Here is a 71811-nt window from a genome sequence, read left to right as displayed (position 1 = left end):
CTAAGTATGCCCATTTCTAAACTCACCAAATATTAAAACATATTTTAAACCTTTAATGAAGAAAGTAGTTTGATATGAGAGAAGAAACAGACCAAATTAATGGAGCAAAAGAAAAATCAGAAATAGATGCACGAGAAAATTTAATATGCCATAGGGGTAAGATTTTAAGTCATTGAGAAAATGAGAGATTAGTAAATGTATTAGTTTCCTAGAGCTGCTATAACAAACCACCACAAATGACTGGCTTACGGCATCAGAAAATTATTGTCTTACAGTTCTGGAGGCTACAAATCTGTACTCAGGGTGACTGTTACATTGATTCTTTCTGAGGCCTCTGAGGGAGAATGCTTCCCACCTAGCTTCTTGTGACCACCTGTGATCCTTGGCTTACAGATGCATCAGTCCAGTTATGCCTCCATCTTCACATGGTCATCTTCCCTGTATCTGTTCTCTTCTCTTTTTATAGGGACACCAGCCATATTGGAGTAGGACCCACCCTACTCCAGTATAAACTCATGTTAACTGATAAACATCTTCAAAGACCCTATTTCCAAACAAGAGCCTGTTCATAGGTACCAGGGGTTAGGATGTTAACATACTTTGGGGGCGAACACAATTCAATGCATAAGAGCAAATAAATGATGATGGCACAGCTGGTCAGTATTGAGATAACAAAGCTAGAGTTTTTTAATCTCATTCTTTATACCGCAGTAAATTCTGGATGAATCAAGTATTTAAATATAAAAAATAAAATCATTAAACATCTAAAAACATGGATAAATGTGTTACTAACCTTAGAGAGGTGAAAGCTTTTCTGAGAAGGCTATAAAAGCCCTAAGCCATAAAGGAAACAACAATAAGTTTAATTAAGTAGCAATGTAACTTTGATATGGAAAAAAAAAAAAAAAAAACCTAAAATGAAATCAAAAGACCAAGTTCAAAAACAGGTAAAATCTATTTGAAATCTTTTTATCAAAGAGCTCTTTTCCTTAACTTAAATAGAACTGGTCTAAATAAATATGAAAAATGAACAACCCAATAGAAAATTATGAAACAGAAATAAACAGTTTACAGAAAAACAAAGTCAAAAGACTATATCTAAAGGTGCTCAGCTTCATGTATAATTAAAGAAATGCAAATCAAAATAGTAAGAAAACTTTTTTTTTTCAAACTGATAAAGGATTCTCCAATGCTAGCAGGTATATAGTTTGGATGGGAGGGGAGTATAAACTGATGTAATCTTGCTGCAGGTTAAACTGCTAAAATCTATCAAAATTTAAAAGGCATACCTATTTGCACATTAAATGATTTAGATATGGTTATACCCACAAAGGAATCACTCAGCTGCTAACTGAAAGGTTGGAGGTTCAAGTCCACCCAACAGTGCCTTGGAAGAAAGGTCTGGCAATCTACTTCTGAAAAATCAGTCATTGAAAACCTTACTGAGTACAGTTCCACTCTGACACATATGGGGTCACCATGAATCAGAACTGACTAGATAGCAACTGGGATACCCACAAAAATTCACTCATATATATATGTATATACATACATGAATTTTCTTGGCAAAATTTTTATAAAAACAAAACCCAAAGTGCCCATCAATAGGGAACTGGGTAAATGCATTACTAATCACCCACAAGACACAATACTGTACAGCAATTAAGGAGAATAAGGTAGATCTGGATGTGAGGATATAGGATGATTTTTTAAGACATATTAAATGAAAAAAGCATGACATAGAGGAAAATGGGCCATTTTGCATAAATTATAACATTGACACATACATGGGTAAATGCAGTTTTTTTTTTTTTTTTCCTAGAAAGAATCACAGGAAACTACCGGTGGGTAGAGAAAATGGAGTGGGATGGGAGGGAACAAGATTCTCCCTTTTCCTTTTGTATCTTTCTGGAGTAAAATTGAAGGACTTTAAATTTTTCTAATTTGGATTTATGTTTTTTAACTTACGTTTTTTTAAAAAACTTGGTACCAAGTCATGTCAGTTATCAATTTATTGCCTCTCAACTCCAAATACACTCTTCAACCTATGCTCTTTGATAAACAACAGAATTCCTTTAAGCCTTTCTCCTTTAAACTAAGTATGAAGTTAAGGGCACTGGAGGAACACTGCAGGAAGATGAGGCTCCCCACCATTTCCGGGGCAAACCAAGGGTTGGTGGGGTGGGTGCGAGGGCAGACAGGCCGTAGAGCTAGTCCCAGCTACAGGCCCAGAGCACTGTCCTTCCGCAACCCTGCAGCCTTGACCTAGCAATAACCTTTCTGCAGCCCTCTTGACACAGAAACCAGAGCCCCTCTACCCGCCCACTCTGAAGTTCTCTTATCCCTTGTGCTGGCGCTCTGACTAAAAGGGACAGAGAAAGAATGAAAGAAAAGAAAGTTGTCTACCTCTTGGAATTCTACAGGCAGAAAACAGGCCAAAGCAGCTACATCTGTATTCCTCCAAAAAAAGAAAAGGACCATCCTGGAGCAGCTTGACGATCAGCAAACTGTTGGAAGGAGCACAAGAAGCGGGGCCTTCTCGGTTACAAAAGGGTGGGGCCACTGTTTTCAGGTTTCGAAGAGTTGGATCTTCACCAACTCAGTTCTAGAGTGTGGAGTTGCCATTAAGGTGTGCCAGGGGGATGGGGCCACTGCCCAAAGATGAAGGGGCAGGGCTGCCATGCCCAAGGTATGGAAGAATGGGGCTTGTCAGGGCCAAGTGGGGTTGCCACTCAGGTGGGCTAAGAAATTGGGCCACCCAAAGCCAATGGAGCAGAGCTGCCATCCCAGTGGGCCTGGAAGGCAGAGTTGAAGCCCAGGGCCAAGGGGCCTCCACCCAGAATTCAGAAAGCATGGCTAACACCCAGAGTCTGGAGGGCAGGACCATTGCCTAAATGGTCTCAGAGAACAGAGGATTATTTTCAAGCCTTGAGAGCTAATGTAAATTGTTCTGCTGGGTTTTAGACTTGCTTGGCACCTGTTATCCCTTCTTTCCTTCCAATTTCTCCCATTGGTAATGAAAATGTCTACCTTGTGCCTGTTTCACCATTTTACTTTGGAAACAGGTAACTTATATTCTGCATTTCACAAGTTCACAGATGAAGATGAGTTTCGCTCCAGGATAGACTATGCCTAAAGTCTAACCCATGTTTGATTTAAATGATTCAGAAGTTGAGATTGGAGTTGATTTAAGACTTTGGGATGATATGACGGGATGAATGTGTTTTACATGTGGCCAGGACATAAATTTTGAGGGACCAAAGAGTGGAATATCATGGATTGAACTGTGTCCTTAAAAAATATGTGTCAACTTGGCTATGCCATGATTCCCAGTATTGTGTGGTTGTCTTCTATTTTGTGATCTGATGTAATTATCCTCTATTTTGTTATATATTATAAATCCTAACCTCTTATGTTAATGAGGCAAGATCACTGTGAGGTATATCATCAGTCACAGCCTTACAAGAGGGTGTGACTCAAGCCACACCCTTACTCAAGTCACACCCTTGCTTGAGTCACACCTTTTATCTTACAAAAGATAAAAGGAGAGAGAAGTGAGCAGAGAAAGGAGGGACCTCACTACTACCAATAAAGAAGAGTTGGGAGTGGTGTTGAAGCCTCTACTGAGACTTCCCCCTGCTCTGCCTGCAGTTCCCCGCACCGCCCCCCCCCCCCACCCACCAAGCCACAGCTTCTAACTGTGGCTTGACCCAACCACACTGCGGCCATAACCACTGTTTGACTTTGGTGCAGAGTCCTGCGCATGCACGAACCAAGATTTTGGCACATGCACAGGACCTGAAGAGCTGTGTCCTCGGTCTGTACTTGGACTTGAATGTCACCAACATGATTCAACATCCAGACCTCCGAATGTGGACACAGAGGGCTAAGGGCAGAGAGTTCCAGGCACCAAACCCAGCCCCCAGACACCATTGGAAATAAAAAGCTCCCCAACCCTCTTAGGCAGGAAGCACGTGGCCTTATGGTCACTAGACCCCATGTTGCTCCTTGTCTGCGCAATCAATTTCCACTTTGTGTTTCCCTTGCAACTGGTGGTATGGTGTCCGTCTTATTTCGATCAGCTAATAGGACAGGGAAACCCTGGTGGCGCAGTGGTTAAGTGCTACGGCTGCTAACCAAAGGGTCGGCAGTTGGAATCCGCCAGGCACTCCTTGGAAACTCTACGGGGCAGTTCTACTCTGTCCTATAGGGTTGCTAAGGAATCAACTTGACGGCATTCGGTTTGGTTTTTTTGTTTGTTTTTAACAGGACAGGACAAGAACCCTCATTTGGTTACAGATTTTGGCGACTCGGGCCAGAACTTGCAGACTCCCAAACCTGGGCAGTGAGCATCTGGATCCCCATAACCTCTTAAGGCATGGCCTGACCCCGTTTGGTCAGTAAGGAGTTTTGGGTGGCCACCATGATCCCCTTCCCAGGGAGAGGTCCACCGAGTCCCCACCTCAGCTTGGAAACAGAAACTGGAAACTGGATGGGAAAGGCCTCTGAATTAAGGTAAACTCACACGTGGGAACAGATTGTTCCACTGGTCATATGAGGGGGGCTAAAATCCCCCCTCAGGGGGGTTACAGTCCTCCCGGGGAACTAGGCAACAGCCCAGTCCTAAGACCTGACCCCAAGGGTTGTAAAATGAGAGAAATAGGGGTCATGGCCCCTGGAACCCATCCTCAGCCTAGCTGGGATCCCTCACCCCATCTGAAACCAAGGGTATCAGGTCACTCTGCCATCGGCAACGATCTTTGTCCATCTGTGATCACCCAAGGTTAATTGGTAGTTGATAGAGGGTATTTAAGTCCCTCAGAGGTCGCCCTGCCATTGCAACAATCTTTCTTTTGGAACACTCTTCCTCTTTCCCTTTCTTTCTGTCTCTGTTGACAGCAGAAAATACGTAATTTAATTTATGGTCATCGATTTTGGTTAAGTCCTGGTTTTGGTTTTTGGTTTAGGGGATGAACTTTTTTTTTTTTAATTAATTTTTATTGTGCTTTAAGTGAAAGTTTACAAATCAGGTCAGTCTCTCATACAAAAATTTACGTACACCTTGCTCTATGCTCCTAATTGCTCTCCCTCTGAGACAGCACACTCCTTCCCTCCACTCTCTCTCCTTATGTCCATTCGGGCAGCTTCTGGCCCCCTCTGCCCTCTCATCTCCCCTCCAGACAGGAGATGCCAACATAGTCGCATGTGTCTACTTGATCCAAGAAGCTAGTTCTTCACCAGTATCATTTTCCATCCCATATTCGTCCAATCCCTGTCTGAAGAGTTGGCTTTGGGAATGGTTCCTGTCTTGGGCTAACAGAAGGTCTGGGGACCATGGCCTCCGGGGTCGTTGTAGTCACAGTCTGACCATTAAGTCTGGTCTTATTACAAGAATTTGGGGTCTGCATTCCACTGCTCTCCTGCTCCTTCAGGAGTTCTCTGTTGTATTTCCTGTCAGGGCAGTCATCGGTTGTGGCCGGGCACCACCTAGTTCTTCTGGTCTCAGGCTGATGTAGTCTCTGGTTTATGTGGTCCTTTCTGTTTTTTAGGCTCATAATTACCTTGTGTCTTTGGTGTTCTTCATTATTCCTTGCTCCAGGTGGGTTGAGACCAAGTGATGCATCTTAGATGGCCGCTTGCTAGCATTTAAGACCCCAGACGCCACTTTCCAAAGTGGGATGCAGAATGTTTTCTTAATAGATTTTATTATGCCAATCGACTTAAATGTTCCCTGAAACCATGGTCCCCAAACTCCCACCCCTGCTACGCTGGCCTTTGAAGCGTTCAGTTTATTCAGGAAACTTCATTGCTTTTGGTTTAGTCCAGTTGTGTTGACCTCTCTTGTATTGTGTGTTGTCTTTCCCTTTGCCAAAAATAAAACTTATCTACTATCTAATTAGTGAAGACCCCTCTTCCTCCCTCTCTCCCTCCCTCCCCACTCTTGTAATGGTCAAAGAATATTCTCTTCTCTGTTTAAACTATTTCTCCAGTTCTTATAATAGAGGTCTTACACAATATTTGTCCTTTTGCAACTGACTAATTTCACTCAGCATAATGTCTCCCAGATTTCTCCATGTTATGAAATGTTTCATAGATTCATCATTGCTCTTTATCGATGTGTAGTATTCCATTGTGTGAATATACCATAATTTATTTATCCATTCATCTGTTGATGGGCACCTTGGTTGCTTCCAACTTTTTGCTATTGTAAACAGTGCTGCAATGAACATGGGTGTGCATATATCTGTTTGTGTAAAGGCTCTTATTTCTCCAGGATATATTCCAAGGAGTGAGATTTCTAGATAGTATGGTAGTTCTATTTCTAGTTTTTTAAGGAAGTGCCAAATTGATTTCCAAAGTGGTTGTACCATTTTACATTCCCACCAGCAGCGTATAAGTGTTCCAGTCTCGGGGACATCCTGTTTGCATCAGTATTCTTCGTCTGTCTGTCTGGTGGGCACTCCTCTAGGTCATTGGTTTTAGATATATATGAGACTTTGTAGAAGAAAAGAGAGCTTTTAAATTGGGTCAGTAAAGAAATCAAACATGGCCAATAGATTTTACAATTCCTTGAGGTGGTGTCACTCCCCACCGCTCTGGCTGTGGTACACTGCAAAGGACATCAACAAGAAGATACAGTAGTGACCCAAGGCCACCAAAGGGCTGATTTGTAGGTGAAGCAAGCAGCAAGAACAGGGACCCCAATAGTAGTGACTAATTCCAGCTTGGCATAAGCTACAGAAGGGCTTTATAGTTGCAAAAATAGGGGTCGGACAAGGAAGAAACAACTGATGAGGCTTGGAGGAGTAAAAGGGTGGAGAGAAAGAAAAATGAAGAGAAAACAAAAATGTGAGAAGGAAGTAGAAAGATAGAGAAGAAAGGGAAGGATGGCTCCAGACTGGACTGTCCTGGGTTTCCAGGAAAAACCTAAATATAAATGTATTGATTTATTCTGCTACTGGATCAGGTTTTACAGTCTTGTGAACCGCTGGCTCTGCACCACCTGTCACTATGTATGGTCCCTCTCAATATTAAAGACCACTACTTTAAAAAAAAAAAAAAGAGAAGAGACAACAAGATCTTGGAAGTGTAAGAGGAGACTAAGCACCAAGAATATGTTCAAGAACAAGATTGCAAGAAAAAGGTAAACTGGACTATTGAAGCCCACTAGGCCAAACCTTGCAAGAAGACCTAATTAGCATGGGCTACAACCCTTCCCTTGGCTCTGTTCAGGACTAGGGTTGCACCTCAAACCAAACTTAAGGTAAACCTTTTTGAGCTTATGAATTGGTGTTCCCTCTTCCATAACTTGTGGGAGGGCTTCATTACTCTGGGTCCTGAGGACACCTTGGAGGCTAGAGACATGCACAAAGCAAGCTCACTATTAAACAACATTTGTATTCTGTGGCAGTGGTGCTTGACTCTCTTTACAGGTACACAATGTGACAGACTCTTCCACAACCTGAAGTCTCTCTCTCTGTGTCAAGACCTGGAGCACTACAGACCCAGCAAGAGAACCCCCAGCACTGCAATCAAGATTGCCAAAAAGGGAGAGTGGATCCACAACTCTCGCACGGAGCCAGCTGCTACTCACAATACCGACCGACAAGCCCAGCAGAATAGTAAGAACTGGCAACAGTAATAACAGAAAAATTTAGGCTTCAAAAGATTTAAAGCGATAGGCAATTGTGTCAGTTGATTGCCATCCCCTGGCAATTGTGCAGGTTATTATTCATGACTCTGTTTAAGTTTGCCACCTATATGCAGCCTTATATCCTGCTTGTTTATTTCCTGTCTCTCTAGAAGAAAAACAGGGCCCCCAGAATGGCAGGATAATTATCTCATAAACACCTCAAAGCTCTCCACTTAAAAGATCACTGGCTCTGCTTCACTCCCTCTACCAGAACTAAAGACAATGTAGAGGCAGTCCCAGTCCAGGTGTCCCCACCTACTAAAAATACCACTAGATTCTCCATGCAATGGGTCTCCCCCGGGCCCATCTTTCATTAATTACAATAGGGACTTTGTCCAACAGACTATCCAGGGTCTCACTGACTCCACTGCTAACACCCCAGACAATTAGAACGAGACAGCTTATCTCCAGACTAATCTGACCAACCAAGTCTGTTACATGGAGATACCTACTGAGAGAAGATATCCAAGAATTTCCCAAGAACTTTTTATTTGCTCCTTAACTTTTGCTTGCCCAATAACTGGGGCCTACACCCCTCGGGCACACTCATTTCCTCCAAAACACATTTACAATGCCACAAGAAAAAAATACCAAAGCCCTGAGTGCCGAGTGTGCCAACCTGGGCTTTGCAGTCCCCAGGCCCCAAACTTGTGGAGTAGCACTAGGCTCAAATGAGCTGGTGGCACCCTCGGTGGCTGTGCCATCTCTGAATCTTTCTGTGCCCCCAGTGGATGTGTCTGAGTGTGTGGGTCCGGCTCGTGCCTGGGTGACCGCAGCCCGGCTTCTCATTTGTCCTGACTGTAGATGGATAGCTTCTTACATTGGCCCTGTCACAACTACCAGTCAGTGTTCCCTAGGATTTTTGTTTCTCTGATGCACCAGTGTCTGCCTGTATTGGGCCTCCAGGCGAGCCTCAGGTCATAGACTAAAGAGGGCACTGGGTTTAATCCTAACTGGGGCAGGTACGGTAAAGGGCTCCTGGCCCCTTGCTGAGGACTTGAGTCCCTCCATAATAAATGGCTACACAAGTTCATCCAAGGCCCAGCTTCACAAGATATCTGGGATATAGTCAAGGCAACAATCTGAATTTAACACGGTGTCTTCCCCTTCTAAGATCCTTGGCCATGTTCGTCCTGCTGCTTGTATTCAGGCCTTGTTTGTTTAACCTTTTAGTAAAATTTGTGTCTTCCAGGCTTCAGAAGTTACACCTGCAAATGATGCTGCAATGGGGATATCACCCCATCTCCCCCGAGCAGGTTCCAGCTAGAGCCCAGTTCTATGCCAGCACCTCTGGCCAGCAAGAAGAAGCTATAGAAGATGAGACCTTCAGCTCTAAACCCCTTCTAAGATTAAAAAGAACCTGTTAGAGGGGGGATCGAAGCCTCCACCAAGACTTCCCCACGCTCTGCCGTGGTTCCCTGCCCTACCCACCCCCCCCCTTGCAGCCCACCAAGCAACAGCTTCTGACTGCAGTTTGGCCCAACCATGCTGCGGCCATAACAGTTTGACTTTGGTGCCAGAATCCTGAGCATGTGCAAACCAAGATTTTGGCACATGCGCAAGACCTGAAGAGCTGCATCCTCAGTCTGTCCTTAAACCTGAACATCAACGACATGATTCAACATCTGGACCTCCAAATATGGACATGGGAGGGTAAGGTTGGAGAGTTGTGGGCACCAAACCCAACCCCTAGACGTCATTGGAAATAAAAAGCTCCCCAACCTTCTCAGACAGCGAGCACGTAGCCTTATGAGCACATTGCTCACTGTCTGCACAGACAATAAATTTCCACTTTGTGTCTCCCTTGCAGCTGGTGGTATGGCGCCCGTCTTATTTAGATCAGCTAATAGAATGGGACAAGAACCCTCGTTTGGTTACAGTGTGTGTCCTTTGGACCTGGGGTACTGGCACTGAGAAACTCCTAGACCAGGAAGATTGATGCCAAGACACGTGGCGATCTCCAAGGAATACCAGGCCCAAAGATGCTGAAAGGAGACAAGGACCTTCCCCAAATGCCAACAGAAAGAAAGCCTTCTCCTAGAACTGGTGCCCTGAATTCGAACTTCTAGCCCCCTAAACTGTGAGAGAATAAATTTCCATTTGTCAAAGCCACCCACTTGTGGTATTTCTGTTACAGCAGCACTAGATAACTAAAACAGTGCTCAATGAATGTTTATTGACTGAGTGGAAAGCAATAAAGTGTAGTGATTAAGAGTGTGGATTCTGGACCCATACTCTCTGGATTAATCCTAGCTCAGCCTCTTAACAGCTGTGTGGCCTTGGGCTGGTTACATAAAGGTACCTCAGTTTCCTCATCTGTAAATGGGGATAATAATAGTGGCTACCTCATTATGAGGACTGAATTAGTTAATATGCGTAAATACATAAAAGAGTTCCTGACACATACAAACTACTGGAGACGATTATCTGAAAGTTGAAATAACCATCTTTAAATATCTGAAGGACTGTCACTTAAAATACCCCATTAGGGAAAACTACATCAGAAGGAAAAACTAAAGGAAGGAAATTTTGGGCTCATCACATAAAAATACGAAATGGTTTAAGTTGTCTGCAGGTTACTACCAACAATCCCAGTTTGCCTGAGACTGTACCAGTTTTAAAACTGAAAGTCCTGTGTCCTGGGAAACCCCTTAATCCCAGGTAAAATGGGGTGACTGATCACCCTCGTTTCCCCCCAACAAGGCCTTCTTTAAGAAGCTGTCAGTCTCTGACAGGTTTGAACAAAAACTGAAGAACTTTCATGTAGAAGTTATTCCCGCATGAAGGAAGAACTTAGACTAGATGAATTTTAACCCAGGTAAAGAAGTATATTTTAATGGAAAAAGCATGGATCTTCAGATAGAAAAACACAGGCTCAAATTCTGGCTCTGCCACTTACTAGCTGGGTGATCTTGGGTAACTTATTCAACTTTCTGAGCTTCAGTTCCTTGATCTATTAAATAGGAATTCTCATTCCCAGCATGTAAGGTTGGTGTGAGGATTAGACCTAATGTATGTGAAGTGACTTGCACTGCGCCTGGCACGATGTAAGTATTCAAGAAATTATCATTTTTCTTTTTTAAGGTCCAATTTAAAGATTAAGCAGAGTCCTGGGTTCTCAAAGCTGTGGCTCTCAAAGTGTAGTCCCCAGACCAATCGCATCAGTATCACCAGAGAACCTGTTAGAAATGTAAATTCTCCATCCCACCCCAGATCTACTGAATCAGAAAGTGGGGGTGTGGCCCAGAAATCGGAGTTTTAACTAATTGTCTGTCAGGGTGATTCTGACTACGCTAAAAAATTTGAGAAGCACTGCTCTACTAAGGCACAGTCCTGTCTTTGCAACACAGAGATGGAAATCTCTCTAAACTTAAAGCGCTCTCCCTTTATTCCACCATAAAAATAAAGTCATTTGAAAATGTTATTACTATTGGAAGAGAATTTTTTATAAACAAAACAAAAAGAATTAAAAATTTAAAAAAGTAGTGCTAGAACTTTGATACCAGTTTTTTGTTTTTTTTGTTTTAAATAATTGCCTCTGTAAACAGTCCTCACCTGCATGAGCAGACTGCAGTCTCGGTGGGTATGTCAGCGTGACCTGGCTTTGGTACCTCCTCCCTCAAAAAGCACTGGTAAACTGGCTAAGTTTGGTTACAGTGTGCATGCCACAAACTTCACCAATCATAAATCACATAGTCAGGTTGATCTTCCACACTAATAAAGTGGAGTTAAGTGGATAGGACACTCCGTAAAGAATTTCTTAAATTGTGATAGCGTATTTCTTTCTGTATAAAATCACCCCAGAGGTAAGTAAAAAGAATTCTCACTAGAGTGCACATTTTATCTCTGCCCTAACAAGTTCCAGAACACAGTGGTGTACTTACAACATACACAAAGATAGACAAAGAATTAATCAGGTAAAAGAATTTTTAAACATCTCTAAACTGATTTTATAAACAAAGACCTTTTCGTATACGAAACCTAATTCAGTCAAAATAATCCATCTCTCCTTAAATTTGAAATACTTAGAATTTTTAGAATGAATGTATCATCTAGTTTAAACAATCTCTACTTTTTCAAGTTCTGAAAATATCTCCAAAGTATTTATTTAAATACTTAAGCAGAAAGCCTCATCTACACAAAGCAATAACATGCAAATTCTATGTTTATATTTGCTTTTGGAAGCAATATCCTTTGCTGTGCTTCTAATTGTGGTTTTTATAAAGCAATTCAAAATCTCTTTATTTGCTGAGCACTTATTAGGTTCCTTAACTTTGGGAGAGGGGAATATTCATAAACTGTATAAACATACCTCTTTAAGGAGTCTACAATCTTAGAGGAAGGAAAGTCTACATACAAAAAATATATACTGAAGAGAAAAGGGTAAAAGATTAGATAAGAGCTTTAAGAGGTGGTGTGTTTATGTTAACGAGGGAGGAACAACCCAGAAAAGGAGGGTGAAAATGGTTGCACAACTCAAAGAATGTAATCAGTGTTACTGAATTGTACATGTAGAAATAGTTGAATTGGTGTATATTTTGCTGTGTATATTCTCAAAAACAAATCAATAAATGAATTTTAAGAGAGAAAAGAGTAAATATACTGAGATACATAATGTGCTTCCAAAGTGTGTATAATTCAATGACAAGCAATGTTTTGTGTGTGTGTGTGTGTGTGTGCTTTACATGAAAGTTTACAGAGAAAGTTAGCTTCTCATTAATCAGTTAATACACAAATTGTTTTGTGACATCAGCTGCCAATCCAGTGATATGTCAACACTCACCTGTTCTCGACCCTGGGAGCCCTGTTTCCATTCCTCCAGTTTTCCTGTACCTTTCTGCTTTCTCATCTTTGTTTATGGGCTGGTATGCCCATTAGTCTTGTACACATGGATAAACTATGAAGCACATCCCTCACATGAGTTATTGTTGGCCCTAGAGACCTGTCTAATCTTTCGCTAAAGGTTGAACCTCAGGAGTGACTTCAGTATTGAGTTAAAAGGGTGTCTGGGGGCCATACTCTTGGGGTTTCTCCAGTCTCTGCCAGGCCAGTTAGACTAGTCTTCTTTTATGTGTGTGAATTTGAATTCTGTTCTACATTTTTCTCCCACTCTGTCCAGAATCCTCTACTGTGATCCCTGCTAGAGCAGGCAGTGGTGGCAACCAGGCACCATCTAGCTGTTCTAGGCTCAGTCTGGTGGAGGTTATGGTAGTTGTGGTCCATTAGTCCTTTGGACTAATCCTTCCCTTGTGTCTTTGGTCTTCTTCATTTTCCTTTGTTCCAGCCAGGATGTGACCAGTAGATGTATCTTTCATGGCTGCTTGCAGGCTTTTAAGACCCCAGACACTGCTCACCACAGTTGGGTGTAGAACAGTTTCTTTATAGACTATGTTATGGCAATTGAGCTAGATGTCCCCTGAGACCATGGTCCCCAGCCCTTAGCCCAGAAGCTCGGTCTCTCAGGGAGCTTAGGTTTGTCTTTGAAGCTTCTATAACTTTGCCCTGGTCAAGCTGTGCTGACTTCAGCAGTATTGTGTACTGTCTTACCCTCACCAGAGTTACCACTTATCTACTATCTAGTTAGTGTTTTTCCCTTCCTGCCCCTCCCCTCCCTCATAACCATCAAAGGTTGTTTCTATCTGTGTGGAAACATTTTCGTATGTTTTTATAATAGTGGTCTCATACAGTATTTGCGCTTTTGGGATTTCAACACCTAGCAATTTTCAGAGACAATAAGAAAAACAGGAAGGAGAGAAATCCTTGTAGAAGGATATTAACAAAGAAGGCTTCCTAGAGGAGATAGGACAGAAGATGGACATCAAAGCATTGATAAAAATTTTAATGCTGTGATGTGTTCACTTGTCACTGGCTTTAGTGTTATTCTTACTCCAATATTTTGCTCATGATACCTTCTCTGCTTGAAACATCATCCCCACAACTCTGCCTATTCAAATCCTACCCATCTTACCAGGCTGCCTCAAGTTCTATTTTTTTTTTCTTTCCTTCCTTTAACAAGATTCGATAAAAAATTCTTAAGAAAAGACTTTTTGCTTGTCTTTAAAAACAGTAAGAAAGAAAGGAAGAGAATAGTTTGAGAGTCTGTGTTCCACTTGAAGAGAGAAAATCCCAAGGGACAGATTAAATGGTAGCAGGTTCCAAAGTAGAGCTATAGAGACACATAAACACTGATGGAATGACTTCTCATCTTAATTGCATACCAATTCTACCAGATAGATGTGCCTCACCTGGCCCCACTAACAGATCACTGTACCCACATCTGAAGATTAAGTGATCTTCAACAGATAAAATGCTCAAAATAGTCCTAACACACAGTAACCATTCAATACCTGTGAGTTACTAATATTTGTGTAATTACTAATAGGGGAAGTATGGATCAATTAAGACAGAGAACAGACGGCCCCCCAAATCTACAAACAAAATAACAAGAAATAGGCCAGGGAGCCAAAACAAAGCCATTCCCCAGAACAATGGGGCAGGGTCTTTCAGAAGCAGGTGGAGAAAACCAGCCAGGGACATGCACAGAACACCCACCTGTGACCACTGTGTGACCTTCCACCAGGGTCAGTGAGGGGCTGGAGCAGCAGCCAGGGAATCAAACCCAGGAAGCGAGAGACTGCGCAGGCATGACACCCCATAACAAGTCCTGCTATGAATCCCAGAGGCCCTCCAGACAGGAGTCATCTTGGAAAGCTGCTGCACATGCACCGTGGTTAACATAACCCCTCCCGTGCCTACGAATAAATATGAATCTTTTTCCTCCCAAGAACTTTTAAAAACCCAGGCCTGTCTTTTGTAAAACGGGGATATGCATTGCTTAGCCCTCCTTGTCTCCGCTTGCAAGCCTCTTCAATAAAGCTTTGCTCATGTGGAAAACTCTACGTGCCCTACCTGCTTTCTTGACCAGTGAGAGGCAAGAATCTTATTCTAGTAACACAGTCAGAAAGGTTAACTAACTTGCCCAGGCATCCCAAGGATACCACAAGCCTAGGGATAATTTTTATGCTAATTTCTTGCCTTAGGGGTTCCCATATCAAGTAACCAGTTGCTGAGGAGTGAACTCCAATTCATGGTGACGCCATGTGTGTCAAAATAGAACTGTGCTTCATAGAATTTTCGGTAGCTGCTTTTTCAGATGTAGATCTGCAGGTCTTTCTTCCCAGGTGCCTTTGGGGTTCAAACCTCCAAAAGCATTAACCATTTGTATTACCCAGGGACTCCTCCTATACCAAGTAGGTAATATCAAGCCTACCTGAGATACAAACCTCTGGTTCCAAGTTCTCAGGGGAGATTCTCTCCACCACCATCCACAACTATATACCCATAGACCAGACTGTCGTCTCCCTTTGTTGACAGGTAGTTTTTTTTTTTAAGTCCATCCTATTACTTAAAAACTCAAAACCCACTGCCAACAAGTCGACTCCAACTCATAGCAACCCTATAGGACAGAGTAGAACTGCCCCTTAGGGAAGTCTCTAAAGTTGTAATCTTAATGGAAGCTGACTGTCACATCTTTCTCCTTCAGAGCAGCTGGTGGGTTCAAACCGCTGACCTTTGGGTTAGCAGCTGAGTGCTTTACCACTGCGCCAGCAGGGCTCCTTTCCATAAACACAGTACAATTAACACATTTACCACGTACTGAAGCTGGTTATTACTCTACGTGAAAACAGAAACCACTATTTTCCCAGTCAACAAATATATTTGTTACATGAATACTGACCGCCAAAGCAATCCATATGTGCAGTTGTATGTTCCTGTTTCAGAATGTGGATAACTTCATCCCCCTCCAAGAACTGATCAAAGTCAAGTTCAATAACCTAAACACAAAATATAGGTTTTAACTCCTTTGTTTTTTAATTCACATTTCTTCTTTGACTGCTGCTTTTCTTGAATGTACCTCAGTATGCAATCAGCTAGGGTTTGTGTTCAAACTGAGTACTGTTGAACTATTACGCGTTCACAACTGTTTAGTGGAGCACGTGACAAGTAGGTGCTACTGTAATATTAAAGTAAAAACACAGAGAAGCAAACAGGCCTTGCTAAACCCAAAAACCAAGCCCACAGCCGTCATTGGGGCAATTCCGACTCGCAGCAACCCTAGGCCTTGCTAGTTGTCCCCACATCACCAGAATCCGAAAGTGGAATGACTCACATAATAGGTGAACAATGAACTAATGACTGGGTTGGATTGAGGAATGAATTTTTGTATTATTGGCAGCAAGCCTAGGGAGGAAGCAAGACTGGCCAGCCCCATCCAACAGAGGCTAAGCCTGGGGCTCAGAGGATTGACCAAAGCTTCCAAATCAGTCAACGGCCAGGCCCCGAACCCGCGCCTTATTCGTTCTCCGCCCACTCTGGGATGGCCGCATTCGTTACTCCGCCCACTTCAGGGCGGAGCCGCTTCGCCTACGGTGTTTTTATTCCGGCTCGCGCAAGTGCCGAGCTTATACTCAAAAGTCTCAGGGCTACAGAGGCTTTGTAAATTCTCGGTCAACCTACAGTCGATCCGCGAACGAAAGCCTCGGGAAACACGAGAGCCACAGGTAGAGCCACCACAGGACTCACCGGCCCGCGAGGAATCCTTCCGGGGCAGGGGGCGGGGCCTCCGGAAGTGGCCGGGCGCCGTCTGCTGCTCCTTGTTTGAGCCGCTGACGGGAAGGAGAAGCCCGAGCTCCGGCTGCGCCGCAGGGCGGCAGTCACAACTAGAGCCCGACCAACAGCTAGCCCCTGGAAGAGCCAGAAGCCAGGACTACGGGCTGCTGAGCGGCGGGGCTGGACGCCCGCTTGCCTTTTGATCTCATCATGTCGCGGGGCTCCATCGAGATTCCCCTCCGGGACACTGACGAGGTAAGTGTCGAATATGGGGGAGGTGGGAGCCGTGAACTTGGACGATCTCCCTCCCCCCTTCCCTTTCTCGACTTGGTTCCCGAAGCAAGAGGAATCCCCTCCCCCAGGAGCCCCTGCCGAAATGCCCGGCCAAAGCTCCGGTCACCTCTTTTCCCAGCCCCTGCACCGTCTGAGGCTGGGTACACCTGCGTCCTCGCAGCCTCAGGGCCACTTCGAGAAGTTCTTCTTCTTGAAAGTTCTCCTTCTGCCTGTTACCTGTTTGTGTTCGACAGAACTCCACTCTTCTCCCAAATAATTCGGAGGCGCAGGGGTGTGAGCGTGCCCGATAAACACTAAATCCCGCCACAGATTACAGAAGTGGGCGCTGATGTCACTGTGGTCTATCTAGTGTTTCTTGGGAATACATAGGATTTCGCTCCTTCTCCTCTTCAAACTCGAGTCTGTCATTGTGCACTATTTCCACTACCCAGGACACGTAGCAAAACAGTCAAATGATCTGTGGAGTTGCCACAGCGACATAGGGACCTTAAGATATAGCTTATTAGAGTGTCTAAGGAGAACCTGCTACTGTGTACTGATGGAAGTAATCCTCTCTCTCTTCCTCACCCTTTAACCAGAGGTGGTCTATGACTTGCTCTCAGCTTTGGTATTAGGTCTTATTGGACATTTCCTATTACCATTTTTGTTTTATTTAGATTAATTTTGAGATATAATTCATATACCATAAAATTCAGTGGTTTTTAATATATTCACTAAGTTGTATAATCATCATCATATCTAATGCCAGAACATTTTCTTATTATTATTTTTGTGCCCCATTCAGGAGTGTCTGTAACACACAGATGCTCCTGCCATGATTAATGTGTACAGTGGCATTCAACTTTGCATTTGCGTATAAGGTTGTACTTCGCAAGTTGTCGGACCTACCTCATCAGTGTCCCTAGGTTGCTCGTTTGCACTTTATTTGAATTATGTGTTAAGCAGGGTTTTTGTGTTATTTTTGAGTAAGCAAAGTTTTTGTGGCATTTTGTCATTCTAGTGATTTGGGGACAACTAGCAAGATCTGTTTGCTTTTCTGTGCTTTTTACTTTAGTATTACAGTAGAAGCTGCTTGTCATGTGCTCCATTAAACAGTTCTTAACACATAGTGAATAGTTCACCATACTTAAATTGAACACAAACCCTAATTGTGTGCATTTTGAGGTACGTTCAAGAAAAGCAGCAAAGAAGAAATGTGAATTTTAAAAAAGAAGTGTTAAAACCTACACTTTATGTTTTAGGTTATTGAACTTGACTTCGATCAGTTACCGGAGGGGGATGAAGTTATCAGCATTCTGAAACAGGAGCACACACAACTGCACATATGGATTGCTTTGGCGGTTAGTGTTCCTTTAACAAATATTCTTATTTGTTGGTTGGGAAAATAGTGGTTTCTGTTTTCAGATATAGTAATATCCAGCTTGGGCACATGATAAATAAATTGTACTAAGTCTATGGAAGCAGTTTGTCTTACCATTTGTGGAACAGTCAGCCCGTTTTCCTAAATGATGTGTAGTCTGCTGATAAATTTGCTTGTGTGTTGATATAGGTAAAATTCACTTACGTTAGTGAGTACGTGATACTGAATATTAAATATTTGATTATGTCATGATTATTCAGTGAAACTGGGTTATGGTTTAGAGATAAGCTGAGAAAATATAATTTGCCATTGCTACTTAACATTGTTCTTGTTCCCCATAACAGTAAAACAATTCCCATAAAATACTCTAGAAAGTGATTAGGTTCCAAGGCTAACCCACAAAAGCTTTTTGGGTGAAATTTATCTCCGGCTTAAGTTCGTTGTCTGTGTTTGTTCCCCTCCTTCCATAATATGACCGTTACTGGAGATTATCAGGAAAATCACCTCAGAAAGGCTAAAATATGCTCTGCCTCCTCCCCCCATCCGTCAGCACTAGCTGCATAAAGTTTTTTGGGATTTTTTGTTTGTTTTTCTGTTATGGAAATAGGTAGTAATACTATAATCATTATTTCTAAGCAGGTGTGCCACAGGTCACGTTCATGTAAAGATACATAGGAGGGCACCTGATGTCTTGAAGAGTCAAAGAAGTAGTTCTAGAATTGGGCTTATATCCAGTGCTCAGGCTTATTAAAATTTACTTTTCCTTGGATGTGGATTTATAGAGATACACTTTCAGTGACAAGCAGTGCCTTCCTGAATTGAAGTTCCAGGTTTTCTTATTACTTCTTATTCCATGGAGAATAAGCCATTAATCCTTGTACATATTTTAAAATCAGAAGAGAACTTATAATGTTTTAGTACATGCGCTTCATTTAACAGCACTTTTGTGAAGATTGGAATAATGGAGAATTAGCATGGCACCTGCTATGTTAATATAGGTGGTTACAGAGGAAATATAGGAATATAAGTTGTTACAGAGGAAAGAGTGTAGGCTTTGGAATTAGAGAGGCCTTTGTTCAAATCCCAACTCAGCTGCTAACTAGCTGTGTGATCTTTGACAGAGATGTACCTTCTGAGCCTGTTTCTTTATCTTCAGTATGAGGATGTTAGTACCTACTTCATAGGGTGGCTCTATACATTAGAGATGATGTGTGTGACGCTTCTAGCATAGTATGTGGCCCATGCTAGGTGATCAATAAGTGATAGATATTCCTTTTACTATTTATAAATACAATGGAAGTTACTTAATATGCCCAGATAACTTTTGGTAAATCAAGAACCAAAACCCAAGTTTTCTATCTAGAATTCTTTATACCTCCCGTTTTGCTTTCTCAGGCTTTGCTTGTTTGAAAATTTAGTTCGAAATCAACTATTGCTCGGTAAGAAGTAAATGGGAAGCATTTGTAGGGATCCTAATTTTTTTAACAGCTTAGTGAAGGCATACTTGAGCTGTGATCAGTGGCACATACTTGTGCCATTTGATAAGTTTTATGTATACATTACCTGTGAAACCATCACCACAATCATGATAATGAATATTTCCAGTCACCCCCAAAAACCTTCCCCCCACCACTGCATCCCCAGGCAACCACTGATCTGCTGTTTATCACTAAAGATTAGTTTGCATTTTCCAGAATTTTATATAAGTGGAATCATATGGCGTGTACTCTTTTTTGATCTGGTTTCTTTCACTCAGCATAATTATTTTGCGGTTTATCCGTGTTGTAGCGTGTTCATTCCTTTTTACTGCTGAGTAGTGTCCATTGCACAGCGACACCAGAGCTGGTTTATCTGTCCCCTGCTGATGTACGTTTAGGGTGTTCCCAGTTTGCCTGCTACAAATAAAGCTGCTGGAAACGTTCACGTAAAAGGTTTTTGTATGACCATATGCTTCAGTGATTCTAATTTAATTGCTTACTGCGTAGCTGGAATACTACAAGCAAGGAAAAACAGAAGAGTTTGTCAAGTTGTTGGAAGCAGCTCGTATAGATGGCAATTTGGACTACAGAGACCATGAAAAAGACCAGATGACTTGCTTGGATACACTGGCGGCCTACTATGTCCAACAGGCTCGGAAGGAAAAGAATAAGGACAATAAGAAGGATCTGATTACACAGGCAACCCTGTTGTATACGATGGCTGATAAAATTATTATGTATGATCAGGTAAAATAAGTTACGTTTCTTTGAATTTATGAAAGGGAGAAAAACGTACCACAAGAAAGCAAAATGTGTGTGATAGGCAACGAGATTTTTTTCTCAAAGAATTTTTCTTAAAATAATATGATCGTTCAAGAAAAAGCATTCCTCATTAAGATGGGAATTTCTTTGGTGCTTGTACTGTTGGTGTACTATGGGCAAATTTAGCGTATAAAACGTGTTGAATTAGTAATCCCAACATCTCCAGGTGTATTTCAAGCAGATTTTAAGTAATTTGAACTTTTCTTGTTGTCATTGTTACTGGCACAGAGGACTTGCATTTCAGGATAGTTTCTCAATTTGCAATTAAGAATTGCTTGTTGGTAATTTAAACACATTACAGTTGCTGGAGGAATTTGTATGACACTCCACCCCTTTCCTATATGATTTTCATTTTATGTTACACGTTCATGATAAATTGTGATTAGTCCTTGGTAAACGAAAGCCTAAGGTGATTATATGACTTTTTCAGAACCATTTGTTGGGAAGAGCCTGTTTCTGCCTACTTGAAGGTGACAAAATGGATCAAGCTGATGCACAGTTTCATTTTGTACTCAACCAGTCTCCAAATAATATTCCAGCCCTTCTTGGTAAGTGATCTTCAGCAACCTTTTTCGAATCTATTTTTTTCACGTGTTGCCTAAAATATATCTCTTTGTAAGCTCCTTAGGAACTGGGCCTGACAGCAAAGTGGAACAGCTTTGTCTTTTCAAAAGTGAAACTATCTACAACAAATTATGGTTTCTATCGAAATTGCAGAAATAAAATACGTACCATTAAGAATAATTTTTTATTTCCTTCTAAAGACTAAATAAAACACTGTTTAGATAACTCCAGATTATTTAAATTATTATTTTATAGATACATAAAGACAGGAATGTTCTATTTATAGGCATAAATTAATATACCCTGATGGTAAACAAGTTTTGCTATGAAATCATGTCACTATTTTTAAGCATTTAGGTCAATTAATGTAAAGCGTATTAGGTTTGTGTTCTTTAACTAGACAGTATGTGCTCATTTTTTTTAAAAAATCATTACAGGTAAAGCTTGCATTTCATTCAACAAGAAGGATTACAGAGGAGCTCTTGCTTATTATAAGAAAGCATTGCGTACTAACCCAGGATGTCCAGGTAAGGGGAAAACTATTTTAGGTCTAATCTATGTGTGACTCAACTTAAAATATTGATGATTTCGCAGTAGTTTGTGAAGTTTGTTGGCTGGGTAGTAGATCATAGTATAATCTTTCTGCACTATACTATTTTTCTTTTCCAAAATCTTGTTTACTGAGCAAATTTTTCTTGAGCGCTCTGTATGTGCCAGGCACTACCCTAGAAATTCAGCAATGAAGAAAAGAAAACAAAAGTCCCTGCCCTTGTGGAATTTATTCTCTAGTGGGAAAGATAGGCAATAATTAAGATAAATAATTACAATATATGCTATGTTAGATATTGATAAGGGCTAAGGAGAAAGAAAAAGCAGGAAAGGGATATGAGAAGTGTTAGGGTGAGGGATGCTTAGAAGAGATGACCAGAGACACATCACTGAAAAGGTAACATTTGCATAAAGACCTAAGACCCATCCAGATATATGGGGAAGATCATTCCCAGAAAGAGAGAATAGGAAGTGCAAAGGTCCTCAGAATAGAGTGTGTCTATCAGGTTTGAGGAAGAGTGAGGAAGCTAGTGTATCTGGTACAGGGAGAAATAGGGTAAAAGACAGAGGGGATAGATCTACTGACTAGTGGAGGGGTTGGCCTTTTGGTATAACCTTGAAACTGGGTTATAGCTATAAGCAGAGCTCTGAAGGAATGGCAGTGTGTGCATATAATCAGCCACGATATTTAAAGTCTTAATGGAATTTTTTGTTTTCTGTTTAAAATTTGGTCTTCAGGAACGAGATATTGAAGGTATAGTTTTAACAGGGATGTTAGAAGAGAAGAAAAATACCAGTATTATAGGTGTTCTGTTCTCTGGTGAGGCAGGTATCCGTGATTGGGGGAGGGGAGTGGAGGATGGGGAGTGGTATAATTCAACCTCTAGTGAAACAAGATTTGTGGCATAGCAAGAGATTTTATAGTATAGTTGCACTACACTATAGAATTATAAAATTAAAAGCCTTAATTTAGGACTTTTGTGACTCATAAATAGAGATGGGTTAAATTTTTTTTTTTTTATTGAACTTGAACCTTTGAAATGCTTGTTTGAGAGATTGAATATCTGATTCTATGTTTTTAGCGGAAGTTCGTTTAGGAATGGGTCATTGCTTTGTGAAGCTTAACAAACTGGAGAAAGCTCGTCTGGCATTCAGCAGAGCCCTGGAACTCAATTCCAAATGTGTGGGAGCATTGGTTGGACTGGCTGTTCTAGAACTCAATAATAAAGAGGTATGTAAATCAAAAAATTACATAGTTCATGACTGATTTGTAGGTCCACAGTCCCTTATCTAAAACCGCAGGGGCCAGATGTGTTTCAGAAGTCAAGATTTCAGATTATAGAAAGGTAATATACTACCAACAACAACCAAAAACTGTGTGTCATTACGCATGTACATATATAGGCATATATGTATGTGGGTATGAATATATGGGTACAGATACGTGCACAGATAGATGTATCTGTAGGCATATGTACACACGGGTGTGTATTTGTCTGCATGTATATTCATATAATAAACCATACAGAGGACACAGATACAGATACTTCTTAGACATAACCAAACACCTTGCGAGATTGGTTTTCTGGGATTGAAGACTTAGGACCATAGTCTCGTGAGATAGCTCAGGTAATTTGCATAATATAGTTCATAAAGTATATGTTCTACATCCCAATGTAGTGAGTAGTGTCTGGGATCTTAAAAGCTTGCAAGCAGCCATCTGACATAAAACTAACCTGTTGAAAACCCATTGCCGTCAAGTTGATTCCGACTCATAGGAACCCTATAGGATAGAGTAGAACTGCCCCATAGGCTTTCCAAGGACCAGCTGGTGAATTTGAACGGCCAACCTTTTGGTTAGCAGCCGAGCTCTTAACCACTGCGCCACCAGGCCTCCAACATACAACTATTGGTCTCAATTCACCTGGAACAAAAGAGAAAGAAGGAAACCAAAGACTCAGAAGAAAGTAGTCTACAGAGCTGTTAGTATACACGAACCGCAGACTCATCTACCTGAGACCAGAAGAACTAGATGATGCCCAGCTACCACTACAGACCATTCTGATCAGGGCCACAATAGATGGATCTTGATAGAACAGAAGAAAAACGTGGAACAGAACTGAAATTCTTGAAAAGTTCATACTTACTGGACCAGTTGAAATTAGAGGACTCTCCGACTGTCACCCTTAGATACTCTTTAAACCTTAAATTGAAATTATCCTTTGAGGTCACCTTTTAGCTAAATAACGGATTGGCTTTTAAAGTAAAGAATATCATCCATGAGTAATGAGTTTCTTTAAAAAAAAATTATCCATATGAGACCAAATGGTCAAAAATTATCTAAAGCAAAGATGACAAGGTAAGAGAGAGGGTACTGCAAGTGGTATATCCAGAAGGGAATGAACGAGGGTAATACATTGTTGAAAAATGTAACCAATATCACTGAATAATTTGTGTAGAAGTTATTAGATGAGAACCTCATTTGCCATGTAAACTTTTACCTTAATCACAATAAAATATTGAAAAACAAAAAAGATAATATAGTGCATGTTTGTATAATATATAACACCTCAGTGAGATTAGCACTCCAAAGTCAGACTAATATTTTTGTGACAAAATGAGTGAATTTTCACACGAATTGTAATAACCTCACAATCCAGGTACAGTTTTGTCACCAGATGAGTTTGCTCCAAGATTATAGAATAAGCTTTGGAGTTTTTGGATTTCAGAATTCCAGATAAGGTATTATAGACCTGTATATCAGGTTGGAAGGAGACCTGGTAATGCAGTGGTTAAATGCTCAGCTGCTAACTGAAAGGTTGGCGGCTCGAACCTACCAACCACTCTGCGGGAGAAAGATGTGGCAGTCTGTTTATTGTATCAGCCTTATAAGATGAAAGAAAGGGGAAAGGAAAAAAAGCTTTCTCTTAAAGAAGTCTATCTGATTGAAAAGGAAGCTCACAGTATGCAACTCCTTATGTGTAAATGTCCACAACAGGGCTACCAAGATTTTTAGGCCACAGCACTGTTGACATTTTGGGCCAGGTATAACACTCTGTTATAGGAAGCTATCCTGTGCATTGTAGGATGTTTGGCAGCATCCCTGACCTTTACCACTAGGTGCCAGTAAGTATCCCCCAGGTCGTAATAACCAAAAATGACATTGCCAAATGTTGCCTGGAGAGTCAATAACACTTCTAGTTGAGAACCACTGCCTTAGAGCAGTTTTCAAAAAGGGGGACTAGATTATCTTGAGTGGTTTGGATCAATCATGATTCACCCCTAGAGTTAAGGAAGAGGGAGGGAAGGATCTTTCCTTTCTAAAGTCAAAAGATCACCACAGGCTACAAAATCTGTATTCTCTTAGCAGGGTAAGAGTGATGGAATGGCTGTTGGGCAGTCCACAAACCTTGAGGGATAACGGAAAGGTTCCAAAATTTGATTGTGGTAAAGGTTGCACAACTCTATGAATATACTAAAAAACACTGAATTGTATACTTTAAATGAGTGAATGGTATGTGAATTATATCTCAATAAAGCTGATAAAAATGCAGACTGTTTGGAGTATTTTCTATTATTTGCCTTGTGGATCCTTATAGATTAGCAGTAAATTATTTAAGAACATGATATCAAATGTATTTGTTACATACACCCAATTTCAGAGGACGTGTTGTACCTTACCATGGGGTACTTTTACAGTTAAGTTTTTAAATGAAACTAAATTCTGTTTGTTATCTGTTTTGCATCCTAGTGGAAGTTAACTAACACAAGAGCCACATTTTGGCATCTGAATTTAGGTTTATATAATCTTATTTCCTGAGACTGTAAAGAAAACTTTGAAAAAGTGGTGATTAACTAATCGAACTTCAAGTGCCATTTAAGTAATAACCCCATTGTTTTTGTTTTCTTTCAGGCTGATTCCATCAAAAATGGTGTCCAGCTTCTTTCTAGAGCCTATACTATTGATCCTAGCAACCCTATGGTGTTAAACCACTTGGCAAACCACTTTTTCTTCAAAAAGGTAAAATGACTTTTAAAACGTTGTTTGCTTTTCCCAGAGAGTATGGCCCCTGGACACACTTTTAGCTCAGCAATGAGGTCATTCCTGTGGTTCACCCTTCAGCCAAAGATTGGACAGGCCCATAAAACAAAACGAGACTAAAGGGGTACAACAGTCCAGGGGCAAGGACTGGAAGGCAAGAGGGGACAGGAAAGCTGGTAATAGGGAACCCAAGGTCAAGAAGGGAGAGTGTTGACATGTTGGTTGTTAACCAATGTCATAAAACAATATGTGTACTAATTGTTTAACTGTTTAATGAGAAGCTAGTTTGTTCTGTAAACCTTCATCTAAAGTACAATTAAAAAAAGAAGTTTACTTTTAAATGCTGATTTTTGTTTTTCTGTACTGCAGTTGATGCTTGTTATAGATTGAATCTTGTCACCCAAAAACGTGTGTCAACTTGGGTAAGCCATGATTCCCAGTATCATGTAGGAATCATTCCCACCATCTTGTCATCTGAAGTGATTTTCTTATGTGTTGTAAATCCTACCTCTATGATGTTAATGAGGCAGGATTAGAGGCAGTTATGTTAATGAGGAAGGACTCAGTCTACAAGATTAGGTTAAATCTTGAGTCAATCTCTTGAGATATAAAAGAGAGAAGCAAGCAGAGGGAGGGGGACCTCAGGAGCATGTCCTTTGAACCTGGGGTCCCTGTACTGAGAAGCTTCTAGACCATGGGAAAATTGATGACAAGGACTTTCCCCTGGAGCTGACAGACAGAGAGCCTTCCTCTGGAGCTGGCACCCTGACGTCAGACTTTTAGCCTCCTAGACTGTGAGACTTCTTCATTGCAAATACCTTCTTTCACCAATATAAATGGCGACTCTACACATGGACCTTGCCAGATGGAGCACAAAGAAATCAAATTGACTACATCTGTGGAAAGAGACAGTGGAAAAGCTCAATATCATCAGTCAGAACAAAGCCAGGGGCTGACTGTGGAACAGACCATCAATTCCTCATAGGCAAGTTCAAGCTGAAACTGAAGAAAATCAGAGCAAGTCCGCGAGAGCCAAAATATGGCCTTGAGTATATCCCACCTGAATCTAGAGACCATCTGAAGAATAGATTTGATGCACTGAACACTGGTGACCGAAAACCAGACGAGTTGTGGAATGACATCAAGCACATCATACGTGAAGAAAGCAAGAGGTCATTGGAAAGACAGGAAAGAAAGAAAAGACCAAGGTGGATGTCAGAGGAGACTCTGAAACTTGCTGTCAAACATCGAGCAGCTAAAGCAAAAGGAAGAATTGATGAAGTAAAAGAACTGAACAGAAGATTTCAGAGGGCAGCTCGAGAAGACAAAGTATAATAATGACATGCGCAAAGAGCTGGAAATGGAAAACCAAAAGGGAAGAAGATGCTCGGTGTTTCTCAAGCTGCAAGAGCTGAAGAAAAAATTCAAGCCTCAAGTTTCAATAGTGAAGGATTCTATGGGGAAAATATTAAATGACGCAGGAAGCATCAAAAGAAGGTGGAAGGAATACACAGAGTCAATATACCAAAAAGAGTTAGTCAATGCTCAACCATTTCAAGAGGTGGCATATAATCAGGAACCGATGGTACTGAAGGAAGAAGTCCAAGCTGCTCTGAAGGCATTGGCGAAAAACAAGGCTCCAAGAATTGATGGAATATCAGTTGAGATGTTTCAACAAACGGATGCAGCGCTGGAGGTGCTCACTCGTCTATGCCAGGAAATATGGAAGACAGCTTCCTGGCCAACTGACTGGAAGAGGAACAATATCAATGTCACACGCAAGCAAAATTTTGCTGAAGATCATTCAAAAACGGCTGCAGCAGTATATCAACAGGGAACTGCCAGAAATTCAGGCTGCTTTCAGAAGAGGACGTGGAACCAGGGATATCATTGCTGATGTCAAATGGATGCTTGCTGAAAGCAGAGAATACCAGAAGGGTGTTTACCTGTGTTTTATTGACTACGCAAAGGCATTCGACTGTCTGGATCATAACAAATTATGGATAATGTGAAGAATGAGAATTCCAGAACACTTAATTGTGCACACGAGGAACCTTTACATACATCAAGAGGCAGTTGTTCGGACAGAACAAGGGGATACTGATTGGTTTAAAGTCAGGAAAGGTGTGCATCAGGGTTGTGTTCTTTCACCATACGTATTCAATCTGTATGCTGAGCAAATAATCTGAGAAGCTGGACTATACGAAGAAGAATGGGGCATCAGGATTGGTGGAAGGCTCGTTAACCTGTGTTATGGAGATGACACAACCTTGCTTGCTGAAAGTGAAGAGGACTTGAAGCACTTACTAATGAAGATCAAAGACCACAGCCTTCAGTATGGATTGCACCTCAACATAAAGAAAACAAAAATCCTCACAACTGGACCATGAGCAACATCATGGTAAATGGAGAAAAGATTGAAGTTGTCAAGGATTTTATTTTCCTTGGATCCACAATCAACAGCCATGGAAGCAGCAGTCAAGAAATCAAAAGACGCACTGCATTGGGTAAATCTGCTACAAAGGACCTCTTCAAAGTGTTGAAGAGCAAAGATGTCACCTTGAAGACTAAGGTGCCCCTGACCCAAGCCATGGTATTTTCAATTGCATCATATGCATGTGAACACTGGACAATGAATAAGGAAGACCAAAGAAGAATTGACGCCTTTGAATGGTGGTGTTGGCGAAGAATATTGAATATACCATGGACTGCCAGAAGAACGAATAAATCTGTCTTAGAAGTACCACCAGAATGCTCCTTAGAAGCAAGGATGGCAAGACTGTGTCTTACTTACTTTGGACATGTTGTCAGGAGGGATGAGTCTCTGGAGAAGGACATCATGCTTGGCAGAGTACAGGGTCAGCGGAGAAGAGGAAGACCCTCAACGAGGTGGATTGACACAGTGGCTGCAACAATGGGCTCAAGCATAACAACGATTGTAAGGATGACGCAGAACCGGGCAGTGTTTTGTTCTGTTGTGCATAGGGTGGCTAAGAGTCAGAGCTGACTCGACAGCACCTAACAGCAACAACAACAGACTGTGAGAGAATGTCTGTTAAAGCCATCCGCTTGTGGTATTTCTGTTATAGCAGAACTAGATGACTAAGACAGAATTTGGTACTGGAAGAGAGGGGTGCTGCTCTAACAGATACCTAAAATGTAGAAGCAGTTTTGAAATTATGAGTGGATAGGGGCTGGAAGAGTTTCAAAGTGCCTAATAGTAAAGGCCTAGCTTGCCTTGAAGAGGCCGTTGCTGGAATTATGGCTGTCAGAGACAATTTTGGTGAGGACTCAGAAGGAACTAAGGAAAGCTGTTACACTGGAGGTGGTGCATATGGCAAGAAGCACCAGCAGAACCAGACCAGCTCATGACAGTGCTAGAGCCGCCCCGTGGAGCAAGAGAGCTGAGTGCCTTTGCGTAGGCTTCCTGGCAGAGTGGGGTGCCTCCAGGCACTTAATGGTGAGCTAGGCTTGCTGACTCACGGAGCAAGAGAGCTGATTGCCTACTAGCAGAGTAGAGTGCCTCCAGTCACTTATCAGTGGAGCTAAAGAGCTTTGGAACACTTGCCTCAGCAGGGCAGACTCAGATGGCGAAGCCCAAGGGGCTGAGAAGCCATGGAACGGGGAAGCAGAAGCTAAGGAGACAAGGAACAGAGGAAGCTGAGCTGCCTCAGTCCCAAAGGGTAGAGCCATGATCTCTGGGATCTCAAAGGGTAGAGTCGCTATTCAGATGGACTCGGAGAATGGGGCCGCCCAAATTTGAGGGAGCAGAGTTGCTATTCCAGTGGGCCTGGAAGGTGGAGCTGAAGCCCAGGGCTGAGGGGCCTCGACTCAGAATCCAGAGGGTGTGGCCAATACCTAAAGTCTGGAGGGCAAGGTCATTGTCTAAGTGGTCTCAGAGAACAGAGGATTATTTTCATGTCTTCGGAGCTAATGTAATGTGTTCTGCTGACTTGCTTGGTGCCTGTTATCCCTTCTTTCCCTCCCGTTTCTCCCGTTTGTAATGAAAATGTCTAGCTTGCGCCTGTTCCACCATTGTACTTTGGAAGCGTATAACTTGTATTCTCGATTTCACAGATGAAGAGGAATTTTTGGAATTTGCACTTGGAGTTGATTTAAGACTTTTGCTCCAAATGATGGAGTGGATGTGTTTTACATGTGGCAAGGACGTGAATTTTGGGAGGCCAAATGGAAACCCTGGTGGCATAGTGGTTAAGAGCTATGACTGCTAACCAGAAGGTCGACAGTTCGAATCCACCAGGCGCTCCTTGGAAACCCCATGGGGCAGTTCTACTCTGTCATATAGGGTAGTTATGAGTCAGAATTGACTCAAAGGCAACAGGTTTGATTTGGTTTTGGTTTTAAAGGGTGGCATGTCATGGATTGCATGTGTCCCCCAAAAATATGTGTCAACTGGGCTAGGCCATGATTCCCAGTATTGTGTGATTGTCCACCATCTTGTTATCTGATGTGATTTTCCTATGTGTTGTAAATCCTACCTCTATCATGTTAATGAGGCAGGATTAGAGGCAGTTATGTTAATGAGGCAGGACTCATCTACAAGATTTGGTTGTGTCCTGAGTCTCTTTTGAGATACAAAAGAGAAGCAAGCAGAGAGACATGAGGTCCTCATGCCACCAAGAATGAAGAACCAGGAGGGGAGCACGTCCTTTGGACCTGGGGTCCCTGCGCTGAGAAGCTTAGACCAGGGGAAGATTGATGACAAAGACCTTCCCCTAGAGCCAACAGAGAGCCTTCCCCTGGAGCTAGCACCCTGAATTTGGACTTCTAACCTACTAGACTGAGACAGTATGAATTTCTGTTTGTTAAACCCATCCACTTATGGTATTTCTGTTATAGCAGCACTAGATAACTAAGATAATGCTGTATTTTTTTTTTTTTTTTAAACTGGAAAGAAATCTAAAAATGTCAGAGTTTTTTTCAAATCAGTGTCTTTGTTCATTATGTTGGGGTGGGTTTATTCATTAATATATTCACTTAAAATTTACTGACCCTTTATATTCTACACAGCACTGGGATAGGGATGTGGAGGTCAGTGAGACATGGTTTCTGCACTTAGGAACTCAGTTCATAGAAAACACAGACTTGTAAACACATGTAAATGTGAAAATAAAGATCTCTGCCCAGATGCGGTAGAGAAATGAAGTGGTAGAGTGGCTAAGGAAGGTTTTCATGGAGATGGAAAAACTTTTGAACTAGATTTTCAGGAATGAAGAGGAAGTGACTAGGTAGTTGAATGGGTAAGGGCACAGATCTGTGAAATAGTTCACTTTAATAAGAGCATAGTGTATGGTTGACTTATGTAGTAAGTGATGGATTGGATCCAGATATGGGCACTTGTGAAATATAAGGAGTTTCGATGTAATTATGGTGAAACAAGAAGCCATTGAAGTTTTTGTTTGTTATTTTTGCATGTTGGTCATGGTGTATTTTTTAAATTGCCATTAATTCTTTAGAAGCAATGATATTTAAATTTCTTAAAATATTAAATTGTAAATTTTGTTGAGAAAGTTTTTATACAGAATCATGTAAGTTTAATCTTTCATATAGGGAAAGAAAAGTTGCTATCAAGTCGATTCCAACTCATAGTGACCTTATATGACAGAGTAGAACTGCCCCATAGTGTTTCCAAGGCTGTGATCTTTACAGAACCAGAGTGCCACATCTTTCTCCTGCAGAGTGGCTGGTAGGTTCAGACTGCTGGTCTTTCGGTTTGTAGTCGAGTGCTTAACCACTGAGTCACCAGGACTCCTTCTTTCTTGTCGAAACCGTGTACTGAATTGTGCCAAGAACTTTAAACTAATAAAATAGCAGTTTAGGTAAAAGTTCACAAAACAGTATCAATGCTTATTAATACTGGCTACTATATTATTGCTGTTGTATACATTGAGTGCTTTCTAAATGCCAAGCACTGTTAAAAATGCATTACATGTATTATATAATATTCACAACAATGAGATAGATAATATTATCCTCATTTAAATTAATGCAGCGTTAATAGTCTGAGGTCACTCAGCTATTAACCTTGATACTTTACTCCTACTGGCTATAGAAGCAAGCATACTCTCCTTTCATAATGAGTTCTTGATTAACACTCTAACACTATGACTGTCATAGTACTAAACTTTTCAGGGTGGAGATAGAAATGTATCCTATAGGTAGGGACGTAGTGGGTAAGAGCTCGGCTGCTAACCAAAAGGTCAGCAGTTCAAATCCACCAGGTGCTCCTTGGAAACCCTATGGGGCAGTTCTGTTCTGTAGGGTTGCTGTGAGTTGGAATTGATTCAACGGCAATGGGTTTTTTAACAGGAGGTAAATTAGGCAGTACTGTTTAAGATGAAAGTTACACAAGCTAGTTTGTTTTTCACTGAAAAAACGAAGGACTGATTCTAAGTATTTGTGCGTATATCTAGTAATAAGCAGTGTTGTGAGCAATGTTCACAGCTGCTATGACAACTTTTGAAAACCAAATGAGAATTATTCAGTTTTCACCCTTCCACTAGTTACCCTTCCACTGCTGAAGATCAAGGTTTTTTGTACTTAAGAACATGATCAGTATATATATAGAACCTTATAGATAGCATAAATGAAATATATAAATCAAGCCAGTTAATTTGAGTGTTTCTGAACATTTGCTGTATGGTCCAGCACTGTGCCAGGTGATGTGACATTATCGTGCACCAAAGTTTACAAAACATCATTTTGCATAGGTTTTCTCAATTATTTATCATCACAGCAGCTCTGGAAGGTAGGTAGGATATTTGTATTTCTTTGTATAAACAAACGTAAGGCTCAGCAGTGTTAGACATAATTTGCCTAAATTCAGGCAGCTAACAGATAATGAAGTTAAGATGGAACCTTTAGTTCTCTGCCCACCACACCTCTTCTTCAAGAAGAATAATTTAACTGAGAAGAGAGAGTATGATTAATTAACATCCCAGACGCTTCAGTAATCTAGTGGTATGGTGGGTTTAAGGATGGAAGCTGTCAGCATTCCAGGAGCAATGAGCACAGGCTTACCTTCAGAAGCAGCTGAGAATTGAGCTAGACCAGGTTTGGATTTGCTTGGCCTCTTGATTAGGAAAGAGAAGAACCCAGAATGCAGAGTGGATTAAGGACAAAAACTGTGGGGGAGGAAACTACAAAAGTCTCAGCTGTGCTAAAGATGTAAATGAGGATTTTAAACTAGAACCAGTTTCTTTTCTAATCTTTAATAAATCATGTAAATGTTAAATTTCAAATAAAAATATTTAATTTCCTGGAAGATTTGTCATGAATTATGGAGTAATGAAATAGGAAAATCAAAGTAGATGCCATAGTAAAACAAACACAACATTTGACCTTTACCCTCATCCCAGTGAATAATATATAGATCTAGCTAAAGGGTTGTGTAATATAGTTTAAAATGTAGAATTTTAATCAACTGATTCATATTCAGGCATCACCACTAGATAGTTTTGTGGCTTTGGGCAAATAATTTTCCTAAAGTTTAATTTCCTCATTTGAAAAACAAAAATAACAGCAGCTTTGTAGAATTTGAGGGATAGTAGTTAACAAAGCTCTACTTCAGATCATGTTTCTAATCAAATGAGTAAAATGCACACCTGCTAAAATGAGAAAGTCGTTACCTATCCCTCATGTATTAACTCTGACTTTGAGACTCTGAGGCAATAAACTAGATAATCTACATTGAAGAAAGGTCTAATGGGAAGATCATGAGTCATAGATTTAAATAGATTTGAATTAAAACACAAATGCTGAATTTTTAGGTATACTTAAAACTGCTCTAAAAAATAAATTGTATTAAAAATAAATGAAAAGCAAAAACTCAAGCATTGGCGCTTGCTACCTGATGTAATAGAGCATTTCCTTTGGAGTCAGAAAAAAACAATTCAGGTTCTAGCTTTTCCACCTTAGACCACACGCTTCACTTCTTCAGCATCAGTTTCCTCATCAATGAAATGGTAATAATGATATTCTTTGAAGAGTTTTTGGTTAAGATAAGAGCCAATTTAAGTATCATAGCTAGAATAGCGTTTGGCACATAATGATGATGTTAGGTGCCATCAAGTCAGTTCTGACCCGTAGGGACCCTATGCACAACAGAACGAAACACTGCCCAGGCCTGTGCCATCCGTACAATCGTTACGCTGGAGCCCATTGTTGCAGCCAGTGTGTCAGTCCATCTGGTTGAGGGCCTTCCTCCTTTCTGCTGACCCTGTACTTTACCAAGCATGATGTCCTTCTCCACAGACTGATCCCTCTTGATAACATGTCCAAAGTATGTGAGACGTAATCTCGCCATCCTTGCTTCTAAGGAGCATTCTGGCTGTACTTTTTCCAAGACAAATTGGTTCGTTCTTTTAGCAGTCCATGGTATAGTCAGTATTCTTCACCAACATAGTAGTTCTCAATAAATTGTAACTGCTACTGTTACTCTTAATAAGAGATTTAAACTCTCTTAGTTTCACTCTTAGGAAAACAGGGCTGATCCCTCAAAGGATTGTTGTGATTAAAATAATATGTGTTCGCCTGAATTTTATCCGCAAGAATAATGAAGAAAAAATGATTTGTAATTCTAGAGACAATGCTGTTATTTTTAGTTCAATTAACAAATTCTCTCAGTGGAATTTGGGGAAGTCTCATATGATACCTTTTATGATGGAGATTGTTAGAATTCTGTTCTAACAATAGAGTTCACTCAATTGATTTTCCAATCTTCATTGCTTAGGATTATAGTAAAGTCCAGCACTTGGCTCTCCATGCATTCCATAATACAGAAGTAGAGGCTATGCAGGCAGAAAGTTGCTATCAGCTGGCTAGATCATTCCACGTTCAGGTAAGATAATTTAATGACTTCTCTAAATATCTAATTCTTTTTTTTTTTTTTTTTTAATGTGTAGATCTTCAGATCTTTTAAAAACTTTTGTGCATGTTATTGGTCTTGTTTTATCTTCATTTTTTAGGAAGATTATGACCAAGCTTTCCAGTACTACTATCAAGCCACACAGTTTGCCTCATCCTCTTTTGTACTGCCATTTTTTGGTTTGGGACAAATGTATATTTATCGAGGTGACAAAGAAAATGCATCTCAGTGCTTTGAGAAAGTTTTGAAAGCTTATCCTAATAATTATGAAACTATGAAAATTCTTGGTTCTCTCTATGCTGCCTCAGAAGATCAAGAAAAACGAGATATCGCCAAGGTGTGTTTTTTAAAAATCTTAGCTATTTTCTGTTAGCTATTCCTGACTATATCCTAGACGCTTATTCATTCCTCATTTCTTGTTATTGCTAGTAGAGACATGATAGAAGCAGCTTTCTTAGATGAGCTTGTTCTGTTTTTAAGTAACAAACGTTGACTTATTAAACAGGTTGTCAGTCACTTCTTGCTTTGACAGCTTATAGTTAGAATGCTTTAACTTAATGATTTCTTTTATCTCAGGGCCACTTGAAAAAGGTCACAGAACAGTATCCTGATGATGTTGAGGCTTGGATTGAACTGGCACAAATCTTAGAACAGACCGATATACAGGTATTTTATAATTTAGTATTGCCCTTCATCCCCTTCCTAACGTGGTATCTGTAAGCATGGTGTAGTGTTCCTCTTTCGTTTTCACTTATACCTTATTCTGTCCACCATGAAAATACAGGGTGCCCTTTCAGCCTATGGAACAGCAACACGAATCCTTCAGGAGAAAGTACAGGCCGACGTCCCCCCAGAAATTCTGAATAATGTGGGTGCCCTCCATTTTAGACTTGGAAACCTAGGGGAAGCAAAGGTAGGAAAATATAAATGTTCATTTTATACCTTGTCAAGCTGAGCACAACCTTTTTTAGACTTATCAGCTAAAGTTTTTAACAATGCAATTCTCTTTTCTTTCTCATAGAAATATTTTTTGGCATCATTGGATCGTGCCAAGGCAGAAGCTGAGCACGATGAACATTATTATAATGCTATTTCTGTGACAACATCATACAATTTAGCCAGGCTGTATGAGGCAATGTGTGAATTCCATGAAGCGGAAAAACTGTATAAAAACATCTTACGGGAGCATCCTAATTATGTTGACTGTAAGAATCTTAAACTGTTTTATGTAGTAACATTCCCACAACAGCAGCTAAAATTTAGCCTGAAAAAGAAAATCTTTCTTAGACCTAGCAGTGAAAAAATTTTGAGGGTTCTAATGTTCCCATTTCTTCAAGGCAGATTTGTGCCCTACGAATAAAAAATGTAGCTCTCCTTTAGTTTCCAGCTAGAAACTAGATGAAACAGCTAAAAGCCAGACTATAGTCAGGCCATATCTTACATACTAGTGACATTTTTCTGGAGAAAATAACAGCTTACATTTGTATGGCACTTCTTTGTTAAGCGGCAGAGCCAAGGTTAGAGTCCAGATTTTCTGACTAGTCCCTCCTAGTCCATGCTCTTACCAATTTGCCGTATGACAAACAACTTTTTAAGAAAAGTAACTGACAGTGATGGGCATTGGAGAGAAATTGGAAACAGACCAGCTTCAAGCTTTTTAAATAAGCATTGGGAATAGCATGGAAGAGAGAAATCTTAAAGGTTTGCAGTGAACCATAAAACTTAAATAGTGGCAGAGTTACTGTTTAACCTGTCAGATTGTTAAATAGTTATATTGATATTTGATATTTTTCACCTGTGGAACTCTCCTAATCATTGTATGGATGTGTTAACAAAAACTAATTGTTTCAAAAGTTTCACTTTAAAATTATGATCCTTCATAGCTAATATTTTAAACATAAAACCTTTTAAATGTATGTTTGCAGGCTATTTGCGCCTAGGAGCCATGGCCAGAGACAAAGGAAACTTTTATGAGGCTTCAGATTGGTTCAAAGAAGCTCTTCAGATTAATCAGGTTGGTAATAATAGCTCTTAGGTTGGAAAAATCATTTTTTTCACACCCCTCCCCCCGCCCCGTAAATCACTTTTTCTTTTTAATGACTGTCACTTTCCTAGTAATATTGACATCTCCCTGTTTTTTTTTTTGTTTTGGCTTTGTTTTTTCATCTGCTTGTTAAATATATTAAAGAGGTATAGTAGGCTTCATTATTTATCACGTAACAAATAAGGACCATATTTTTTGTATAAATCTCTCATAGTCCTCCTTCTTGTTTCTTCTTCCATTACCCGACACTGTTTCTTCACCTGAACTTCATCACTTGTGACTTCGCTCATATGTCTTTTACTTCCTCTAGTTTACCTGCCTTGGAATTTAGTGCCATATGACAAAAGTTTATAGATGCAGAATGTCTTAGCCTTTGGATTGGAACTGTAGAAGTCATCAAAACTTTTTGATTGTGTTGACAGAAGGTGAGACAGTGCACAATACTGGGGAAGCCAGCACAGCTTGTACAAGGCAAGGTCATGTAAGCTCCACAGATACATCCAAACTCCTGAGGGACCAAATACTAGGCTGAGGGCCATGGGGACCATGGTCTTAGGGAACATCTAGCTTAATTGGCATAACAGTTTGTAAAGAAAATTTTCCACGTTCTACTTTGGCAAGTAGTGTCTGGGGTCTTAAAAGCTTGTGAGCGGCCATCTAAGATATTCCACTGGTCTCACCCCATCAGGAGCAAGGGAGAATGAAGAAAAGACACAAGGGAAGGATTAGTCCAAAGGACTAAAGGACCACAACTACCACAGCCTCCACCAGAGTGAGTCTAAGTACAACTAGATGGTGCCTGGCTACCACCACGGACTGCTCTGACAGGGATCACAATAGAGGGTCCTGGATAGAGCTGGAGAAAAATGTAGAAAAACTTTCTAACTCACAAAAAAAGACTACACTTACTGGCCTGATGGAGACTGGAGAAATCCTGAGAATATGGCCGCTGGACATCGTTTTAGCTCAGTAATGAAGTTACTCCTGAGGTTCACTCTTCAGTCAAAGATTAGACAGGTCCATGAAACAAAAGGAGGCTAAAGGGCACAACAGCCCTGAGAGCAAGGACTGGAGGGCAGGAGGGAGCAGGAAACCTATGATTGGGAACCCAGGGTCGAGAAGGGAGAGTATTAACATGTCGTGAGGTTGGTAACCAGTGTCACAAAATAATATGTATACTGTTCACTGAGAAGCTAGGTCCGTAAACCTTCATCTAAAGTACAATAATAAAAAAACTTTTTGATTGTGGCCCACAGTAAGAAATAAATTTCACATCACAACCTGGTATAAATGGGCATGTGTATATAAAAAATTGAAAGGAAAGTTTCACAAATAATTATTTGCTCTTCCCTATCCAGTACACTAATAGTTTTACTGTATTCCATGCTATTGCCTTTTTTATGCTGATAACTACACACTAAATTGACTTTACAACTCACTAACGAGTCTTACCTGTCAGTTTGAAAAAACTGTTGCACCTTGGAGACCTCTTCAATTAATTGTAATTAGCTATCGTGAAAAGATAATTGACCTCTCACAATCCAAATCACAGATTTTGCTTTATGTCCCTAATGTGTTTCAGGATCATCCAGATGCCTGGTCTTTGATTGGTAATCTTCATTTGGCCAAACAAGAATGGGGTCCAGGTCAGAAGAAATTTGAGAGGATACTAAAACAACCATCCACGCAGAGTGACACTTACTCTATGCTGGCTCTTGGCAACGTGTGGCTCCAGACTTTGCATCAGCCCACCCGAGATCGAGAAAAAGTAATTTCCTTTTGTCTTTTTAAACAAAACTGATACACTCGGAATTCTTGTTTGAATTTTTTATCTATAGTGTGTGTTTTTTTTTATAGGAAAAGCGTCATCAAGATCGTGCTTTGGCCATCTACAAACAAGTACTTAGGAATGATGCAAAGAATCTGTATGCTGCTAATGGCATAGGTGACTGTAAGACTAGGATACCATAACAGTGTGAAATGAATCTTCTGGGGGGAATGTTTCTCTGCAAAGATGATAAATGCAGTCGTTTTAAAACAGGACTTTTTGTTGTTTCTCTGACTGGCTACAATTAGAAAATTCTTAAATGTGAACTTTTTTATAACTTTAGGAGCTGTGTTGGCCCACAAAGGATATTTCCGTGAAGCCCGTGATGTGTTCGCCCAAGTAAGAGAAGCAACAGCGGACATCAGTGATGTGTGGTTGAACTTAGCACACATCTATGTGGAGCAAAAACAATATATCAGTGCTGTTCAGATGGTAATGTCTTGTCTTTTAAGATATTTTTACATCGGGTTCGTTGTTGAGCAGGTGTTTTCTTAATCACGCTGACTCTGTCATGCAGTGTGGAGCTAACTAGCTATGTGCTATTTCATGTGATGCAGTATCTGTTCAGAGGTTTTTAGTCACGCAGTGTGAAGGCCAGACGAGGTTTGTTTCCTGGCTCCACCACTAATTGCATACCTTAGGAAAAGGACATTCTTTTTGAGCCTTAGTTTTCCTGTCTATAAAATGGAGATAATTGTAGCTTAACTACCTTAACCTTGTAGAATTTTGTGAGGATCCACTGTGTAAAGTATTTGGCACAGAACTTGGCATTAACATGCTTAGCATATTAGTAAGTACTCAATAAATGGTTATTGCTGATGTTAGGTGCCATCGAGTTGGTTCCAGCACGTAGCAGCCCTTTGTACCACAGAACGAAACATTACCCAGTCCTGTGCCATCCTCACAATCGTTATGCCTGAGCCCATTGTTGCAGCTAGTGTGTCAGTCCATCTCATTGAGGGTCTTCCTGTCTTCCGCTGACCCTGTACTTTACCAAGCATGATGGCCTTCTCCAGGGACTGATCCCTCCTGACAACATGTCCAAAGTATGTAAGACACAGTCTCACCATCCTTGCTTCTAAGGAGCATTCTGGTTGTACTTCCTCCAAGACAGATTTGTTCGTTCTTTTGGCAGTCCACGGTATAGTCCATGTTCTTTGCCAGCACCACAATTTAAAGGCATGAGTTCTTCTTCGGCCTTCCTTATTCACTGTCCAGCTTTCCCATGCATATGATGTAATTGAAAATACCATGGCTTGGGTCAGGCACATCTTAGTCTTCAAGGTGACATCTTTGCTTTTCAATACTTTAAAAGATGTCCTTTGCAGCAGATTTGCCCAATGCAGTTTGTCTTTTGGTTCCTTGACTGCTGCTTCCATGGGTATTGACTGTGGATCCAAGTAAAATGAAATCCTTGATAGCTTCAATCTTTTCTCCCGTTTATCATGATGTTGCTTATTGGCCCAGTTGTGAGGATTTTTGTTTTCTTTATGTTAAGGTGCAGTCCATACTGAAGGCTGTGTTCTTTGATCTTCATGAGTAAGTGCTTCAAGTCCCCTTCACTTTCAGCAAGCAAGGTTGTGTCATCTCCATAACGCAGGTTGTTAACAAGCCTTCCACCAATCTTGATACCCTGTTCTTCTTTATATAGTCCAGCTTCTCAGATTATTTGTTCAGCATACAGATTGAATAGGTATGGTGAAAGGATGCAACCCTGATGCATACCTTTCCTGACTTTAAACCAATCAGTATCCCATTGTTCTGTCCCTACAGCTGCTTCTTAATGTATGAATAGGTTCCTCATGAGTACAATTAAGTGTTCTGGAATTCCCTTTCTTCGCAGTGTTATCCGTAATTTGTTACGATCCACACAGTTGAATGCCTTCATACAGTCAATAAAATGCAGGTAAACATCCATCTGGTATTCTCTGCTTTAAGGTAGGATCCATCTGACATCGGCAATGATATCCCTGCTTCCACAACATCTTCCAAATCTGGCCTGAATTTCTGGCAGTTCCCTGTCAGTATACTGTTGCAGCCACTTTTGAATGATCTTCAGCAAAATTTTGCTTGTGTGTGATGTTGACGATATTATTTGATAATTTCCGCATTCAGTTGGATCACCTTTCTTGGAAATGGGCATAAATAAGAATCTCTTCCTGGTGGTTGGCCAGATAGCTGTCTTCCAAATTTCTTGGCATAGACGAATGTGCGCTTCCAGCACTGCACATGTTTGTTGAAATACCTTGATTGATATTCATTTAATTCCTGGAGCCTTATTTTTGGCCAATGCATTCAATGCAGCTTGAACTTCTTCCTTCGGTACCATTGGTTCCTGATCATATGCTACCTCTTGAAATGGTTGAACGTCGACTAACCCTTTTTGGTATAATGACTCAGTATTCCTTCTATCTTCTTCTGATGCTTCTTGCATCGTTTAATATTTTTCCCATAGAATCCTTCACTATTGCATCTCAAGGCTTGAATTTTTTCTTCAGTTCTCTCAGCTTGAAAAACACTTAGTGCGTTCTTCCGTTTCGGTTTTCCATCTCCAGCTCCTCGCACATGTCATTATAATACTTTGCTTTGTCTTCTCCAGCTGCCCTTTGAAACCTTTTGTTCAGTTCTTTTACTTCATCATTTCTTCCTTCTGCTTTAGCTGCTCGACATCCGAAAGCAAGTTTAAGAGTCTCCTCTGACATCCATCTTGGTGTTTCTTTCTTTCATGCATTTTCAGTGACCCCTTGCTTTCTTCTTGTGTGATGTCCTTGATGTCATTCCAAAACTCGTCTGGCCTTCTTTGGTCATTAGTGTTCAGCACGTCAAGTCTGCTCTTGAAATGGTCTCTAAATTCAGATGGGATGTATTCAAGGTCATATTTTGGCTCTCATGGACTTGCTCTGATTTTCTTCAGTTTCACCTTGAACTTGCATATGAGCAATTGATGGTCTGTTCCACAGTTGGCCCCTGGCCTTCTTCTGACTAACGATACGGAGCTTTTCCTTCGCCTCTTTCCACAGATGTAATCGATTTGATTCCTGTGTATTCCATCTGGTGAGGTCCCTCTGTGTAGTTGCCGTTTATGTTGGTGAAAAAAAGTATTTGCAGTGAAGAAGTTGTTGGTCTTGCAAAATTCTATCATTTGATCTCCAGCATTGTTTCTATCACCAAGGCCATATTTTCCAACTACTGATCCTTCTTGTTTCCAACTTTTGCCTTCCAATCACCAGTAATTATCAATGCATCCTGATTGCACATTTGATCAATTTCAGACTGCAGAAGCTGATAAAAATCTTCAGTTTCTTCATCTTTGGCCTTAGTGGTTGGTGCATAAATTTGAATAATAGTCGTAGTAACTGGTCTTCCTTGTAGATACATGGATATTGTCTTATCACTGACAGCATTGTACTTCAGTATAGAGGTTGAAAAGTTCTTTTTGATGATGAATACAACACCATTCCTCTTCGAGTTGTCGTTCCTGACATAGTAAACTATATGGCTTTCTGATTCAAAATGGCTAATACCAGTCCATTTCAACTCACTAATGCCTAGGAAATCAATGTTTATGTGTTCCATTTCATTTTTGACAATTTCCAATTTTCCTAGGTTCGTACTTCATACATTCCAGGTTCCGATTATTAATGGATGTTTGCAGCTGTTTCTTCTCATTTTGAGTCGTGCCACATCAGCAAATGAAGGTCCTGAAAGCTTTACTCCATCCACGTCATTAAGGTTGACTCTACTTTGAGGAGGCAGCTCTTCCCCAATCTTTTGAGTGCCTTCCAGCCTGGGGGGGTTCATCTTCCAGCACTATATCACACAGTGTCCTGCTGCTATTCCCAAGGCTTTCACTGGCTAATTCTTAGTAGATTGTCGGGTCCTTCTTCCTAGTCTGTCTTAGTCTGGAAGCTCAGCTGAAACCTGTCCTCCATGGGTGACCCTGCTGGTATCTGAATACTGGTGGCATAGCTTCCAGCATCACAGCAACACACAAGCCCCCACAGTACGACAAACTCACAGACACGTGGGGGCAGGAAGTGACAGGATTGAACATTTGTTTGTTTGACCCTCTTATTTCTCGCTTGGGAAAACTGAGTTTCAGAAAGATTGAGTGACTAATTAAAAAAAAGTAAAAAGCTCCATCAAGATAGGGTTTCATGACTGTAGAATTTTGATATGCTTGTCATATTTGTAGAATGCTTGAACTTGAAATAAAAGAATCATAGTCAACATCTATAGCATATTAAAAAGTGAAAAGACATTTAGGCTCTGTGGAGAACCCTGTGGTAATCAGAAAGAACAAGCTTCTTCCAAAAGGTAGAAAAAAGAAAGCAGAAAGAAATGGTTGATCTGTTTTCTAAGAAAGGTGAGTGATTATATCAGTGTGCAGAGTATTGGAAAGACACTAATCATAGGGACTCAGAGAACTCAGTTTGCCCATGGTGGTCTCAGAGGCTGTATTTTTGAGGTGTGCCTTTCTGATCTGAAAAACGATAATGTTGCCTTTCATAAATTGAAATTAAATTGCTAGGAGTATTCAGAGCAAAACTGTCTAATCCTCTTCCCTGAAAAAGACCTTGCCCATGACAGAATATATTCCGTGGTCAGAAAGTGGTATATTTATGTCACAGTTAACGGTGGCATTTCTGTATTGGCTTTACCATGAAATTAACAACCAAAACCATAAGACTGGTCATGCTCAATGGCAGGAGACTGCACTAAATACTAGAGAAGGGTGGTAGGGAGTATAGCCCAAAAGGAGCAGGTATAAGTGGTGGCCAATAAGCTGATTCTAGAGAGTATTGCTGAAGATGTGAAAAAGCCTTTCCAACCTGTTTACCTTTTCAGTGTTGTTAAGAAAATCAAAATGCTGAAGAAGCCTAAATTTCAGTTGGAAAAACTATTTTGAGTATTTAGTTTTTCAAACAATCAGATATTTATGTTATGAAAATGTATTCTGATGAATGTCAAAAATCATTTCCCCACTTATTCTCTGAAATTACTCATTCAAAGGGTAAAATACCTTTTCACAGAGCTTTAAAATTTCCTGAAAATTTGCTGCAAAATAAAAATACCATTTAATCTCAGTTGTACTTTAATTAACTTTTTTTTTTTTTTTTTTGTAGTATGAAAACTGTCTCAGAAAGTTCTATAAACATCAGAACACTGAAGTTGTTCTCTATTTGGCCCGGGCCCTCTTCAAGTGTGGCAAGTTACAAGAGTGCAAACAGACTTTGCTGAAGGTAAAAACTCACTGCATTACTCTAACCCAATTCTTTGCTACATTGTATTTTTTAATTCTTTTTTATGCATATTCACGTATCTGCTAAAATCCTTTTCATGTCATTAGGTAATATAAAATATTTGCTTTGTTTTGTATTTACAGGCTAGACATGTGGCACCCAGTGACACAGTTCTTATGTTTAATGTGGCCTTGGTGCTACAAAGATTAGCTACCTCTGTCCTGAAAGATGAAAAAAGTAATCTGAAGGAAGTACTTAATGCTGTGAAAGAACTGGAGCTTGCACATAGGTAAAGATTGTGCAGAAATAACCTTTGAAATGCTTTGCTTCTTTCAACCCATGTTTCAAAAGGTGCTGAAAATCACTTCCCTCAAAAGATAATTGTATTAGAATCATTCCAGCCATAATTAAGCCAAGTAGACAGCTGCCACCAGGTGGCACCAAACTGTAGCCAGGGACCTGCTTGATTTGGGTCACGTAGCCAGACTCCTTGAACTTTATAGCTTTGAAAGCTTGCCCTAGATTTCTCATCGGCAATAATATGACCCACTATCTTATGCATTTGCAATATTTAGCCTCCACTTACGTTATCTTGGTTTTACTTGTTACACTAACCCAGTGCCGTCGAGTCCGTCGATTCCGACTCATAGCGACTTATTACACTAGTGTGCTTTTAGAGGTTGTTAATTGTCATTGGGAGTCCCTGGGTGGCATAAACAGCTAAGTGTTAGACTACTAGGTAAAAGGTGGCTATTTGAACCCATTCCGACGCACCTCAGAAGACAAGCCTGGCAGTATCCTTCCAAAAGTTCACAGATTTGAAAACCCTATGGAGCAATTCTACTCTGCACGTATGGGGTCACCATGAGTCAGAATTGACTGGACGGTAGCTAACAGCAATTTTCATCGAGCTAGGATTAAGGCCTTGTGTCTTAAGGCCTTATGTCTTAATTACTAATTAATAGATTTACTCAGCTCAGCTAAAAATTTATTTAATGTTATGTTCATTTGGTAATTAAATGTGTGGTAAGGCTTTGTTTAACCTTATTTGAATTGTTGATTAAACATTTCTCATCTTGCCTGGTAGATTGTAAGTACTTTGATGGACTAAGCCTCCTAATTCCCATGCTAACATTTGGTAAATTTAGTGATTAGTAAATATTCGTTTCTTGAATTGACATTTTTTTTGTGTGTGGATTTACCAGTAACATTAAATATAACTTTGCTTGTTTTGATGAACTTGTCTTTATATTGATGAGAGACTTATGAGTGAATTGCATATATAATTTTTTTATTGAGATGATAGTCCTTTATGCATTAAATACATTCATGTGAGTCAGCCAATACCTTTGTAGAACAGATTAAAAAATCTAAAGGGCCTATTCCATTAGAAACTTTATGTATTGTATTTTCTCATTCTGTTTAGGTACTTCAGTTACTTGAGTAAAGTGGGAGATAAAATGAGATTTGATTTGGCCCTCGCTGCTACAGAAGCCAGGTACTATGTGTAGAACGTGACTGTGTGTGAGATGTAGTCACTGACATTGCTGTGGGCTGGGTGAGTGACTCCGTGGTGAACAGGGAACCCCTGCCCTCCAGGGTCCAGTCTTTCATATGCCTCTCCCCTAGGGAACTCTCCAGCCTACACCAAGGTTTTTCTTGGGGGTTCCTTTTAGGGAATATGGCAAAATTGATTTAGTAAAAGTACTTAAGTTGTGTGAGAAAGTGCTTTCCTGTCTGTTTCACCGCTGTCAGATAAGCCACCAAAATCAAGATAAGGATCCCTGATTCTTTGAATGTCTGAGGATAATGTTGGAAATTATCTTAGCTGTGCTTTGGAAGGACATTTATAGTGTGGAAACTTAACATAGTTGGAAGTATCAGTTTATGATAACTACATTAATTTTGCTAGTAGTATCTACTAACAATCCTGCTTCAAAATTTTTAATTTTTCTAAGGAAAACAGATGTTCTGAGTTTTCGAACAAAGTATACTAACTGCATTCATGTTTCTCTAAATCTGAAAATGTTCTAGGCAATGCTCTGACTTACTGAGTCAGGCCCAGTACCACGTGGCCCGGGCACGCAAACAAGATGAAGAAGAACGGGAATTACGGGCCAAACAAGAGCAAGAAAAAGAGCTACTGAGGCAGAAACTTCTTAAAGAACAGGTGTCTATTGTATTTTCCGGCTGTATTAGAAGTAAAGAATTGTGTGCGTACATATACTTTCTATGTTCAGAAAGAGGTCCTCTGCTTAGGGTTCTGTTGCTGTTGAGTGCATTCTGACTCATAGCAGCCCTGGAGGACAGAGTGGGGGAGAGCACAGAGTAGAACTGCCCCATTGCGGTGTCCTAAGCAGCTGGGGCATTAAGACTGCTGAGCTTTTGGTTGGCAGCCGCAGCTCTTAGCCACTGTACCACCGGGGCTCTGATTAGGATAGTAGCCATGAGTTTTTTCACCATAAAACATTTTACTGGAGTTTTTTCCTACCTTTTTTTTTCCTCACAGGAAGAGAAACGTCTCCGAGAAAAGGAAGAGCAGAAGAAACTTTTGGAACAGCGGGCCCAGTATGTGGAGAAGACAAAAAATATTCTTATGTTTACTGGTGAAACTGAAGCAACAAAAGAGAAGAAAAGAGGTGGCGGTGGTGGACGGGTAAGATATGATTCCCATTGACACTGATGACATCATTCCCTATCCTTTGGCTTTTAGGGATGAAGATAATTGGTTAAACTCAGTCAGTACTTAGCCCTTAGCTTTCACTTTCCCCTTTGTTAAAAGACAATTTTCCAATAGAGAAAATGATTTAAATAGTGTCTAGTATTCAGAAGTGCACTCCAATGTTAGCTAAGAACCTTTTACCTGTAGTGACCTCTTAAGTAATTGATGATTTTGCATAGTTTTAACCAGTTGAGACATTAATCCCAATTAGAAGTCTAAAATACGGGCCTAGCCACCTGACTTGAGTTTTATGCTCTTTTAAGAACTGTCCCTATGGGATCAAATTGACAACAGCAACTTGAAAGATTAGATAGGAACCTTAGGGGACAGTGATTTACATTAATAAAGGAGGAACACGTGAGAAAAGGATAGTGCGAATGGTTGCACAACTCAAAGAATGTAATCAGTGTCACTGAATGGTACATGTAGAGACTGTTGAAGTGAGGTATGTTTTGCTGTGTATATTCTCAAAAACTAAATTTTTTTTTTTAATATGTTAAAAGCAATTTAGGACTTTTGCTATGACTCTCAGTTAATTAAACAGCTATTTCCAATAATGTTCTTTGCTACAAATGCCACAAAAGTTAGGCAAGCACTGATTTTTGAAACAGCTAAAGGAATATTTCTTATAAAGCTGAAAGATATTGCATTAAAAAATCTCTGGGTATTAAATCAATAAAAAGGAAAACTGAAAGAAAAAAAAAAGAACATACAGGCCTAGCCAAGCTTCTCTTCCATGTGACTTAATAAAAGATCCTTCATTTGTAAAATGACTGACAGGATGTGGCCTCTTTCTGTACCTTAGCATTCAAGCCGTATTCATTCCACCAGCGGGGAAATAACTGTAGTCGTGTTTGGATTTTAGCGTTCTAAGAAGGGAGGAGAGTTTGACGAATTTGTCAATGATGACACCGATGATGACCTTCCTCTGTCCAAAAAGAAGAAGAGGAGGAAGGGCAGTGGCAGTGACCAAGAAGGCGAAGAAGAAGAGAGTGGTGAGAGAAAGAAGAAAAAGAGGAGAAGGTATTACAGTCACTAATGTGTTCTAAATAACCTCATAAGAGGGATAAAAGACCTTTTGCCTTCTGAATCGTTTCTATGTTTAGAAATTTAGGCACACCTGGTACTCACTTGATCTTCCCAGACGTTAAAGCCTTTTGTGCCCCCACTGTAATTTTAACATCAGCGTATTATAAAACCTCTGAGTACTTGGAATCTCCGCACATCTCCACTGCTTTCCATCTGAGAACTTCTAATTAGTCATAATTGCCTTTTTCATGTCTTTAAAGTGGTAATTAATACTTACTGGAAAATGTATGGAATTTAGGATGAGAGAATCTGTATTTGTGTCCACATTAACTATGTGGTCAATCTTAGAAAAGTCACTGAGCCTAAGTTTCCTTCTTTGTAAAATGGAAATAACCACGCCCAGCTTATGGTTTTGCTGGTTGTATAAAATGTGAATGTACGTATGCACCTTTTAGATCACCCAGTGCCATCTGCTGTTAAGGTCGAGGGTGCCCTGCCCATCTCATCTGGAGGTGTCCTCCAGGCTGTCCCAGTGCCTCTCTTATGCTGCTTCTCTGTCCAGGAGCCTTCATTCAGATACTGTACCAGAGTCTCAGACCACACTTCCTAGCCCTCAGCTGACTATACTTGGAAGGAACCTGGTGAACTCATTCAGACCTGTGGAATTGAAGCTGTGATGAGGACATCAGCAGTAGGCCTGGAATGAGTAGTTGGGAAGGAAAAGGAGAAAGATGTTGGGGCCTGGGACGTGGGTCTTTTCAGACCTCCTCTGTCACTCCATCTATGTGTAAGATGCAAGCTTAGATTAATAAGAGGGCTCAACAGTGACTAAATTAGTTGACAAGCATTGCATAAATAGGTGATTTTTGCAGACTCCTGAACCATGTGCAGCAAGAGTAAGCTGTGACCTTTGCTGTTAGGGAGTGTGACACACCAATTCTTGGGGTATTCAGAAGGAAAGAAAGAATATTTTGATGGTAAAGCAGTGTTAGACTTTATAGGCATGAGTGAGTCTTGACAAACTCTCTTGGTGTTCACTGTTTAAGACCTACAAAGGGAGAGGAAGGGTCTGATGATGATGAAACAGAGAATGGTCCAAAACCGAAAAAGCGCCGCCTACCAAAAGCAGAGAAGAAAAAGGCCGTAAGTTTATAGTACTGTGTTTTTCTCTTCCCCTGTAAGCATAAAAGATTGCACTAGAATACATTTTTTTTCAGCAGTTTCCTCAAGCACAAATGATTGTTTTCAAAGTTAATTGGTTGCTATTTGATTGTATCATTATAAGGCTACCCAAAAATCTAACAAGATGCTCTAATGTTCAGGTCTTTTTTTGTTTGATTGTGCTTGAAGTGAAAGATTACAATTCAAGTCAGTTTCTCATACAAAAACTTGTACACACATTGTTTTATGACCCTAGTTGCTCTCTCTGCATTGTGACAGCACACTTCTCTCGAACCTGTATTTCCTGTGTCCGTTCAACCAGCTCCTGTCCCCCTCTGCCTTCTCATCTCGCCTCCGGACAGGAGCTGCCCACATAGTCTCATGTGTCTACTTGAGTTGAGAAGCGCGCTCCTCGCCAGTATCATTTTATTAACGTACAAGTCTTGACTAATCTATTATGTTTGACATTCTTTAGCCCAAGCCAGAACGTCTGCCTCCTTCAATGAAGGGAAAAATAAAATCCAAAGCCATAATATCGTCAAGTGATGATTCTTCGGATGAGGATAAACTTAAAATTGCTGATGAAGGGTAGGAATTTTCCCTTGGTAAACTACTTTCTTCTGTTGATTGTGAGGATGGTGCAGGACTGGACAGTGCTTCATTTTGTTGTACATAGGGTTGCTGTGAGTTGGAACCAACTCCACAGCACCTGACAACAGCAGTGATGTAGGTAAATCAAAAGTGATTGTTAACCAGCCTATCGCTGTTATGCCAATTTTTTTTTTTTTTTTTGCATGTTGCTGTTTAAAAAAAGAATTAGCATAGTGCGCTTATAAAAATACCTCATGGGAGGGGAGGACAAGATTGGCAGACAAATGTAGAAGGTGCACATTATTTGCATGAAAACATGGTAGATAGATCTTAAAAGAGCATAATGCTCAAGGCAGATGTTCATTACTAATTCAACTATTGTGTAGTTTTAAGACTTCAGGGGATATTTTAGGTTAAGGTTTACCCTCGGGGCAATAGTTTTTCAGGGGTTTATCCAGCTTCCATGATCCAGAAAAAATCTGGAGTTCTTGAGAATTTGGTGTTCTATTCTGTATTTTCTCCCTTTTGTTGAGAATCCTTCTATAGAACGTTTGCCCCAAATGTTCAGTAATGGGAGCCAGGCACCATGCAGTTCTTCTGGTCTCATGGCAGAGGTGGCTGCAAGTAGCCACACACTTCATTTCCGCTTCCTACTCCTGACTCGTTTTCCTCTATTGCCCCAGGCGAATAGAAACCAATTGTTGTACTTTGTCTAATCATTTTTTTTTTTTTTTAATGAAATATATCACATTTACAGAAAAGTACACAAAACAAATACCACAGAATGAACACTGGTGTAAACACTATCGAAGTCAAAAAACAGAAGATTAAATGTCCTTATTTAAAAAAAAAAAAACACATACTCTGCTTGTCAGGGACCCAGTTGGCCAGAACCCTCAGTGTCTAACCAATGCTTGTCTTTGCCAGACATCCCAGAAACAGCAACAGCAACAGTGACTCAGACGAGGGTGAACGGCGGAAGAAACATGCCTCGTCAGAGAGTGATTCTGACGAGAACCAGAACAAGTCTGGCAGCGAGGCCGGCAGTCCCCGGAGGCCCCGCAGACAGCGGTCAGATGAGGATTCAGACAGTGACCAGCCATCCAGGAAGAGAAGACCTTCGGGTTCTGAACAGTCTGACAACGAGTCTGTGCAGTCAGAAAGAAGCCGCTCCGGAGTTTCTGAGAACGACTCTCGCCCAGCTTCTCCAAGCGCTGAATCAGATCGAGATTCCGAGAGAGGATATGATAATGAGGGTTCTGACCAAGGCTCCGGAAACGAGTCAGAACCAGAGGGATCCAACAATGAAGCCTCGGATCGGGGTTCAGAACATGGTTCAGATGATAGCGACTAGGTTTTATTTCATAAATAAGCTTCATCTCTGGAGGAAAGTTTTTTAATATATGAAAGCTGTGATAAAAATGTTTCAGGTGTTTAGGCAAACAGTTGTGGAGTTTTTCCTAAGGCTGTTTTTTTTCTATCCGTTCATATACTACTAAGCCCCAGGAAACTTTTCCTGTGCTAGAGCCCCATCTTTGACAACGTCTCGTGCAGATGAGACCATTCTTCATTGTGGTACAGCTCCACTTATCCTATGTGAAAACTGCAGTAAAACAAACCCAGATGCTGAATCATTCCTACACCGAGGTTTGACTGAAACTGTGGCCGATGTCTCGTTTTCTTTTTATATTAAGCAGCATACTGTTTCAATTTTTCTTGTAATCTTTCACCAAGTGGTACCAGAAATTTGGTAATGCCTTTGTTCCATTTTGAGTTTAGATTGAGACTCTTATTTTCTGGAGGAAGAGGTATCTACTGTATAATTGCACCAAAGTACAAATGAAAAGATAGTTTTCTTCAATAGTTAATTCTGCGGCCATGTAGATAAAATCAAAAATATATTATTTGTTAGGTTGAATAAGGTGTGAAAAAATGCTTTTCTGTTAGTAGAATACAAAGACCTACCTAAGCCACATAATAAAATTCCTTTGCCAACTTTTATGGGTAACTTTGTGTCCTTTTTTTTTTTGCTGAAGGTACATTTGTATATGAAAATTCAGTGTAAGTAAACTGTAAATCTTTGGAAGAACTGCATTAGGTCAAAGGTTATTTACTCAAGACTTTTGTAATTCTTTGCAGATTTGTGGGGTTTTTTTTAAAAGGTGCAAGCAAACTAAGGTACAATTATGTATTTTTACTTTCAGTAATTCAGTGATGAACGATTTAAGAGTAATGTGATTTTTATATTTTTATACAGTTTGCAAAGGGCTTGAATTAATAGTCAAGTATTAAATGCACTATATTAAAAAAAAAACAATGAGAATTCAGAGACAGATGCCTTTTCTGTCCTCGAAAAGCTTACAGTCTAGTGGAGAAGGTAAATGCATTGCCCCTACGGTGTGAAAAGAAGCCCTGGTGGCACAGTGGTTAAGCACTCAGTTGCTAACCAAAAGGTCAGCAGTTCTAACTCATCAGCCGCTCCAGGGGAGAAAGATACGCCCATCTGCTTCAGTAACAATTTACAGCCTTGGAATCCCTATGGGGCTGTTCTACTGTGTCCTAGAGGGTCGCTAAAAGTTGGAATCCACTTGGCAGCAATAGGATGGTGTGAAAAATGTGATTGTGGGAGCACAGAGGAGAAGGCCTAACAGTTCCCAGTTTGAGGAAGCAGGGGAGGCAAGGTTTCCTGAAGGATGGGTGACCTGAGATGACACAAAGTCCAGCCGAGTGGAGAATTAAGGGAAGGGTGTTCTATGCAGAGGGAGGCATATGTGCTGCTCTGTGAACTATAACAATACAAGGGAGGCCCAGCAGGCATGTGCCTTTGAAAGGTGAGGAACCTGAGATTCAGAAGTTAACAAAATTGAGGAGAGTCGTGTAGCTCTTAAAAGGTGATGTTCAGACTAGAATCCAGGTCTTCTGCCTCCTTTCCCTGGTTTTCCAAAATGTCACACTATTTCAGGTGAGTTAGTTAATTCTAAAGGTAACAAAAAATTAAGCACTTTAAGTAGTCAACAACAACAAAACGTGGACAGTCCTTTGGCGAGCTATTCATGGAAAGGTTTAAACCTAATGTATATAGTGGGTTTTCTAATGCCTTGCATTCCTCTCCACCTTTATGGCTGCAAAGATGCTTTTGAGTACACTTCCTCATTTACAATTTTGGAGTCTGTCTAAGGCTGGGTTCTCTAGAGAAGCAAAACCAATAAAGCATGTAAGTATATAGATTTGTATCAGGAAATGGTTCACAGGTTGTAGATGCTGGAATGTCCTAAGTCCGTGGGTCAGGCTGGAGGCTTTTGATTCACATAGCCAAAGAGGCTGGTGAACCCAAGATCGGCAGGCCAGACAGCAGGGCTCTTGCTCACAGACTGTGAAGATCCATGAATTCCAAGATCGGCAGTCAAGACAGCAGCTAAGCTGCTAGCTCAAGTCCCAAGAACCAAAGGTCAGACAAACAGGAGCCAGTCGCAGGATCCAAAAAAAAAAAGCCTGCAAGAGAGTCAACCTATATAGGATGAAGGCCACACACCCAAGGAAACTCCCTTTCAACTGATTGGCTACTCACAGCAAATCCCATCATGGAGGTGATCACATTATATCAAATCTCATCACGAAAGCGATCACATCATATGACTGCCAAACTACATCATAACTGCCAAACCACTGAGAATCAAGGCCCGGCCAAGTTGACGCACAACCGGAACTATCACAGAGTTCTTTTGCAGTTTTGGAGTTCCGCCTTTAGGTACAGAGATTGCTCTACAGTGTGCCTCTAGATGAGCAGAACGGCAGTATTCCCTGGCCATCCTGCCGATTTCAGAAGACACTGTAAGGTTTCTTTGAGCCCTCTGTAGCCACCATTTGGAGCCTGAGCGCTGCAGAAATGACCAAGGTGTGGGCAACACCCACTTAGGAAGGGGAAGGCCCTCTGACAAAGACATTTGACCAGTCTATGGCTTTCTGTGGCTGCTGCCTTGAAAATTCACTGAAGCTCTGAAAGACAGCTAGGCTTCTACCTGCTCCTCAGGCTCAGCCTTCTGTTGCCCAGTGGAGTTGGATGTCAGTGGGAGAAGGCAGTGTGAATAGTGGTTAATTAGAGGAGAGGTGCTAGAGTCCAGGAGTCCTGGACTGGAATCTCGCTTTGTGACACTGAAAAGCCGTGTGACCCTGGCCTACTTCTAGTTAGGCCACTTTCCTCATCCTGAAATGAGGCATTTCTCCTACACTGAATTTTGAGAGCCACAATTGGATCTGTTATAATTAGAGAATATGATTTGCATTGCCTTTGATTGCCAATTCAGAACCAGACCAAACATCAGGGCCATAACATTAAAGCTATTCAATTTAAAAATGAATTTTTGTTTAAATTTATGCAAAAAAAAAACCACTTGGTTTTTCTGAATCCTAAACTTTAGCCCACTCCCCCCCCCCCAAAATTACTATTTTTATAATATGAGGTTTGCTATGGGGGCAATTATTCCATTATAGTAAAAGACTATACCTAACTCATGGAGCCCTGGTGGCATAATGGTTAAGAGCTGGGCTGCTAACCAAAAGGTCGGCAGTTCAAATCCACCAGCCACTCCTTGGAAACCCTATGAAGCAGTTCTACTCTGTCCTACAGGGTCGCTGTGAGTCAGAACCGAATTGATGGCACCTAACTTAACAACAACATACCAACTCGTAGGATTGTGAAGATTAAGGTATGTTACATGATGAATACACGGTAAATTCAGAATTGGCTCTGAGTGTCAGACACTGAATCAGCAGGCTCCATGATCCTTGTTTCCATCAAATAGGGACTGGGTCAGCTACTCTTTCATAGGTCGTCTTTTTAAAAATTTTTGCTTTTTCCTAGTTCCCTTCCACTTTTAATCTCCAGGAAATATACTAATACTTTCCTGGAGCTTTTAAAGTATCCCTTGTTCTGATTCCAGTAATGAAGAATTTCTATCCCTGGGAGAATAAATAGCCAATAGAGGCAAGAAAAACCTTTAAAAGGAGAATAACTTCATCTCCTTAAACCAGAATTTGGAGCATCTGATCAGTGCAGCTTTTTCCTTAAGGTAGTTTCTGATGCCCTGCTTTTATTGGTGTGTTAGAGCAGTAAGAGTCAATGGTGATGCCTCCCATGATAACATTGGGAATACAGGAAAGGGTATGTGCTACAGGAAAATCAAGTTAGTCTAGATCTCAGTGCATTCTCTGATTTGGGGAAGGCAGATCAAATCAAGAGTGCAGCTATCAGTAGTACTCATTTTGCAAAAAAAAAAAAACTCATTGCCATCAAGTTAATTCTGACTCAGAGTGACTCTATAGGACATAGTTGAACTACCCCACAGGGGAGCCCCATAGGGCTGGTAGATTCGTACTGCTGACCTTTTGGTTAGCCTCTGAGCTCTTAACAACTGTGCCACCAAGACAATTACCAAAAACCAAAACCACAGTGCGGTCAAGTCGATTCCAACTCATAGCGACCCTATAGGACAAAGTGGAACTGCCCCGTAGAGTTTCCAAGGAGTGCCTGGTGGATTCAAACTGCCAGCCCTTCGGTTAGCAGCCGTAGCACTTAACCACTACACCACCACCAAGACAACAGGCCCTTCTAATTAGAAGGCTGGCCTGGCTTTTAGCAGAACTTTAACGTTCACTCGTATTAATGTGGTAAATACTTCACTTCTCAGCCTCAGTGCCCTTATCTATAAAATGGATCTTTTTTTTTTTTGCTCTCTGCTTGGTTTTTGTTTTGTTGTTGTTTTTTCATGCTTTTTTTTTAAATTGTACTTTAGATGAAGGTTTACAGAGCAAATTAGTTTCTTATTAAACAGTTAATATACATTATTGTTTTGTAACATTGCCAACCCCGTGACTTGTCAACACTCTCCTCTCTCAACCTTGGGTTCCCTGTTACCAGGTTTCCTGTCCACTTCTGCCTTCTAGTCCTTGTCCCTGGGCTGGTATGCCCATTTAGTCTCATTTTGTTTTTTGGGCCTATCTAATCTTTGGCTGAAGGGTGAACCTCAGGAGTGACATCAGTACTGAGCTGAAAGTGTGTCTGGGGGCCATACTCTTGGAGTTTCTCCAGTCTCTGTCAGACCAGTAAGCCTGGTCTTTTTTTGTGAGTTAGAATTTTGTTCTACACTTTTTCCAGCTCTGTCTGGGACCTTCTACTGTGATCCCTGTCAGAGTAGTTGGTGGTGATATCCAGGTACCATCTAGTTGTGCTGGACTCAGTCTGGTGGAGGCTGTGGTAGTTGTGGTTAAAATGGGTCATTTGATGTCACTTTTCATCTGAGTTCATGGTCCCCATATGTACAATGGAGAAGTGATATCTACCCCTTCGTTTATTCTTGTAAGCTGTAAGGTCAAAAGACCTGTAAGGTTGGTCTTTTGAGAGTAAATGAAGTGATTTATGTGGGGAAAAAAATGAGGTCGTTTGAGATCCTTTTGTTTTAGCATTCCAGGGCCATTGCAGAGAATTTTGAGTGTCTCAGCCTTAACTGCATTAGTAACTTCATGTCTTTCTGTGTCAAGTAATTGCAAAGCATGTCTGCTATTTCAAGCCTAATTTTTTCATAGATAAATAAATATAGCTGACATCGAGTCTCCTCCAATTCATGGCGACCTTATGTACAATAGGAGCCCTGGTGGCACACTGGTTAAAGAGATTGACTGCTAATTGAAAGGTTGGCTATTCAAAACCACCAGCTCCGCGGGAGAAAGATGTGGCAGTCTGCTTCCGTAGAGATTTACAGCCTCAGAAACCCTGTGGGGTCACTATGAGTCAGAATCGACTCAATGGCAGTGGGTTTGGTTTGGTTGGGTTATATACAATAGAACAAAATGTTGCCCAGTCCTGTGTCATCTCCACAATTGCTGGCATGTTCTAGTCCATTGTTGCAGCTATTGTGCCAATCCATCTCACTGTTTTCCTCACCCTCATCGGCCCCCTACTTCACCATCCTCCTCTAGTTATTGATCCCTCCTGGTGATGTGTCCAAGGCAAGCAAGTTGGATAATGTTCTGTTGTGATCTGTAGGTTTTCACTGGCTAATTTTCAGAAATAAATTGCCAAGCATTTCTTCCTACTCTGTTTTAATCTGGACACTTCACTGAAACCTGTCCACGATGGGTGACCCTGCTGGTGTTTGAGATGACAATGGCATAGTTTCCAGCATCATAACACAGAAGCCGCAACAGTACAACTGACAGGTGTTGGAAATTAAACCAATTGCCATCAAGTTGACTCCAACTCTTGACAATCCCACGTGTATCAGAGTAGAACTGTAATCCACAGGGTTTTCAATGGGTGATTTTTCAGAAGTAGATTATCAGGTCTTTCTTCCAAGGCATCTTACTCAAACCTCCAACCTTTCAGTTAGCAGCTGAGCAAGTCAATTGTTTGCACCATCCAGACTCCAATTTAAAAAATTTTTTAAAAAGCCAAATGCATACAGTTCTTAAGCAAAGTTTTGCTTACGAAACTTATGCATTTGGCTCTTTTTTGTTTCTTTTCTTTTTTCTGCTTACCAACTTGACAGCAACCAACAACAACAACAAACAACAGAAGTATTTTTGTTAACATTTTCAATTTTGAAAATAGAGTTTTGGAAACTATCTGACCTTTTTCATACATTTACTTTGGCATAGCTTGTCCATTCTAGATTGCCACTATTGCAATGCTTGAGGACAATCCTGCATTTGTTCATGCAGTCCACAGCCAAATAGTGAAGGGAGCGCTCATTAGGTGCAAGACATCCGGGGGTGGGTAGTTAGGTGTCTTATCCAGAAGTCACTAAATTGTGAATTCACCTTCTTGCCAATTCTATGTCCTAAAGAGAGGTCCCAGTGTTTGACAGAGTGTTTTCCATGAAACACTAGTCCCAGAAAATACTCCTTAAAATAGGATTCCGTAGTCAAATAAGTTTGAAAAATGCTGCTTTTGGTGACAAAGCTCAGAAAACCAATTCCAAATGATTTCACGAAGGGCAGGATTATTGTATCCTGTAACTGGAAGTCTGGGGAGTTGGGGAAAGGCAGGTAGAGTCCAACCAGTATCGTCAAAGACTCAGCTTCATTCATTCATACTTTTTATCACGTATATAAAAATACATGATAAAATATAAAAATAATACAACATCTATACTCCTTCCAAAGACTTCCTGTGTACCCTTTCTTAATTGCCCTCCATCCATTCTCACATGTGATAATCCTTCTGAGTGAGGTATTTAAACCTATTTAGAAACTGGAAAATATGGCCTTGGTGATAGAAACAATGCCAGAAATCAAATGATAGAATTTTGCAAGACCAATGACTTCTTCATTGCAAATACCTTCTTTAACCAACATAAACGGCGACTATACACATGGACCTCACCAGATGGAACACACAGAAATCAAATTGACTGCATCTGTGGAAAGAGACGATGGAAAAGCTCAATATCAGAACAAGGCCAGAGGCCAACTGTGGAACAGACCATCAGTTGCTCATATGCAAATTCAAGCTGAAATTGAAGAAAATCAGAGAAAGTCCACGAGAGCCAAAATATGACCTTGAGTATATCCCACCTGAATATAGAGACCATCTGAAGAATAGATTTGATGCATTGAACACTAGCGACCGAAGACCAGACAAGTTGTGGAATGACATCAAGGACATCATCCATGAAGAAAGCAAGATGTCACTGAAAAGTCAGGAAAGAAAGAAAAGACCAAGGTGGATGTCAGAGGAGACTCTGAAACTTGCTCTCCAACATCAAGCAGCTAAAGCAAAAGGAAGAATTGTGAAGTAAAAGAACTAAGCAGAAGATTTCCAAGGGCGTCTCGAGAAGACAAAATAAAGTATTATAATGACATGTGCAAAGAGCTGGAGATGGAAAACCAAAAGGGAAGAACACACTCGGCGTTTCTCAAGCTGAAAGAACTGAAGAAAAAATAAAGCCTCCAGTTGCAATAGTGAAGGATTCCATGGGGAAAATATTAAACGATGCAGGAAGCATCAAAAGAAGGAATACACAGAGTCATTATAGCAAAAAAAAATTAGTCGATGTTCAACCATTTCAAGAGGTGCCAGATGAACAGGAACCCTTGGTACTGAAGGAAGAAGTCCAAGCTGCTCTGAAGGCATTGGCGAAAAACAAGGCTCCAGGAATTGATGGAATATCAATTGAGATGTTTCAACAAACAGATGCAGCACTGGAGGTGCTCACTCGTCTATGCCAAGAAATATGGAAGACAGCTTCCTGGGCAACTGACTGGAAGAGATCCATATTTATGCCTATTCCCAAGAAAAGTGATCCAACTGAATGTGGAAATTATAGAACAATATCATTAATATCACACGCAAGCAAAATTCTGCTGAAGATCATTCAAAAACGGCTGTAGCAGTGTATTGACAGGGAACTGCCAGAAATTCAGGCTGCTTTCAGAAGAGGACGTGGAACCAGGGATATCATTGCTGATGTCAAATGGATGCTTGCTCAAAGCAGAGAATACCAGAGGATGTTTACCTGCATTTTATTGACTACGCAAAGGCATTCAACTGTGTGGATCATAACAAACTATGGATAACACTGCAAAGAATGGGAATTCCAGAACACTTAATTGTGCTCATGAGGAATCTTTACGTAGACCAAGAGGTGATTTTTCGGACAGAACAAGGGGATACTGATTGGTATAAAGTCAGGAAAGGTGTGCATCAGGGTTGTACTCTTTCACCATACCTATTCAATCTGTATGCTGAGCAAATAATCCGAGAAGCTGGATTATATGAAGAAGAACAGGGCATCAGGATTGGTGGAAGGCTCGTTAACAACCTGCGTTATGCAGATGACACGACCTTGTTTGCTCAAAGTGAAGAGGACTTGAAGCACTTATTAATGAAGATCAAAGACCACAGCCTTCAGTATGGATTGCACCTCAACATAAAGAAAGCAAAAATCCTCAGAATTGGACCAATGAGCAACGTCACGATAAACGGAGAAAAGATTGAAGTTGTCAAGGATTTCATTTTACTTGGATCCACAATCAACAGCCATGGAAGCAGCAGTCAGGAAATCAAAAGACGCATTGCATTGGGTAAATCTGCTGCAAAGGACCTCTTTAAAGTGTTGAAGAGCAAAGATGTCACCTTGAAGACTAAGGTGCCCCTGACCCAAGCCATGGTATTTTCAATCACATCATATGCATGTGAAAGCTGGACAATGAATAAGGAAGACGAAGAATTGACGCCTTTGAATTGTGGTGTTGACGAAGAATATTGAATATACCATGGACTGACAAAAGAATGAACAAATCTGTCTTAGAAGAAGTACATCCAGAATGCTCCTTAGAGGCAGGGATGGCAAAACTGCGTCTTACATACTTTGGACATGTTGTCAGGAGGGATCAGTCCCTGGGGAAGGACATCATGCTTGGCAGAGTACAGGGTCAGCGGATAAGAGGAAGAACCTCAATGAGGTGGATTGATGCAGTGGCTGCAACAATGAGCTCAAGCATAACAATTGTAAGGATGGCAGAGGACTGGGCAGTGTTTCATTTTGCTGTGCATAGGGTGGTTAAGAGTCGGAACTGACTCAGCGGCACCTAACAACAACAACAACAACAGAGATTTAACCCCCTTTTGATGATTCAGGTTTACAATTGTGAACATCGGTTATTACTGTGTGCCATTATAGAGGTCAACGTGTGTCGGGTTCAATGCCAGTGGTTATATCTTTCTCATGTAATTTTCCAAGAGTCACACATACAGCAACTTGGCAATAAATAGGTGATAACCAAAAGGCTGGAGCCCTGGTGACACAGTGGTTAAGAGCTCAGCTGCCAATCAAAAGGTCGGCAATTCGAATGCACTAGCCACTCCTCGGAAACAGTCGCTGTGAGTTGGAATTGACTCGATAGCAATAGGTTTGGTTTTTGTTTTTGGTAACTGAAAAGTTGGAGCCCTGGCGGCACGGTGGTTAAGAGCTCAGCTGCTAACCCAAAGGTCAGCAGTTGAAATCCACCAACCACTCCTTGGAAAACCTATGGGGCAGTTCTACTCTGTCATATAATAGGGACTATGAGTCGAGAAATCAAAAGACACATTGCATCGGGTAAATCTGCCACGAAGGACCTCTTTAAAGTGTTGAAGAGCAAAGATGTCACCTTGAAGACTAAGGTGCGCCTGACCCAAGCCATGGTATTTTCAATTGCATCATATGCATGTGAAAGCTGGACAATGAATAAGGAAGACTGAAGAAGAACTGACACCTTTGAATTGTGGTGTTGGCGAAGAATATTGAATATACCATGGACTGCCGGAAGAACGGACAAATCAGTCTTGGAAGAAGTGCGGCCAGAATGCTCCTTAGAGGCAAGGATGGCGAGACTGCGTCTTACATACTTTGGACATGTTGTCAGGAGGGATCAGTCTCTGGAGAAGGACATCATGCTTGGCAAAGTACAGGGTCACTGAAAAAGAGGAAGACCCTTAACAAGGTGGACTGACACAGTGGCTGCAACAATGGGCTTGAGCATAACGATTGTGAGGATGGCTCAAGACCAGGCAGTGTTTTGTTCTGTTGTGCATAGGGTCACTATGAGTCGGAACCGACTCGACGGCACCTGACAACAACATGAGTCAGAATCAACTTGACAGCAACAGGTTTGGCTTTTTTTTTTTTTTAACTGAAAAATAGTTCAAACCCACCAGTTGCTCCGCGGAAGGGAAATGTAGCAGTCCGCTTCCATAAAGATTACAGCCTTGGAAACCCTATGGGGTAGTTCCACTCTATCCTATAGGGTCGCTAGGAGTCAGAATTGACTTAATGGCGATGGGTTTGGTGTATCCACTTATGATCTGTGCCTTTTTCTGTATGTTTGTTTATCTTCAATAAAAGCTACTGTTAAAGATTTAAAAGGAAAAAAAGGATTACAGCCTTGAAAACCCCATGGGGCAGTTCTACTCTGTCTCGTAGGGTCACTAAGAGTCAGTATTGACTCGATAGCAGTGAGTTTTTTTTTTTTTGAATCTATATTTTGTTTTTAAAACTGAATTTCTTACCTATAAGATGGAGGTTGTGAGAGAAGATTGGACTCTATGGTCTGAGGTTTCTGGTAAACCATTCTTCTTTCCTACCATGTGTTTTAGCAAATTCTTTTTGTTGGAGTCACGTTTACCCTTGGACTGTGAATGGCAGCCATTTGGTTTGAGTCCAGGTGCCCATTCCGAGACATGGTGGCCATCAGCAAATGTGCTGCCAGGCTCTCCATGTGGCTGCAAATTGTAAGGATGCTGTTTCTTAGAAACCACTCTGTTGTTCTATTTTAACAATTATGAAGGCATTAAGTGTTAGTCTAACTACTGGAACATCACTCCTCTGGCAACCTGTAAGTTTGATCTTTAGTCCCAAATAGGCTGGATTCATCTAAGTGGGGTGGAGTATGTATGATAGCATCTTCTCCAGATAGGGATCAATGCCAAAATCTTTGTTCTCTCCTAGACGGTTTGTTCTTTAAAACAATACTGCTGTGATTTCTCCAGTGGGAGCTGGTACTCTGATTTCCTTAACTGGAGAGAAGTGGAGACTTAATTTCCTGCCTCTGCCTGCAGCTGATTGTCCTGGCCTGCATGTGTGCCTAGGCGTAAACAGGCTCCTCGCGTATCACACCTCCTGCTGCCATCTGTGTGGAGTGGTGGCTAAAGCAATGCTAAGGAGTGCCCTTGGGCCAAAGGTCTCTACTTGATATTTGAGTTTTGGAAAATGTCTGCATGCATATTCCTTGGCAATGAGCAACTATGTGAGGGACAAATGCTGCGGTTGGTTTGATGGATGCTAAAACCTTGCTTCAGTAGCCTGCAGCAGCCCCCTCACTGGTTCTAGCCAGAACTCTCTACCATTGGAACCAGGTGCATCCATCCTCCTTTTTCATGGTTCACAGATATTGCAGAACTCAGTTTTCCACCCTTTGGATTCTCCAGGATGACTCACAGACTCTTCCTTACTGAATCTCACATTGCAAACATCTGATCTCATTTAAAATTCTAATTCAAGGCAGCTTTGAAGCACTCAGTTGGCACATGACGGGTAGCATGCTCTCAATGACAGCTGAGCTATGGCCAGCGAGCCCTGGTTCCCTGCAGTTGCACTTGCAAATGCCTTGTGGTTATTTGGCTCCAGAGAGTGGGGTCCGAGCATGAGAGGGCTTGGCCTTTGGTAAAATGCTAGGACCCTTCATCCATATTAAATGGAAGGGAATCACATGTGGGTGTTATAGTTGACAAGTTGGTGGTTTCGTTGGTAGGAAAATATGGAAGTATATACTTGCTTCTCAATTAAATAGAAGCTGAGAGCCCAGGGCCACTTTTAGTGGGAAGGAAGTACAAGCCTAGTGGTCAGCAAAGGCATCTGGGTCAATTATATTGTAGATGAGCACTTTGCAAACTTTAATGTGCTGAGAAATCATCTAGGGATTCTGATCCAGTAGGTCAGGAGTGGGACCAGATATTCTGCATTTCCAACAAGCTCCCCAGTGACGCTCATCCAAAGACTACACTTTGAGTATTTATGGTTGTATATCGTTACAAATCTGTACTTGCTGGGGGAACATCCACATATTTTTCTTATGAAAGCCCACCCAGGCCTGGTGATCTACTTCTGAAAAATCAGTCATAGAAGACCCTATGGAGCAGAGTTCTACTCTGACACACGAGGCTGTCATGGGAGCCAACTAGACGACAACTGGTTTTTATCCTATCTGCCAAAAGGGCCGTCTCCTGGAAGGCAGAAAGGGGGTGCTACAGAGACAGCACTCCTGATCTGCATTGCCCTCTGTGGCTTGAGGATTTCTCACCCACATCTTGTTATATTCCATCTTCCTGGAATGAACTCCAGATGGGTATGGAGGTCCTGGAGTGAAGGTGAGGGTAAGGGACAGGCAAGTCTGGGCAGCCTGTGTGACTTCAGCATCCTGTTTTGTTGCTCTCTGCTTTGTCAGGCATCTCCTTGGTAATTGGAGGTACAGGAGTGAGTGATAGTGATAGTGTTAAGGGAGGAAAAGAACAGCAACTCAGGCGTCAGGCTATGAAAGAGGGCCTTGAGGGAAAACTGAGGAGAAGCCTGAGAGGAAAATAAACAACACAGGAAAGAGGAAGTAATCAACTGTTGAATGCTTTTGATAGGTCAAATAAGACCAAGAAATACTCATTGGATTTTACCGGTGATCTCAGAAGCTCAGAGGATGGAGGCAGTTCTTATTGGGACCAAACCCAAATTAAACCCATTGCCATCGAATTGATTCCAACTCGTATGGACTCTATAGAACAGAGTAGAACTACTCCACGGGGCTCCAAAGGCTGTTATCTTAATGGAAGCAGACTGCCACATCTTTCTCCTACCGAGCGGCTGGAGGGTTTGAACTGCTGACCTTTCAGTTAGCAGCTGAGCACTTTACCACTGTGCCACTTGGAAAAGCTACTGAGAAGATTCACAAAACATTCACATCTACATGCTACTGACTTTCACATTTTACCTTACTTAGCCCTCGTGGCCATTTGTAAGTTAAGTATTAGCCCCATTTTCAAAATAAATCTCAGAGAAATGAAATATCTTGCCTAAGATTACACTGCTAATTGGCAGAGATTAACCCTAGATCTGTAAGAACTCCAGAGTTTGAGTTCTTTCCATTAGTTCTTCCTTTACTAGGTCCAGATCCTGCCATGTAGGATAATGTCATTAAATCATGATTTAACAAGTATTTGGATGCTTACCGTGTGCTGGGCACTCTTCCAGGCGCTGGGGATTCAGCAGTGAACAAAACACAGACATTTCATGCTCTCCACATTCTGGAGGGAGTCAGATATAAACACGTAGTATGTCGGATGACAGACATGGAGATACATAAAACGGGGAGGAGGGTTAAGAATATGTGTTGAGTTACATTTTAAAATAAGGTAGACAATGGTAACCTTCCTAATAAGTGACATTTTAGCCAGGACCTAACGTGAGACAGTCAGTCATTCACTCAGTTATGGGGTGGGGGTGAGGTATGAACAGAAAGCCTCCAATGCTCCCAGGCATGTCCAGCATGTCCCAGGAACTCCAAGAAGGCCAGTGTGGCTGCAGCAGAATGAGGGCCAGTGGTTAAGAAATTAGATCAGAAAAAATCTAATTAGGCAGAAAGCCATTTGGCAGGTTTTGAATTGGCAGTTTTCTTTTTTAAAATGATTTCTTTTCTGACTGCAGTGTTGAGACTGAATAAAGAGCAAGGGTTAAACAAGGAGTCTAGTTAAGGCTATTGTGGTATCTCGGCAACAAACGAGAGTGACAGTTGAAGAGGCTTTGGATGTCTTGAAGGCAAACAGGATATGATGGATTGGATGTAGGGTTTGACAGAGCCAAACAATGGGAAAGGCGTTTTTTAGAGATCAGGAATATGCTATTGGAGAGTAGGAAGGGCCAGTGACGTAGAAAGAAAACCAACAGCAGGGTGTTCTGGAAACAAGTGAGCAGTCACAAGAAAAATTAACTGTCAAATCCCACCTATAGGATGATCAAACCCACTGGATATTATTGATGACTGGAGTTATTGATCACCTTGAAAAACATTTGGTATAGGTGTGCAAGGAAGTGTAATCTTACTGAGGTTTGGGAATGGGAAAAAATGGGAGTTGGCAAAGTGGACATACACAACTCTAGTTTTGCTACATGGAAAGGAAAGCAGAAATTGGGGACAGAAAAGATGTGGAATCTTATAGTCATCGTTTATCTGCATGCTGAAGAACACTACAGGGCATTCAAGCAAAGTATGTGCAAGTACACCCAAACAGTGCCCCTCCATAGTACCAAAACTAAACCAAACACATTGCCATGAAGTCGATTCTGATTCTTAGCAACCCTACAGGACAGAGTAAAACTGCCCCATAGGGTTTCCAAGGAGCAGCTGATGGATTTGAACTGCTTCGTTTAGCATCTGCAGCTCTTAAGCACATACAATACTGTTCAGTGTCTCTGGAACAAGATGGGAGTGTTGCATCTTCTGTAAGAGGTCAATGAGTTTTTGAGTCCTTCTTGAGCCATGGTGGGGATGAAAGCATACTCTCCTGCAACCAAGGACAAATCACTGCACACCTGGACTACTTCAAAGACTCCTTTCAGACCAGTCCTCTAGCTGACTTGGGAGAATCATGGACACCAAGCTGAATTGAGTAGCCAAGACCCCTCTTCAATCACACTTGCTGTATTAAAAAAATTTCTGCCTTGGGGGGTTAGGCAGAACAGGCCAGTAATAAAACAATTTACAGCTCCCCTTTATTTTTATAGCCTTGCAAAGTCAGTTTCCTGAAATTTTACCATCAGTTTATACAGACCTTTGGTTAGCCTTAATTTTGCTGTATTTGCGATATCCATCAATAGCTACAAATGCTTATCTAAACTTTTTCCCTATTAAGATTCTGGTGAAGATGACTGCTTTAGTACATATCAAGAGCTACTACTTTCTCCAGCTCTAACAGGTCATAAGGATTCTGGCTTTACCCACCACTGTACAGAGCCCCTTCCAACACTGAAGGTTCTATCTGGTTCAGCAGTATGGATGATGAGCTGCTGAACTCCTTGAGGCTCTCCCCAAACCAATTATAGATTGCTCTTAGGTGCTAGGTCAGCAACCAGGACTCCAGAGGTACATGTTCTCAAAAACCCCCCCTCAAGCCAAGGAAGCCTAGACTTGCCAAAATGTTCCAGGGCTGGTCAGCCAGGGGATGGGTGTTCGGGTATGGGCAAATGTTTTTTAGTTTCTAAATACATCTTAACTTCCACGCAGAGGTTCAGTTCAATCAGTCAAGCAAGGTTACTGGAATACTGGGAATCTTCCTGGGAATTCAGGCATAGTTACTGGGAACGATGCCTCTAAGACAGTTATGCTTACTTTGGCCACCAGAGTGGTTGGCTATTAAGAGTTCACCTTGTATTTCATGAACATGAAAAAAATACACGCCACCAAATTTTGTTGCTCTGCACATCAATATCTTTCCAATTCATGAGACTTACGATCTCAGCATACAGGAATTGCCTCATATTGGTTAGTTCTAGTGACCTGACCCAAGGAATAACAACCTTGAATCTCATGTCTCGTTAAGATGGAATTTGATTGAGAATGTAAAGTCCCTCCTGAACACAACCAAATGCTTTGAAGGACAGAATAGCAGGGGCAGGGGTCTGGGGACCACCTAGGTCAACTGACTTAAAAGTTTAATAAGATGTTCTGCATCCCACTTTGGTGAGTGGCATCTGGGATCAAGCAGCCATCTAAAGATGCATCAGTTGGTCCCAACCCACCTGGAGCAAAGGAGAATGAACACCAGACAGAAGGAAAATACTAGCCCAAGACACGAAAGGTTCACATAAATCTGAGACACCATCAGCCTGACTATCACCAGTGACTACCCTGACAGGGAACACAACAGAGTCCCTGACAAAGCAGGAGAAAAGTATGGTGCAGAGCTCAAATACTAGTAAAAAGACTTAAAGGTCTGAGACTAGGGGAACCCCAAAGACATGGCCCCTGGACTGTCAACCCATAACTAAAACCATTCCTGAAACCAACTCTTCAGACAGATTAGACTGGACTATAAGATGTAAAATAACTCCCGAAGACTGTTTCTTAGTTCAAGTAGATACATGGGACTAAACGGGCAGCTCCTGTCTGGAGGCGGGTTGAGAAGGCAAAGGAGTGGGTGGAACAGACACAAGACACACAGGGTGAAAAGGGGGAGTGTGCTGTCACATTATAGGGATTGCAACTAGGGTCACACAACAATATGTTAAGTTTTTGTATGAGAAATTAACTTGAGCTGTAAACTTTCACCTAAAGCACAACTAAAAAAAAAAGTAAAATCCGCAAATCTTCAAACTAGTAAGAGAGGCCTCCTACTTCAAAACAAACAATCCTCCATCCATTTGTAAATGCTATATGAAGCCACACACAACTACATCAAGTATCACAATGTTTATTGATAGATACAAGTATATAAAATCAGGGCATGAACATGACTTGATAAATTAAGTAGACTTAATTTCAATACTATAATAAGAGGGACCAATTAAAATTCTCACCATTTGTTTCACACCCACAAAAACCACTTCAAGGGCATTAACGATCTCTCAAAACTGATCAGTTTTGTGCAAGTAAACCATGTTTCTTTTAAAAAGACTTGTGCACTTGCCCAGGCTCAAGGATATTAAAATCTAGCACATAAAGCCCATTACTAGAGGTAGAAATACAGGCAATATACTATTACGGCAACAACCATCAATTACAGTTAAGAATTTTTCTGTAACAACCAATGGATAATCAAATATTGCAACAACTCAAGTATTACTGAGCAAAGTGCATTTCTACAGTATTCAGTGTTGCTATTCAGTTTTCTAACTTAAAACAGCCTATGATAACTGGCAGCAAAGAAGGTCCTTGCAATAGACTGCCTCTGCTTGAGAACTTATGATGTAATTATTGCATGCTGCTAATATACTATCTAAACATTAAAGATACTCCTAAAATATTTGATGGTAGACTATGATTAAGACATTACACTACAAAAAAACCTTACGCAGAAGGAAATCCTACTGACGTGCTTCTGCTTTAAATATTGTGAAAACGTTACAGCGGAATGAATTTTCGCAGTGGTTAGGTCAAATGCAGTTACATCATAGCAACAGTATGTTTTGCACAATTTAAGGCTTTGGCTGGTTGTTTAGTCAGCTTCTTCCTCTGATTCTTCTTCTTCAGCAGTTTCTAGCCAGGTTAACCACTGATTCACCTAGAAATTAGATTTGTTATTTAACGAATAAGTTGTATTTTAAAACAAAAACTCAAAGCAGAAATTCTGATTCAGAATTTAACTAGCAATCTGCCCAAAAACAAAAATTCTAGACGGTACAACACACATTTTGTAATCGAAAACAGAGTTCAGAACATGCTTCAAACCTACTTTTTATATTTTAGCTTTAAATTATAAAAGGTTGTTATTTGCATTTCCAAGCTGTTTATGGCCAGTTAGCCCAAGTGGCTGAAGAATGACACTGCTCTAGTTACAGTTCAGCATCATTTTAGTAAAGGACAGACCTGAATGTTAGTAGTACTACAGGGTGGGTGGAGAGGTATTTCTAAAAAGCTTCTTTCTAGTTCCACCCCAGAATTACTGATCAGATTCTCTGAAGACAAACTAACTCTCAAGAAGCTAGTTTGTGAACTTTAATGGTGAAAATACTGCTTGGCCCTCTAGAATACCGGTATGAAAATCACCTGGGATGTGTACCACAGACCTAGTGAATCAAAATCTCTGGGAGCAGGCCTGAAACCTACATTTAAACTACTCTTCAGGTAATTACTGCACACTGTTGAGTTTTGGACCCCTACTGTATTCTGTTCTTCTCCTAGTGGTAGAATTCCACTCAAGATAGAAAATCAGAAACAATCTCTTACTGAAGTTTTTTTTTTTTTAAGAAGCTTAAATGCAACTTGCATACTAAGTTCGTGCAAGCAGCTTTACTCCTAAAAAAATGTTACCTCTAACATCTTATGCACCACTAGGATTGAAGCATGATTTCATTTCATAGCTTTACCTCACTTGGCTGCCGCTGACTACTTAACCACAGCTTGCATAGTGCAGGATGATGCATACAAATTTCTCTAAAAAAAGTAAAATTTACCTGGAACAAAGCCTTGCCTTTCCCTGGAAACTCTTGGGTTATATCTTCTTTCCAAGCCAAGAAAGCTTCTTCTTCAATAATTTCCATGTCATAAAAGTGAACAAAAAAGCGGAGTAACATGCCTAAAAAATAAAGTGTGATCAGATTACTTAGCATGCTGTTTAAGAACCCTGCCACACCCAGCACTCTTCTGTTACTGGTCCTCTCACCTTTTGGGAAGTTGCTGTTGTAGCAGTGCACCTGAAGAGCATACAGAGCACTGACTTGAAGATCAACATGATCATGAAGGAACTTCTGCATTACTGGCTTGAAAGAAAGCAGGAGTTGTTTCTCCTGCTCTAATTGTTCTTTGGAAGGAGCAGAGGAAGAATCTGTTTCATCACTGGGTGGGTTTACTTCACTAGAAATATACTGTAAGAAGCTGGACAGAAACAATAAAAGTAGTTAGTACCCAAGAGTGAGTTTTGCAGTTTAAAAAACAAACAAAAAACCAGTCCCCTTTGTAGTCTTTTTTCTAGTAAATAAAACAACTTTAACTCTACACTGTAAACAGAAAACCACAATTGTGTCATCTTACCTAGTCATTAAGATGTTCACAAATCCTTTATCTACATGAAGTTTGGGAGAGATGTTATCTTTAATCCATTTGTATATGGTTTGAGGGGATGGATCCAACTTTATTTGCTTTAACAGTTCCTTCTCTAGTTTGAGGAGTGGGAATAAGAAACTCAGTCCCTTTCCTTCCAAAATCTCCAACATGCGGTCCTTATTCTGATCAATTTCTGAAAGAGACAAAGTTATTCTGTGTCATCAGATGGTTCATTTTTACCCAGGTAGGCTATTCAGAGAAGAAGCTTTACAAATGAGTTCCCAAATATCCAAGATTCATGTAAGAGAAGGAAAACAAACGAACCCAACCCAGCAACTAAAACTCTAACATATGGATCAAATAAAAATGGTGAACAATAATGGACCTCTTCTTTTTATATAATCTATTTGCGATAATGTTAACCATTATTTGGACAGGCTAATAAGACGGTGTGTAAACTATGTAAATCTACTCAAGGTAATAAAAATTCTAAAGCAAAGAACCCCCACATTCTCTTACCTGGAAGCATTTTCTGCATATTGACTTTGCTTTGTTGAAAAAGTTCTGTCAACCATTCTCGATCTTGTAATTTAGCTAACTGCTGAAGGCAGAGTAAGAAGAGAGGAAAATGGGTGCCACTTTCCAGTGGTTGAGCTAGTTCTGAAATGCTCACCAGCTCTGAAATGATGGCACGAGCTGCAAACTGTGCTAAATAAGATTTCACCAAAGGGATGTCAACCTCCAGTTTGGGGCACTGGTCCAATACATTCAGGAAAGCCTTGTAAAAAATACAAAACACAGTTTATTAGTTTCCAAACCTGAATGACAGAAGTCCTTGTCACAAAATAAAGAAAAGTGTTCTACCTGCATGAAGTTGTCGCTTGTGGCTATCCCCTCCTGTTTGAGTAAACTGATCAAAGAACTTGCTTTTTCTTTATCTTCATCGCTTCTATCTAATGACAGGATGATTACTTTGCTTAACATCTCAGGAAGAAAGTGTTTAGGGGCCCTCATTTCTCTTACGCCACTGACAGCCTCATTTGCATTTCCACTATTGAGATACTCAGTCACAACAGTTTCCTGAAAAGAACACCACGCAATTATCTTTAGTGTTTTCCCTATCCCAAATGTACTTCACGGATTAGAAAATATTTATGGAGTTACATGAAACCTACAGTTAACTTAAGTAGTTCTTCCTTTGATGGAGGTGGCTTTTTGCTGGTCTTGGCAGGCTTTTCCTGTATAAGTGGTGGATTAGTTTTGAGACCAAGCTGAGGTGTCTAAAAAACAGCAACATAACAGCTATTAATGTTTAATAAAAGGAGCTTGGAGTAAAAAAAAAAAAAAAAAAAAAAAAAAAAAAAAAAAAAAAAAACCAGTAAATTAAATAAAACCTATCTCTAGTACTGGGAACAACAGAAACTGTTGTCATACTAGAGCCCATACCTGTCCCAGAGGAGGTGTCTGAGTGCGTGGTGGCTGTGCACTAGGAGGAATCATAGTTATCTGGGGCTGAAGCTTTGGCACTTGATTTTTATTCATTAGGAAAGACTGAGCAGGCCTCAGGCTAATCTGGAATTGAAAGCAAATCAAAACAGGTATCCAAGTTAACAGTGTGCAGTTGGCTAACATCAAGTGTAACATTCCAACACCCTAAAATTGATCCAATATATACAAATAAAATTATCATCATCTAGGGAAGAAATACAAGCTTCTCTAAGAACCAGGTGACTCCATGCCAGGTTTCATTTCTGGCAAGACGACAAAAGATCTGTTCCAAACAAGAATAAAGTACCATCATTAAGTCTCATATTTGTTAACAGAATTCTCCTAGAGTAACTAAAATATTCAAATAAAAACCAGCAGATTTGACTACAGTTTAGAAAATGTCTTGCTTTACTCTTAGTTCAGTCACCCTACTTACAAGGATACCACAGCAAAACCTTGAAAACCATTTCCCTTGCTCTAACCAAAGACTCTAAGAGACTTGCCCTCATATCTCATAATCTTCGCTCATAGGACGCTGGACATCCAAAGAAAGAAAAAGAAGTGCAGAAAAGAGAGAAATGAGGTAAAGAACTCCAGCTTAAGTCCTCTTAATAACGCGTCTTTTTATAATCATCGGGCAATAGGTTTCTAAATCAACAACTACAATATGTAAGTAACATAGGCAAATGTACCTCATCTGCATTAAGCTGTCCTTTCTTAGAAAACCGAGGTGGCATATCCTTCGACTGTCCTTGCAGCTGGGATAAGAGTCCCTGACTCTGGTTATGGTAGAGCTGGCTTAGCCCCTATTTCAGAAAGAGAGAAAGAAAGTCCAGATAAAAAAGAGTCCACAAATCATGTAAGTACCAGAGGGATGAGCCAAGCCATGAGAAAAGCTTAACCGAATTCGTCCTAAGAAAATAAAAGATCAAATAGGGAAGAATAAAAATCTAACCTGTCAAATAAAGTGATGTGATTTTACTAATACTTCACTAATCTTAAGGATAAGCATTTCACCCAGTTTGAAATTAACTACCACACATGTACATTTGGTTTAGAAACACACCAAACCAAAACCAAACCCAATGCTGTTGAGTCAATTTCAACACATAGCGACCCTACAGGA

At 40.8% G+C, this 71811-nt stretch overlaps 2 protein-coding genes and 1 non-coding gene across 3 annotated transcripts in view; 1 reads left to right on the top strand and 2 right to left on the bottom strand.

Annotated features, from left to right (window-relative positions):
- The first annotated feature begins 16368 nt into the window (after window positions 1-16368).
- Window positions 16369-50916, top strand: CTR9 (CTR9 homolog, Paf1/RNA polymerase II complex component). Its single transcript, XM_064288432.1, has 25 exons — window positions 16369-16558; window positions 17839-17937; window positions 19943-20182; window positions 20688-20805; window positions 21259-21348; window positions 22453-22601; window positions 25284-25391; window positions 34165-34272; window positions 34400-34636; window positions 34876-34965; window positions 35084-35212; window positions 35321-35504; window positions 36225-36313; window positions 37926-38111; window positions 38201-38288; window positions 38455-38603; window positions 43298-43414; window positions 43558-43703; window positions 44841-44912; window positions 45449-45584; window positions 45924-46070; window positions 47002-47159; window positions 48212-48308; window positions 48802-48914; window positions 49845-50916. Exons 1-25 carry the CDS (start codon window positions 16514-16516, stop codon window positions 50269-50271), a joined length of 3522 nt encoding a protein of 1173 aa, XP_064144502.1. The 5' UTR covers window positions 16369-16513; the 3' UTR covers window positions 50272-50916.
- A 15974-nt stretch (window positions 50917-66890) lies between these two features.
- EIF4G2 (eukaryotic translation initiation factor 4 gamma 2) overlaps window positions 66891-71811 on the bottom strand; it is a 12634-nt gene continuing 7713 nt past the window's right edge. Inside the window, exons 16-24 of the mRNA XM_064289453.1 lie at window positions 71378-71491; window positions 70644-70769; window positions 70373-70477; window positions 70062-70277; window positions 69717-69975; window positions 69186-69390; window positions 68818-69029; window positions 68609-68730; window positions 66891-67716 (exon numbers count right to left, since the gene is read on the bottom strand). Coding sequence (XP_064145523.1) covers window positions 67651-67716; window positions 68609-68730; window positions 68818-69029; window positions 69186-69390; window positions 69717-69975; window positions 70062-70277; window positions 70373-70477; window positions 70644-70769; window positions 71378-71491 — 1425 coding nt within the window. The 3' untranslated portion in view covers window positions 66891-67650. The remainder of the gene's footprint in view (window positions 67717-68608; window positions 68731-68817; window positions 69030-69185; window positions 69391-69716; window positions 69976-70061; window positions 70278-70372; window positions 70478-70643; window positions 70770-71377; window positions 71492-71811) is intronic.
- On the bottom strand, window positions 71185-71326 carry LOC111751261 (small nucleolar RNA SNORD97). Its single transcript, XR_002786351.1, has one exon. It is a non-coding gene; the product is annotated as a small nucleolar RNA SNORD97 (small nucleolar RNA).

Source organism: Loxodonta africana, chromosome 7, assembly GCF_030014295.1.
Source record: "Loxodonta africana isolate mLoxAfr1 chromosome 7, mLoxAfr1.hap2, whole genome shotgun sequence".
Taxonomy (NCBI): Eukaryota; Metazoa; Chordata; class Mammalia; order Proboscidea; family Elephantidae; genus Loxodonta; species Loxodonta africana.
Note: the sequence above shows the minus strand (reverse complement) of the source record. Positions and strands in the feature narration are given on the sequence as shown.

What these genes read in the sequence shown, in the direction of transcription:
- CTR9 (XM_064288432.1), top strand. Translation starts at nt 16,514, where the DNA reads ATGTCGCGGGGCTCCATCGAGATTCCCCTCCGGGACACTGACGAG. An exon ending in TAATATTCCAGCCCTTCTTG is followed by an intron (nt 20,806 to 21,258) that starts GTAAGTGATCTT and finishes AAATCATTACAG; the next exon opens with GTAAAGCTTGCATTTCATTC. An exon ending in GCATCCTAATTATGTTGACT is followed by an intron (nt 35,505 to 36,224) that starts GTAAGAATCTTA and finishes GTATGTTTGCAG; the next exon opens with GCTATTTGCGCCTAGGAGCC.